Genomic DNA, 66,615 nt, shown 5'->3' on the forward strand with positions numbered 1-66,615 from the left:
ACGGTTGTACCTGCAGAAACCGTCATGGACATGTGTCAAGAGGAGAAAAGAGATGCCCTTTGGATTCCATGGAGGATCTCCACATTCCCAAGCAAGCTTACACTATAAATACCCCTCTCCTCTCTCATTCTCACACACACTTGAAGCATGAGCTGTATTACAAGAGGCTCTATTGTACTTCATTATATACTAGATTAAGGAGAAGGTAGCATAGAAGAAGTCGGAGGAGTTCCGGAGTTGTCAGTAATCCTCTACTTATTTCTTTCTGCTCTGTTAACTACTCTGATCATAATAGAAAATATCTTTTGAGTAGTTTAGTTTTGCTTGGTGAGACTTACCTCTTGGTTAGTTCCTAATCAGCGTGCGGGATCATTGTTCACTATAGTCCATTATAATATAGTAATTACTTTAGTAAGTTATAAACACTAGAGTAGTTATTAATTGCTTAGACGTGGTGTCTAGGTAGTTAATTCACGGTGTTTGCTCCATATCCCACGGTAGGTTTGAGGTGGGTGTAGAGGTGGTGACAACCCTCAAGTACACTAAAGTCCTCCTTGTCCATGTACGCGATAGAGCGATATCTGGGAGGAGCGAGCTGGCCAGTACTCGAAGTATCGCATTAGGATTAAGGTTAAGCTTTCCGTAGACACTGTTTCTCACCGGTGAATCCTCTCTACCCTTTGCCTATCTTTAGCTTCGTGTCCTTGGATGAACCTGACTAGGAGTTGACACAAAAGTTCCCGTGGAAATCGATACCTGAGAATACTCCCGGGTAAAGTGCTACATCGGTATCTTCCGTGCGCTTGCGGATTCTATCTATGAGGTTAAGAAATACAAACACCTTGCACATAAACTTCATTCTTTATCCAAAGTCCTAATACAAGAGCACTCAGTTGCACACTAAGTGACGAACCCGCACCGACGAGAATATATCTCAGTTAAATAAACTAATTAAAGAACATAAAGAAACTCGAATACTTAAATAAAGAATGCATCTGCCAAGGTACAAGCGAGAGAAGAAAGCCGACAATGTCGGCTTTCTCCGGAACTCCGTTGGAAGAATGCTGACACTCCGGCACTGCTCCATAAAATTCTCGAAGGAACTCCGATATTCCGGGGCACTCCTTCTGGAGCTTCCCCTCATTCTTTACTAAGCCAACATAGAAATGAAACCACAAGTGAGTTGTACTCTACTTGAGCTTAAAAGGTTTATAGTTAAGTCGGTAAACACAGGCAACCATCATTGGGGACTAGTAGAGGATCACCACGTGGAATATGGCAATTAGTGGCGCCAGCAGGGGTTCGGCCAGACCACCTCCACCGCCTCTGGCCACCACTTTTCTCCAGTGTATGACTTGTGAGCCCGTAAGACAGTTGAGGATGGTTTGGCCTCACTTTAGGTTAGTTTAGAATGTGATGTGGGCCTTCCAATCCTTGTTCTTGCATATGATTGGTCGGAGGTTCATTTTCGTCACATATCAGGTGTATTTTCTCCTTAATTAGCATGCATACATATATTTATTAAAACTAGTGGAAGTGGTTAGTAGTAAACTCCTAACACTAAGTTTTGATAGTATATTTGATGTCTTTTATGCAGGCGTTGACAGTTAAAGATTGCATTTAACGACCGTCAACAACATCCCCACACATATCCTTTACTCATCCCTAAGCTCATGAATCTACTAGAGTACTGGCTTTTTGCACAATGATATGACATACCAAATATTCCAAGACATACCCCAAGTCTGTGAATCTTCATGTGTCTACAATGCCATCTTGAGCGATTGAAGAACAAAGTGGTCCTCGAGTCAAGTCACCTTTACTCCTTCTGATGAATTACTTTGGAGTTTTCTTTGATGCTAATAAAAACATAACTCCTCAATTGATTCTCTCGAATCACTCAAAGTGTTTAATCCTCACCATGGAATTGATGTTGCCTTTTCTTATCCTACCTTTCTAATAAGGCTTATGTGGAGCTCATGATAGGGAATAAGAAATAACATACTTGCATTAGATATATTTTTTTTTTGACTCAATTGCATTAGATATATTGTATAGTCAAATGGGAGACCCAAGAAGATAAGCAATCATATAACCATGACCAAGCTTGTGCACCTAAGTTTATGAGTGGAAAGGGAATGGTGGAAAAAAAATAAAAGAATGAAATGTTGACTCTCATTTTTTTATGACCCTCCTTCTTGCACTTTTATTTTAGAGAACATGGCTATATTTTTTCTTCATCATGCTCAAGGATATTTTGATCATTCTCTTTTGAGCAGAGTTTTTTGTTTTTAAAAAAACTCATGTCTCATTTGGCATGAATTATTGGAGGAAAGACCATAGATTTTTGGAGACTTTATTTTGTGGATGCATGACTTCCGATGTAGAAGCTTTGGCATAAGGAAATTGATGGATTTTTTTTTGGCTAATCCTCCAGTGTAGATAAAGAGCAATATTTTTGGTGGCTAAATGCATAAGAATTTGGTCATGAGAATATGAAAAGAATCTAACAAGGGTCGAAACCATTTGGAAAACTCAAAATGATATCAAACAACATATGTATAAGGTTTTATCATTAAAATCGACATATGGCTTTGGTAGGAAAGGAAAATCAATGAGAAGTATGTAAAATTATTAATTTTCTTTTTTATAAAATTCCCAAGGATTCATCATCAAGAGTAAGATTTATATTATCGGTCTATCACTCATTAATCAATAACTTAGACAACATGTGGTCCTATGAATATGATTTACAAACAACATGTGTGTGCAAGGAATAAAAAGTATGTAGGTTATTTTAACATGCAAGTCAGAAACTCTAGTTGATTATGTTACTACTCATTTTAATTCTTGAGTTAATTATAGATAGGGAAAAATTAATCCAACTCAAGTAATTAAAATGGCAAGGGAGAAATGTGTGAATCGACACGCATGTGTATTTGTGTGCAATGTGCGAGCGCCACGATAAACATGGATATGGGCGACCTTGTTTGTGAATGCATCGTGTGAGCACAAGATCACCCCTACACTTGTTTTTTTAACTAGGGTACTTCCAAAGACACAAAGACAAAAGAAATTGTGAAAGCAAAGGACTAACCCGGTGAAACCCGGTAAGCACAAATATTTTATTCATTGCTTTACTGATAGGCGCAATTACATGATAAAATAAATAAATAAAAAGAACAAGAGAAAATAAACTTAATCCTACGCGCCTATCAACCCTCTAGGGATACATGGGCAGGTTTAAGAACTAGAGGCGTGGTAAAGATCCTCCTTCCCAACAGCCTTGTACAAGCAGTAAAGCTTGGTACAAGGACTACGACGGAAGGACGCTAGGTTGGTTCTAAGCTCAGCGAGCTCGAACTGGCCCTCCGCCACGGTATTCTTTAGCTTCTTATTCTCAGCTTGAATCTGAGCAATAGTGGCAGCTAGTTGAGCCACCGTTCGCTCACTCGGAGATTTCTCTCCGTCACTCTCATAGTCCCCCGCAAGCCTCCAAATGGAAGGTGGAGAAATCCCTTGTCTGATCGGCAAGGGACTGTGATTTGCTGCTAGGTGGGGTATATTGGCGCCATATCGTCCTGTTTGCTATCACTTAAAAGATTTTTGTGGCCCTCAAGGTCCAAAATGCCCTAAAGATCTATTCTTCATTTCGAACTACAATCGAACGAGCTTTTGGAGCTCCTAAGATCTGATTCAAGATTCTAATGAACAAGCCATTCAAACCCTTGAAAGGCCAGGCAATGGTGGTTATCGCTTGTTGTGCCCTTCATAATTGGATAATAGATTATGGACATGATGAATTTGTCTCTGATGAGTATACGTGGTATGCTCGCTTACCAATGAGTAGCAACTGTATAACTGACAAAGGGGCTGATGTATGTGAGTGGGCAGCCAAGCGTGATGATATTGCCAATCAAATGTGGAATGATAGATACAACACATAAGTTCACCATGTTATGACCAGAGAATGAGTTATCAATATTATGGACTATTGAATACCAATATGTTTTCTAATAGTTGTGAGGACCATATGGCGTGTTAGTACTACTTTATTGGACATTATCGCCTTTTGCACATTTATATTGCTTACAATCTTTGTATTATTTGTATTAACTAACTACCATTGTTGATATGAAGTGTTTTACTTACAGTTTTCCTATGATCTATGCAGTTTGGGAAAGCGTACTGAAGATAATAGCTAGTAAGGTGGCTCTCGTGAAAAGTATATCATTGGAGTGATGTAGTTCATGCTTGAGTGGTATATATCGCTCCACAAGGAAAAACCTTACCACCTTTAAGTGGAGGAAACAACACCATCAGCACTGTGCTACTGCTTTGAATGACAAGCTTGGACTTAGAGCCAACAGAAGCCAAGTCTATCGGCATTTCAGACGACTATGCAAGAAAAAATGGAGTTGGATCTGTGCAGCCTAGCTTACGGAAATGTGGCTATAGTTTTGATGCAACGTCATGCAAATATAACATTGACCCATCAGAGAAGGAAGCAAACAAACTTAGTGTAAGTTATTCTATGATAGCACACTAGTTTGAGTTATAATTCATACAAGCATATGTTAAGTTTGTTTACTTATTTCTAACCATGCTTCTAATGAGACAACTAAATACAACTACTTGACTAAGCCTATCAAATTCTTCCATCTCTTTGAAGAATTGTTTGTGGGCTGTTAAAAAGCTGATGGCTCCCTTGCAATGGACCTGTTTATTGCTAGTACTAGTAGTGATAGTGATGGCAGTGGTAGCATCAAGGAGTTGGTAGAATATGCATTTCAGATGGTGGCAATGATTCTGACAAAATACCTCGCTATATAGTCCAACAACTAATGCTACTTCTTCAGGGCAGAAGTGTATGTCTGTGAAATCACCTACCAAGAAGATTCTGAAGCATAAAACGACCCGCCACAAAGCAGAAGACGATGAGCTGATAGCTAGTATCCTTAGGCTTGCTAACTCTCTTGCATCTGCTACAGTCTGTTGCATTTGTTGAAGTACACTCAGCAGGAGATCTAAATGCAAGTGTTTGGAAGCGCTTAGAAGACCTCACCATCCCCAGCAAGTGACAAAATTGAACTTGCAATCTTTCTCACCAAGCAAGAACGAGAATGCTTTAGTTCTTATCTACGAGTTGCAACTGACGGAAGTTTCCAGGCTTGGGTTATAGATTACTTCGAGCGCCAATGTGCTACCAATGGTGGCTTGTCACTCTATGAATCATTTGCCGAGTGGTGACATTTTGGTTAGGGTGCAAACCAAAATGCTGTAATTAATGTATGATGTGTTATTGTTCCACTACTTATGGAGCATTGAAGTCTAATTTAGGTCATATAGTATTTTTTTGTAAACATGCATGTCCAGCTTAGTTGCTTCTACATTGATACATGTCCAGCTTAAGAGCGAACCAAGGAATGATGCCAAAGAAATCATCACAGCTGATGAAAACATTTAGCTGCCATTTACACATGCATTATTTTCAGGAATTAGCCAGCAGTATCATCAACGGAAGGCAATATATAACTACCATGAACAAGAGCTAGCAGTACTGCACGTATACACCTGGACCACAACATGGCATGCAGCAAGGACTAGTAAACACTTCAGGCTTTCACTCATTAAAATTTAACTATACAAAATAAAGAAACATCAGGATCTGGATCCATCGGTGAGGGGAAGATAATTAATCAGCTTACTTGGGCTTGCTCGGAGTGCCTGTCAGAACAAGGACAAGGTAGCGAGCCGGTGGCCTGAAGGTGGCAGCAAATCGACGACGGATCGACTGCTTCATGATACGGAGGCAACCCGTTGGTCGTCCGGCTAGCTAGTAGTGGCTAACCAGCAGGGGTAATCCCAGCGATCACCCGCCTGCCCCTCCCCTATACCACGTTCCCTCCTTTCCCTCTTGCTCCTCCCCTTCTTCTCTTCCTACTACACCATAAATATTTGAATTCAAATTCAAATTTGAAACGGGATGTAAACTTTTTACTTATAAACTTTGGGTCTATAAACTAATATTTGAATTTAAATTCAAATTTGAAACGGGTATGCAAACTTTTGACTTATAAACTTTGGGTCTATAAACTAATATTTTAATTTAAATTCAAATTTGAAACGGGTTGTAAACTTTTTTATAAACTTTAGGTGTATAAACTTTATATGTATAGAAATACTATATATAACAAATATTTGAATTCAAATTCAAATTTGAATCGGATATATAAACTTTTGACTTATAAATTTTGGGTCTCTAAACTTTAGATGTGTAAACTTGAGGTGTAGAAATTTTAGGTGTATAAATTTACTAAAATAGAAAAGTAATGCCGTGCCAAAAAAGGAAACCAGGTGGAGGGAGAGGGGATCGAAATTGATCGCCAGGGGTGATGGATCGCCCCTTAGAAATCTAGAACCAGCAGCGATCTGATGGTTGCATATCTTTCTGGAGGGTGACAAGCCAACTAAAGGCACAAAACGGAACTTGGTTTAGCAAAAATTTGGCTAGGTACGGTTAATTTTGGCTGCTAACCAAACATAATTTTACCTTTCCAAACAATGGCCATATCAAAATGTGCCTCTGAACAAAATTTGGTAAGGCTCTTTAGGGCTCAAACCAAACCAGCCCTAAAACCGTAAGCCTCTAGTCTCTACTACACCACTACAAACAGTCTGCTATATCGGGTGTTACACGCAAGGGTCTTTTCGTATTTAAATGTTGACCACACTTATTTATGTAGCAAATTACTAAATATTTGTTACTATAACATATCACCAAAATATGTTGCTGCTAACTGTGTATCACTTCATCACAACAAAGGAAATGTAATTGTGTATAACTTCAGAACAACAATGGATGAAAGTTTTGAATGGTTGAAGTTGAACTAACCCCGGTCAATAATGATAAGTAAATGGGAATGGAATGAGTAAACAGTAAAATTCTAGACGTTATATAAATGGATGAGGACTTGGAGCCTATCCGAATCAAGCTGAACCTGGTGGGTAGTTAGGGTTAACCAACCAGCCGTAGCGAGAATCTTCGAAGTTATTGTTGTACTAATAGTATTCTTTGAGTGCCATGCATGCGTACATTTTAATTTTTAGGGTTAATTAGATCCGTGCTATTACAAATTTTCCTATTTTAAGAAAATGCCATTATAATTTATCTATTCGTAGCAGTGCCAATGGAATTTTACAAAATTAGAACCTTATCACTGCGTCATGTTTTCCGTCCATCTCCTTTATTTTCCGTTTCTTCCTTCTTTCCACGCTGGTGTGCAGATGGCGTGGCGAGTGCTGCGGATCTAGGGACTGGGGCTCAGCGGCGGCCACGTGCTTGACTTCGCTACAACAAATATGTCTTGTAAAGATATTTTCCTAATACTACAGAGACATTTTTAAAATGCCTTTAGAGTGTTATAGAGACATTTTGAAGAGTATCTCATAAGTGCCTTTTGGTGAATCGTCTCTACAAACTAAGAGTCATTTTATAAAATGTCTCTATACAAATAGAGGCACTTTGTAGAGGCATTAAATTGTGCCGCAACTATAGCAAATTAATATGAAAAAAAGAAAAATATTATCTCTTACCAATCCTTAAACTCATGACCTCTTGAGCTTATCATTTTTATGTTCCATGTCCTAACTATCTCAACCTCATATAATTACATGTAAAAAAGTGATTCGTGTTACTTATATCTAGTCTAGTTACTTAATATATATTAATATTCGGAAAAATGCCTTTACATCGTTTTAAATACCTTAAGAAAATGCTTTTACATATGAGGCAAATTTTAAAGTACCGAAAAGATGTCTCTACAAAATAAATTTAACAAAGTATACTAAAACTGTCTCTAGAGTAAAAAATATTATAGGCGATTTTGGAAGTGTCTCTAAAAAGTGTCTCTAGACTATATAGCTTCAAATTTAGAAGCAATTTAAAAATTGTCTCTACAAAAGAGCCTCTACATTAGGTTTTTGTTGTAGTGTCGTGGCGCTCCCGGTACTAACTGAGCTCACCATGGTCTCCTTCCCAGGTCTGGTCTTCCCATCTTGCCGAGCGCGCCAATGGAAGCAATCAAGACACTGGTGGAGAAATGTTTTTTACTCCCGGTTTGCAACACCCTTGTAGTCCCGGTTTTCCAACCGGGAATACGAATCCGGGACTCCGGGACTAAAGATTGTTATCTTTAGTTCCGGTTCAAATACCCAGGACTAAAAATTGATCTTTACCAACCGGGACTGAAGATGGAGCCATTTTTAACCCCGGTTGGTGTTACCAACTGGGACTAAAAATGAAACCAGATCCGGTTAGTATTTTCTTTTTTCTTTTATTGTTTTTTACTTTGAATATTGATTTCACCATATCCCCAAATCATCCCCAAAATCACATAACAAAAGATCATCTCCAAAATCCCCAAATCATCCCCAAAATCAATGAACAAAAGATCATCTCCAAATCCCAAATCGATCATCTACAAATCCACCATATCCAAATACATCACAGATAGTCAAAACAAATACATCACAAATTTTAAAAAGAAACATCACAACATATTTACATCGCACAGATCAAATACATCACAAATTCTCAAAAGCAAATTCATCACAACTCCATGGATAAAAAACAAATCCACTGGTCGCTTCACCGCTGTCACCTGGTCGCCGCCCTCCGCCAGGCCGCACGGCCGCCGCCGCAGCCGCTTCTGCCGTACGCGCCGCCGCCCTCCGCCGGGCCGCAGCCCAGCCACCGCCGCGGCTGCATCCGCCGCCCGCCGCCGCCCGCCGCCGGGCCGCCGCCCAGCCGCCGCCGCGGCTGCATCCGCCGCCTGCGCCGCCGCGGCTGCATCCGACGCTCGCCGCGTGCGGCTGCCGCCCGCCGCCGCCCTCCGCCAGGCCACAGCCCAGCCGCCGCCGCGTCGCTTCTGCCACCCGCCGCCGCGTCAATTCTGCCACCAGCCGCCGCCTGCGCCGCTGCAGCTGCATCCGCCGCTCGCCGCGCGCGGCCGCGCCTGCGTCGGGGAGGGATGTGCCACAGCCGCAGGGGAGGGGGAGGAGAGGGAAAGGGGAGGAAGGGGGAAGAAGAGAAGAAGGAGATGAGAAGATGAGAAGGGAGGAGAAGATTGGAGAAGATAAGGGAGAGGAGGAGAGATGACTGTATGAGAGGATAAGGCTGTTGGTCCTCTCGAGGAGGCATGGTGCGATTTTTTTTTCGTTTTTCTTTTGTCTCGGTTGTTACAAGCAACCAGGAATACCAACCGGGACTAAAGATCATAGAGGGGTCTGACACAGCCTATCTTCTTTCGAACCGGGACTAAAGATCAAAAAGTGACGTCAGCTTTTTCAACCGGGACTAAAGATCATTTTTAGTCCTGGTTTGAATGTTTTTATTCAAACCGGGATTACTGTGGATTTTGGGCAAGCGACCAAAGATGGTTTCTCTACCAGTGAGAGCTTGGCTTTGTCGACCACGGCATTGCCAACATGCAGCAGCGCGGCGTGGAACACCTCAAACGCAGGCTTGTCCGTGTCGCTGAGCTCTCGCAGGAGCTGGAAGTAGTCATCGCGAGCAACCAGCTCGCCGCGGAAAGAGGCGAGGGCCGCACTGAGCGCGCAACGGTCGTCGGGCGCCACGTAGAGCAACATCTCCACGTAGCGCCCCACGGTGGCGGAGAAGGACCCGCCGCCCCGGTCCTGCGTCCCCCCCCCCCCTGCGCCGTGGCTGAACTTGTAGATGTTCGTCGTATAGCATGCGCGCCTGAACTCCGTCCCCACGCCGCCACGGACTCCGCCGCCGCTGCCGTCGTCGTTGCAGACGCGCTCGCTGTGGAAGAAAGAAGGAAGAAGACAGGAGAAACAAGGGCTGGGCAATCCTTAAACCATCTCTCTGGTGGCTTGCCGCCGGCGTTCGCAGGGATGCGGGAGAAAGAAGGAAGAAGGCGGAAAAGAAAGAGAATGGATGAAAAACGTGATGGCAGTGGCACGGTTCTAATTTTATAATATTCCAGTGGCACAGTTACAAATAAACAAATTGTAATAGCATTTCTATGAATAGGTAAATTTGCAGTGGCATGGATCCAATTACCCCTAGTATTGTGCAATAAGAAATTATTAATGATTAACTAGGAAGAAAGCCCGCGTAGATGTGCGGGGGTCTTATTTATTGTTTTATGGAAACAATATTAGAAAATTCATATCTCACCTTATAAGAGACTGTAGATTGCATTTGATGAAGGAACTTTTATGAGGTGAAATATACCGTAAACTTTAATATACTAAATGGTAACAATGATCTCGGATTCAAATAAATATCGCTTTATCCTGATTAAACCTAATACATCATTAATACACTAAAATATCCACTATTTACCTATCTATTCATGTCTCACTTATTTCCAAATTCATGTATAAATATTCCAAAAATACTACTACCAGTTAATGGGATAACACTGTTAAATTAGATATAAATGCTTCTCTAACGGGTGAAGTTGACCATAGCCGCCAAAGCTTACTTTTTTCTGCTGCCTTAGAAACATGTGTCCTGCATCAATATAGTTTTGCCCCTCAAGACCAACGTGAAGTATAACTAACACTTAGTTCACTCTTGGCACCCTCACAGAGGATTGCATTGGTAAGCAGTAAGTTGAGTATTATTACCAACAGTTGCATCCATTTGGGCTTGTGGCCTCAACTTGGCCATATATATGCCCTTTCTATACTTACGGTAGGATAGCAAGCTCTTTTATCCAACCCTTCTAGGAATGACAGAGAAGATGGAGATGGTGAAAATACTTTTTTTTTGAAAAAAGTTTTGAGTAGGTTTATGGAATAGTGCACATACAATTTGTATATGGTGATAATTGTTACTACTCGAATTTCTATTGTATGGATATAATATTGTCTTTTTAATTATTTATTGGACAGTACATAAAAATTTTAAAAAATACAATTAAAGAGACACACCACTATAATAATCTCCAAAGCACAATATAATTATTTATATTTTGACTAACATCTATAGTTTAGCGCTTCGTTTGTTTTTTCAACACCCATAGTTCATAATTATGTGAAAAATCTAGTGTGTATTTTCTGTCCCAAACTTGTTTACAATAACTAATTTGTTCAAGTGCACTTATAATCACATTAGTGAGGTACATGACATACATCCACAATTATGCCTAACATCCTCAATCTAAGAAAAGTATATCATGAGTAGTTAATTTGTTGCCAAAACTATATGGCAGAGAAAAAACATACCCATTGACCAATATTCTCGTGATATATTAAGGGGTAATATTATAGCAGGATCATTGGCTGGAAATACCAAATAGTTTTGAAAAAGTAGAGAATTTTAATCCCACACAAATTAAAGTTAAATCAAATTTACTTGAAAAAACACAACTAAATTCTATTGTTGTGATTTTTAGACAAGTAGATTTAAAGTAGTATTGTATATTTGTCAGGTGATATTTGACATCACAAAATATGTTATACAATTATTTGAAAAAAATATCATGTCATGAATTATTATATGTTGGCTACATATGTTGTCATATATTTAGCATTACAATATAACTATTATAAGTCGTTTGTAATGCATTCAATGGAAGGAATGCAACACAATATAAATTAGATGTATAATTAAAAAAAATGGACAAGATCCTATAGTTGAATTGTGCGTTTCTTAGTATATTTATCTCAAAATTATAGAAAATCCTTAAGATCGTCGATTTTTTCATTGTAGTACTTACGTACGTAACTTATTTATCTTTTTATCATCAATATGTTTTTCCTTTTTTTTTTTTGGTGAACAGTAATAAGCTGTATTTTTTCCCAGTAGCTTACTTGTGTAATTTTGGCTTTTTTGATGAAGATGTACATATTTTCCATTGTATACCCGTAGATTGGGAGGAAGAGATTATGGGCTTGTTCAGATTGACGTTATTTCAAACTATAACATTTTTGGTAGAGGTGCCAAATATGTGTGTCCATTTAGTCTTTTGTCAAACTTTAGTAAATACAAAAGAAATCCTGCCAAAATTTTGGCATTACAAATTTTTTTTATAAATTTATTATAGAGTGTCACGTGGTGGCCTGTGAGTATTTATAGCATCACTACATGATGCCTTAGAAGCGTCTGTAGAATGTGTTAGTTTTCAACCCGTGCATTGCGTGTGCTACAATTATTAATATTAAAAATACTAGCTATATGTAAAATACATGTTAGTTAAATTTTGTTGGAAGTAATACATAATTTTTTGAATGTAAATCTAAGGAAGTAATAATAATATTTTACTCGTAACTGAGAAAAAAAAATACATATGTCCTGTCCTAATTGTCTTCGGTTGCTCTAATTGTATTTTATTTATGTCATGAACTGGTATTTTATATTTCATTAATTTAAAAGGTTCAAAAGTAGCAATTAATAAGCATCGTGATCCATACTTTGTCTCAATTTTGTAATTACCTTAATTGATTAAGAAAATTTAAATTAATAAGTACAAACATACCTAAGTACGTTTTGGACTTATAAGCTAAAAAGTCTTATCCTAAATAAACATGTGTCTTTTTCCTTTGCTTTTCTTAATATTCATAAGCCACTCTTACACTGCTAAATCAAAAGCTAGGTTGAAGTTTCTCTCTCTCTTTTTTTAATTATGCAAAGTCCGTCCGATGCCTTGCTACAGAAATTCCTTGGTTTAAACATTTTGAGTTGTGGATGAGACCACATAGATCTTCTTAGTTGCAAGGAAATAACAAATACCTACGGTACTGCAGATGCAACGATCACATATCGATCTTCCTGGGTCTAAGTGAACCTTTAGATTTGTGTATTCTCAACCCATCAAATTAACATGACCCAATGATATCAGATTAGAAAGAACTTAAAAGAATAGAAACTAATGTTGATTATTTTTTCTAACAAAAAACAATGCGACCATGAAGCTTGCTCTATATGTGCAGATATCCTTGTAACACCCCAGGTAACCGCGTAGCTAGAGTGCCACACAAAAAACACACAAAAAAAATCACTAACTCACAAGATTTTTAGAAATTTCGGCAAATCTCCCCTATAATACGGACATCCACGACAGGCAAATAAAAGATAACTCAAAAACGACATAAACCACACCATCCAAAACTATCCTAGCTTCATAAATTCCTTGTGAAAACAAGGACCAGAACTTAAATGACCTTTACAAGTCCTATGCAAAACTTATGCTAAGCAGAATCACAGTCTAAAACTAAATTTAAAGTGTGCAATAATAAGGTAAGACCAAGGGTGCTACTCCCGCCCCATGCCGATCAATGTCATTAGGAGTAAAGATTACTCAGCAAGTACAATATTAAACTAGTAAAACATACACAAGTTTAATTCAACAATAAACCCATATGAAAAGTTGGATTTACTGTATTCTAAAACAAAGAAGTAAAAAGATAGTTCCCTCCCGGGCAGGTATGAATATCCTCTTAGCATTACCGGTAAGCCGAGCAAGCGTGATCAGCGCTTCTCAAGGATCATGAATAAAGATCCAAATTGCAATCCCATGACTACGCATGGTTCTTGAATAATGTAAACAGAACATCCGGAATAATGAAACATGAATAACGTCATGGATTTGAATATGGATTGAAACACGAATAAATAGCATAACATCATAGCCATACGATCAGTAATATCAAGCAATTGAATAATAATTATGCAAGTAAAACCAAACAAAACAACTCAGTGTGTCCATCACATAAGTCCGTCTTGTACTTGTCTTAACTCCTTCGATACTCCGACTCAACTCCTCCAACGTTGGAACCCTTCACACCTGTGGAACAAGACTACGCATAAACCACTATATAGAGCTAACGATAGTTACAAGGGATATTTACAAAAATCGATAACCTAGAACATATAAAATAACCTATAGCAGTTCCCTTACTGTTTTATACATAACTCGCAAACTGTCTAACGGAATATAGCAAATAATATAACTTCGGATATCTAGACAAAATTGTCTACAACTTTCATGTTGAGTGAAAAATCAGATTATGCCTCTGAAAATCCTAGATTATGGAAAACAAATTTATTGTCTTGATTTCTGGACCCGCAGCAGTATTGTTTCTGTTGCTTCTTCTAAACTGTTTATCGGAATCGAGCAAAACCAGCGGCATTAGAAAGATATCGACGATGAGTACAAACTTTATTTAGGACAACTAACCTTAATCTTGAAGGTTTAATGTCAGTTTTGAAAATACGGTTTCCAGCCCATAATCAATAATCTCAGAAATTGCACAAACTGCCAACGAATTAATTCCTATTCAAATCTTCTACATCTAGAGACTAAAAGAAAGTTCCAATTGCAGAGGAGAAACACTACTTTGTAACAAATTTCACTAATTCGTGAAATCGCTGAAATTCCCCAAAGTTGTTCTACCTTTTCCTTCCCTTGTTACTCCTGTTCAACTGCTTTCTCTGCTGTCTGGAGCCTTCTCGTCTCTGATCGATGCAACAGCAACAAGCAGCAAGCCACGCTATAGCAGGAGCAGCAGCAGGAAACGTTAGCATGCACAGGCAGCGGCACCAACAACAGAACAGATCCAATTGGCGGCAGCACTTGGGAAAACAGGAGCAGCAAGGAAGAACAGCAGCAGCTCACCAAGGAGATGAGCAGATGGGATCGCGAAGGATGACGACGGCTGAACCGGCGGCAGCGGCGGCGTCGGCGGAGACACAGGAAGTGCGGCGGCTAGGGCTGCAGGAGCGATGCTCCTGTTTTTTTCTTTTTTTTTTGTTCGTTTTTTTTCTTTTTGGATGGTTATATAAATAAACTAAAAAAAGATCTAACGGTCCACATCTATTCAATCCTCGGGACTTCGTTCGGACTCCGATTAATTTTGTACTACTCTGCGAGCTCTACACATCCATGGCTCCTGATCGCTTATTCGAATAGCGGTTTAAAAAATTAAACTTTTGCGTGTTTGTGCTAATATTCCCTGTGGCATTACAATCCTAATGAGGAAGCATCGCCATACACCTGTGTCAATGGTAAAGCAGATATAGTAATGGGCGTGCAGACACTCTAATGAGTAGCAAGTGCTTGATCGATGATAATCTCTGTCCAAGAGTCCGAAGGCATTCCTGTTTACGCTGGCAGTGATCTCGCCAAAGACAACAATAATAAGGATTGTTTTATTTCCTTGTAAAAGAAGCACATATGGAATCGGTAGCATTATTAGAGCATCACCAACAGTCTACCTATATGATTCCCAAAACTAATTTTGAGGGATTTTAGTCCAAAAATTAGCTCCAACAGATCCCCTACTCTCCTACCTGAGTTTTGGAGTTCCCTTCCCTCGGTTCCTCGCTCCGTTTATATGCAGACGCGAAAGTCGCTCCCAATCACGTAATCCCGCCTCTCTCCTTGGTTCCCGCGCGTGGGAGATAGCGATCTTTCTGCGCGTGAAAGAAAAAAAAACGGAATTTTCTCTTGGTAGTTTAATAGAAGGGTCCACTTTTATGTTTTGAGGATTGAATTTAGGCTATCTGTTAGATGGTTTTGGGGATTGAATTTAGACTATCTGTTAGATGGGGATTGAATTTAGGCTATCTGTTGGAGGGAGGAGTTTTTTCACTTCCTATTTTTAGTTTAGAAAACCCAAAAATAAATTTTTAGGAGAAAATTATAGATAATCTGTTGGTGATGCTCTTACAGTTTACATCCGAATTGGATTCTGTAGCATGAAAATAGGAGATCATGAGCGCATCTAGGATTTCGTTAGTTTGTGGAGGCGGGTATGCGTAAGGGGCAGGAGGTGGGTGGGACCGGTGTTTCTAAATTATTAGAGTGCCACATGGTGATTTAAGAGCGTTTGTAGGATGCCACGTGGCAGTTTAAGAGTGTTTATAGGATGTTTTATGGACTTTTAGTATATATAATTAGTAAGGTAGCCCGCGCATATGCACGGTCATCTTATTTAAATTTGTTAGAAATTTTATTAGGAATGTTTATGTCGACGTTTGATATCACGACTACGGTATTTAGATGGCATGGGGATCATCGGCATCAGGGTATATGCGAGATTGAGGTAAAAGAGATGGAGACATGGTTTTTTATATAGGTTCGAGCCCCTTATCTTACAGGTAATAGCTCTACATCCTGTTGGCCAAAGCCCGTCGTTGCTTCTTATTCACCATAATCATACCAGTACAATATTTTGGGTAGCCTATCTAACTGTTGTCGACATGGCGGCCATGAAACCATCCCGTAGTCGACAACAGGGTAGTCTTCCTCCTCGATTTCGTGCCCGGCGAGATCAGAGACAGCGCTAGATCCCTACAGCCGACCTCCGTAGGTACCGGATAGGGTCGGTCCAGGCATATCTCTCATATCGATATCCAGTGGCTTGTCTTGGCGTATGTTGGCTTGTATGTTGATCTTGTGTCTTGATCTATTGTTCCACATCCCCTCTCCTCCTAGGGGGCCTTGTATTTATACCCATAGGTGTCTTCTTGTCCAAATAGAACTAGGGAAACCAATATGGATACAATCTGAGTAGTCCTTGTCGTTTCATGTAGAACTCTATTTATCCTTCCTTATGAGGAACTCCTCCTATATCTGAAGGTTGTTTCCGTATAAGACATGGTATGTGGTGGGTCCTGCCGAGATTTAGTCAACTACTATTAGGTATGTTGTATCCATAACCCTAACAGTTTATTTTTTTCGGGAATAGAGATGATTAGAAATGTTTATGATTACTCTATTGTAAACATGTTTAATTTTTCAATAATTTGTGTGGTGTTCCTTTGAATGCTAGCAACCATAAACTAAAATTACTTAAAACCATGCAGTTTTGGTTTTATAAGAAAAAAATCTATATGGAACTAAACATCATTTGTACATAATGCGTTTCTTTTTTTTAATATTTAGCATATATTTTTTTTTATTTTCTAACTCTGAGTAACAATTTTTCTACTATACATGTTTTTATGGATTTTAGGATATATTAATTCGAAGATATTTTTTATTAAAAATATGGCTAATACAACTATATCATCTGATTGAATGAGGTGACTATGTTGAATTATTGATTTAGTTGTAAGTATGTAGTATTGCAATATGAAACTACAGTTTAGCGTTAAATGCTTTTCTCAATCAGAAAATATATTAGAAAATGAGACTTTTATCAATCCCAAGTTGTAGTTTACGGTTGTATACTTCGAACTGAAATTATGTTAGATTTTTTTCCAACATAATACCGAAAAGTCAAATTATCTACTATATTATTTAAAATTTTAGTTATTTTCATTATATAAGTACACTCCTAAAATATTTGAACATTGCTGTTTAGAATGGGTTTCAAATTTAAAAAAAATATATTAGAAAAAGATTCGGTCTTCAAACTTTTAGTGTATATAATAAGTTCATTAAATTTGCTATAAATGCTCTTAAGCATATCTCTAAACACGGCACTCGTCTAAACGCTCTTAGGTCTCATATCTCTAAACTAAAAGAAACATTAAAAATTATGAGAAAAAAATCTAATCATAGATTTTCACTTAAATCGATAACATGTGTTTTTATATCGATTAACACTTCCTCCTAAACTCCCGTACGTGTACGTACGATATGCGTAGTAGTACTGTTTGTGTTTGCCAAGAAAGGGAGAAAAACAAATAATACGTAGTAACGTATTTACGCCACCGGAAAAAAGAATAGAACGTAAATACCCTGCCTGATTTTTTTTAGTTGGAGCAAACACGGCAAATTTTTTTTAAATGGGGACACCAGATTTATTTTTTAAGATGGAGATCTAATGGTTAAAATTAACGGGTTCACCGATTTAAAAGAAAATTGATAGTGAGATTATAGAATGTCACGTGTCAACCTAACAGCGTTTGTAGGAAGCTACATGACGGTTTGAGGGCGTTTATAGGAAGCTTAATGGACTTTTAGTATATAATAGATAATAGATAGAAGATAGATGTTTTAAAAGAATCGACTAAATCTTGTGCTAACCAATCCTTAATTTGGTGATATCGGCTAATTAGAACCGGTGGCGTCCCGGTGTTGGTAAGTTGGTTTCTCTTTGTCTTATTTCTTGTTTGCTGTGCCTCAATTAACTTGGATGGATATTTTGTTTGACTATTGAGCATAGAAATTAGCCTTGTGCTCCATGTTGGCATTATATATAGGGATGCAAGCAAGCAATCTCACTATCCTTCTAAATTTATACCTTGTTTAGATAGGACTAAAGTTAACTTTTAAATCCCTATCACATCGGATGTTTGGATACTAATTATAAATATTAAATGTAGATTATTAATAAAACCCATCTATAATTTTGGACTAATTTACGAGACGAATCTATTGAGCCTAATTAATCCATGATTAGCCTATGTGATGCTACAATAAACATTCTTTAATTATGAATTAATTAGGCTTAAAAAAATTGTCTCGTAAATTAGTTTTTATTTATGTAATTAGTTTTGTAAGTAGTCTATATTTAAAGTTAAGTCTCTATCCAAACACCGCCTTAGTATTTGCAGGTTTTGTGTTCCTTGTTGTCGATTATAAAAATGATTGCCGCAGTTTAGTTTTAGTAATGTGACCTGTTTGACACACCAACGCTGGGGCTTCGATGCTGGTTTTTGCACGAATCTAGGCGTACTGTCCCAGAATTTGTTAGTAGAAGTTTGGATATTCTACAATGGTGCAGTTCAATAATTAGCCAGTCAACTAAGAAATCTGTACAAGTTAAAAAGAACACTATGGGTGCAGAGCTCCAGATCCAGCTCTAGCTTTACCTCTTCTAGCTGAAGTCCCGCCAAACAGTCTCAGCTACATCTAAAATAGGAGCAGAGCTAGGTGAAGCGTTCTCACAAAATAAACTAAACATATGGAGTTTAGGTTTATGTTGCTCCATAACTACACTTCGTATTCAATTCCTGAAGCTAAATTTAGAATTCAGAGCTCTACCAAATAGGCCCTATTTTCCAGATCCTACAACCAGTGAGTTTTACCATGTACAAGTAAATAAAAAGTTTGGAATGGCCACTATATTTTCAGATCCTACACCCCAAGAATCTAAAATATACTTCCTCCGTCTCACAATATAGCAATCTAGTACCGGATGGACACTTCAAAGTACAACGAATCTACTATAAGAGCATCACCAACAGTCTACCTATCTAATTACCAAAACTAATTTTGAGCGATTTTAGTAAAAAAAAACAGCTCCAAGATATCCCCTACTGTCCTATGCAAGTTTTGGTGTTCCATTCTCCCGATTCCTCGCTCCGTTTATATGTGGGCGTGAAACTCGCTCCCAATCTCGCACTCCCACCTCTCTCCTCCCGTTCCCGCGCGTGGGAGATAGCGATCTTTCCGCACGTGAAAGAGAAAAAAGGAATTTCTATTGGTAGTTTAAAAGAAGGACCCACTTTTAATTTTTGGACATTGAATTTAGGCTATCTGTTGGAGGGAGGAGTTTTTTCACTTCCTATTTTCAATTTAGGAAACCCAAAAATAATTTTTTGGGGAAAGATTATAGATAATCTGTTAGTGATGCTCTAAAGTGTCTAATCCAGTCCTAGGTTGCTATATTATGAGACGGGGGAGCAGTTGTAACCACTAGAAGCTCCTAACACATTACCATTGTTTAATTTACTTCATCCGTCCTAAAATTAGTGCAGTTCTACATGGTTCATGTCAAATGTTTGACTGTTTATTTTATTTGAAATACTTTATGTGTGACTATTTTTAAAATTTTTTATAATTTTTTAAATAAGACAGATGGTCAAACGTAGTATACGAATACTCACAACTACACTTATTTTATGATAGAGGTGGTACTGATTAAGACAGCTCTCGCCTGTCAACTCCCTACCTACTACTCCAAAATGGCGATGGGTGCTTCAATTGTTTTTCTACCTGCTGCTTTTAGTCTTATCAGTTACATCCAAGATTTTAAAAAAAAACAATTTTAATCTAACAGTTGATTTTGATTATTTATCGTAGCTCATTTTCTAGATTGTTTTTTTTTTCAAAAATTTACATTGGCTTTTAAACCACTTACTAATACACTGGATATAAAAGTTTTATGTGTAAATTATTCTTATTAATTAGTCAATGTTTCTGCCAGTTACTAGCCATAGTTAAAAACAATCTCATTGCCACCATTTGCCTTAACATAGCGCCTGCTATGCCCTGTCATAGCTCCTACGGCAGAGGGGCACATTAACGGGTAGTAGCTCAAGATATCCATCATTCATTTCTAAATCAATGATTTAATGGACTTATAACGTTTCGTTTCAGTGTTTTTTTGATACAGTAATTAAAAACAATCCACAGCGAAACGAGGCACTGTTGCTTGCATTGAACACATTGTAGCAGATTGCTGTAGCTATCAGAAATGTGCGCGGTCCCATGCGTCTTAGCTTTGTGGTAGCTGCCAGAAGTGTAATGATAGCTTACTTAATCCGCAATCTTTGTCTAAAAAAAATCTGCACACTAGTATAGATCTTTCTATCTGTGACGGGCTCTAATATGGCTAGAAATAGCGGGCCGTCACAAAAAGGTCATCTCAATCGGTCCAAAAAGTGCCCGATTAAGATATGGTTACACAGACATATTAGATGTGCATAAAACTTAAGCCCGTCACGGATGACATCTATCAGTGACGGGCCATAGTTTAGGCCCAATTGAGATAACATTCCATATCTCAAACGGGCCTAAAGTTGTGGCCCGTCACAGATGACCATCATCTGTGGTCATCTGTGACGGGCGCCAACTTTAGGCCCGATTGAGATAACACATCATATCTTAAACGGGCCTCAAGTTGTGGCCCATCACAGATGACCATCATCCGTGACGTGCACAAAACTTAGTCCCGTTTGAGATAGCAACTAGGCCCATCACAGATGACTCATAAGTGACGGGCTATATACTTAATCTTTGTCAGGCATTAATTAAAGCCCGTCACCCATGACTATTTTTTCAGTTTTCATATGAAATGTTTATATTTGTAAGTTGAACTATACCAAAATAATTGCAGTATAATAATTCATTTTATGAGTCAAAATAATTTTATGGGTAGTAAATGATTTCAAATGGAAAAAATGTCAACAATAAAGTTGTATAACTTATCAAGATTTACAACTTTTAGTTTGGTCATTTTTCTATATAACATTTTTTTTTGAACAGTTTGAATTTGAATTTAAAAATATAACAAATTCAAACAACATTTTCAAATACTAAATGATTTCAATTGAAAAAGTCATCAACAACAAAGTTGAATAACTCATCAAGATCTAAAACTTTTATTTTTGTTATTTCTTCATCCGACGAAATGTTGGTAATATTATTCACAAATTTAACATATATGTGTTATAGTTTATAAAACCAGATAAGAGATATGTCAATTTTGTGAACAATGTTACTATCACTTTGTTGTATGAAGAAATGACCAAAATAAAAGTTTTAGATCTTGATGAGTTTTTCAACTTTGTTGTTGATGACTTTTTCAGTTGATATCATTTAGTATTTGAAAATGTTGTTTGAAGTTGTCATATTTTCAAATTCAAATTCAAACGGTTCAAAAAATGTTATATAGAAAAATGACCAAAATAAAAGTTATAGATCTTGATGATTTATACAACTTTGTTGTTGATGACTTTTTCAGTTGAAGTCGTTCACTGATCTAAAATTCTATTTGAACTTTTCAAACTTTGAATTTCAAATTTCAAATTGTTTAAATAGAGCCATATGGAGAAATGACCAAAATAAAAATTTTGCACCTCGATGAGTTCTACAACTTTGGTTTTGGTTACTTTTCCATTTGAAATCATTTAATAACCTCAATTTGAAATCCTGGCCTAGGGCTTAATAAGATTAATAGAATACTCATACCAATAAGTTACAACTACTTTTCCGGAAGCCAATATCCAAAGAACTTTGATGTTAAGCGTGCATTTTCGGGATGGGTGACCAACCGGAAAGTTTGAACTTCAAGTGAGGACAAAAAAAAGACTGGCCTAGGCCTGAGACTAGCCAAAAAATAAAATTTATTTTTTTATTATACTTATCTGTGACGGGCATTAACTTAGGCCCGATTGAGATGAGGGTCATATGTGACGGGCCATAGTTAATGCCCGTCACAGATAAGGGTCATCTGTGATGGGCGCTAGTTGTGGCCCGATTGAGATAGGTCATCCGTGATGAGCTATAGTTTGACTGGTCGTCTAGGTCAAAGCAATCAGTGACGGGCTTTAATTAGGGCCCGATTGAGATAGATTCATCCGTGACGGCCGTTTGCCCGATTGAGATAACTCTTCACATCTGTGACTTCTAGCCTGTGACGGACGCCGTGCCCGATTGAGATGGGGTTTACCGCCCGATTGAGATGATGGTATCCCTTCTAGTGGCAATCTATTCTCCTTTTATTATCTTCTTTGTTGACTACATATTTGTGGTTATTGATGGCTTAATTCTATTTCTTGGTCACACCTCTGCTCATTGTTTGCTTTGATCTCTTGTTCTGTTCATAGTTGAATACTCCATCCATTCCCCAATACTTAATTATCACCCAACAGCATTCATCTGCAGCTTCGTTCATTCTTATATTAGCAGAAAATTTGTAAATATTCAAAATATAATACATTATTGAAGAATTAAAAAATATAATAATCCGACCTTGAATGAAGCAAAAGGAAACTAATTAATTAGAGCGGCAACATGAAAACTCTCATCTTTTAAACGGCGATCCGTGGGTGAGAAGGTGAGGAGACAAGAAAGAATGGCGTAGCCATCTCAAGGCACACAACCAAATTAGGTTTAGCCAAAATTTGGCTACTAACCAAACACAATTTAACATTTCCAAACTATGGCCATACCAAAATTTGTGTCTATGGCCAAAATTTGGTGAGACTCTTTTAGGCCTCTAACCAAACCAGTCTAATGTCCTGTACGGTGTATTCTCTCATATAAAAAAACAAATTGAACCAACATACAGCAAGTTAAATTGGTAATGTATATGGCAAAATTAAACCATATTTTCGAGCAAAATCATCTTAATAGAGAATTATTTTATTGTTGGCTGATATATTAGACTCCGCTCCATCTGAATAGGAAAAAAAAAGAAGCTTTTACTTCTTTTTTTTCTTGTGACTGGGTCCCATGATCGACTTATACACTGCAGCAGCACTCAACGAATTAAACCATGGGAAAAATATACAGTCACAACAATATACATATTGGAAACCTGAAAACTACTGTTGGCTTAAAAAAATATCTGAGATTTGTCCACATCATCAAAAGTAAAAATGAGTAATTTTTTTACTTATGATTAAATCTGCGAGTAAAAATTTTACTCTTAATGACGTGGAAAAATCCGATGTATCTACTACCTCGTCTCGTGGGTTTCTATGTCCAATATTTGACCGTTCGTCTTGGTTGATAATAAATTATGGTTAGTACTTTTGTTGTTATTAAATGATAAAACATAAATAGTACTTTATGTGTGACTAATTTTTTAAACTTTTTTCATAATTTTTTTAAATAAGACAGACGGTCAAACGTTGGATAAGAAAACCCAGAGCTGCATTTAAATTGGTAGTATCTTTTATCCAACGGTACTTTTTCAAGTTTTCATTACATATATGGTTTGCACTATATATTTCCCACAGCCTCTCTACATTGAGAAAATCACTTATGTACCCAAGAAAACTCACCTAATCCCTTTTATACCCTCGAATTTTACACGATCCCCTCTATACCTCTGAAATTTCGCTTTGATCCCTTCCATACCCCTCCCAATAGGTTTCCTTCGTTTTCACGTTATGTGTGGTTCCAAATGTCTAAAATACCCTTGTAGATGGAGGAGTGGCAGCTAAATTGAAAAAATTGAAAAAATGTTGACTGAACAATGTGTATATTATGAGACTAAATAATGAGTGCATAACAAATTTATTGTGGCACTGAAAAAATGCAATATATTAAACTTGTTGTTTGTGAAAAATAATAGGATCAGGAAAAGCTGACTGTCTGTACAGTCATCAGTTTCCTCTATAGAAAAAATTGGTTTCTCTATACAAGAAATTGATTATGGTACAATAAGAGCATCAATAGCATCATACATAACAATAGAGATATCTATACAGAAAACTCCATACATAACAGTTCATATCATGCGCACACACAATTCCATTTCCATACCCAATAGTGCAAGAACCAAACCAACATTCCATTTCATACAAAATAGTGCAATCAACAAACCAAATTAGCTAGGCAGTATATCATGAGCATAATGGCATAAGGTCCATAACAGTACATCATTACATCATGAGGAAGCAATCCTTACAATAGCAAAATATGGCCACTATGACTACCACTTTGGAGGGCATCACAACAACAAAATCCATCATCCTCCACAAGAGAAATGGTACCAAAATAAAACTTAATCAGCAAGCCATATGATTTAGTCCATAAGTTTTCTTTTGCTCCTAGTGTCCATTGCAGGACTCTTATTTGTGCTCCTTGTGCGCATAGTTTGGCTACCAGGAGTATTAGAACATGATGGTTTTCCCTTTGTCTTGCTCTTGGTCATTTTTGGTGCAACCATAGGTGTTTCCTCCCCCAGACATGGCAAGGCTACAATCATGTTAGATGGCTCAGGTTGGTTGGTATATCATGGAAGTACACCTGCAAAATGACAACAAAAAGCAACCTTAACTAAATTTTCCATGATATACATACACAATCCAGTTGCTTTTTGACTAGCAAAAATTAAATATTATCTACTGAATTTTCCCCTAATTGCCCTAAATACTAACATCAGAGAACAAACTAAATTGTTGCTTTGCAGTAATAGAATTTGAATTACCTCATCTTTTAATAGTTCCTCCTAAACACAATCACTAAGAAACTCGAAGAGACAAGCTTTTCATTCTCAATTTAATATAACATAAAGAGGACCAAGAACTGTAATAGCTATATCTAGCTAGATGCACCCAACAAAATTTGCCACACAAACAAATCTGAAAACTACAATCATCATTAGTCACTGGATGGTGAAGATGTCCTTTGCTTTTTCTTTACGCATTTACAGAGCTTGGATGAATCATGTTCTGTAAAAGATGTTGATCAAAGGCCTTTGGTCGCCCATATCAATGGGATCACACGCATTGCTAAAACTATCTTCAACACAAACAGCTTCTATCGAATAAGTGTTGTAACTACAAAAGTAAAGGCAAAATTTGCTACAGGACACTCAAAGATTGTGGCATTTGTTGTGAGAAACCCAAAAATCGTATATTTGCTTGTGGACACTGTAAAAATATGGTAATTAGCTGCTGGACACTCGAGGCATTATTTTAATATTTTCGGTGAAAACAGAGAGAGAAAGAGTGTTGAAAGTACCAAAATGCCCCTGACACTGTTCTTCTTTCTTCTCTCTTTTCTTCTCTCTTTCCTGCCCCTGACACGGGTCGCGTTCTTCGCTGTAGGTGGCGGCGCCATGCGGGAGGTGCTGCTCACGCGGTGGGAGGGGCGGGACGACCAGGTGCTGCTGTACGGTCTCCTCCCGGCAGGGGTGGACCACGGCGAGCTCATGGGCAGAGTGCGGTTCTGCCTGTGCCTGACCGGCGACGACGAGGGCGCGGCCGCGGCGAGCCGCCGCGTCGTGGAGGCCATCACGGCGGGTTACTGCGCTGTGGACAGCGCCGTCTCCTTCCTGCGCCGCCATCGCCGGTGAGCTCCAAGGCCAAAGCCTTCTTCCCCTCGCGCCACTGCCTCTCTCTCTCTTCCCCAATTCCGGCCAACGCCGTCCGTTGCCGCAGCGCCACCTCCACGCCATCACAGAGCCCCGTGCCGTGCCACCGGGTTCGCCTCCATCTCCTCTTGCCGACGCCGACGCTCGTCGCGGCAGCCATGCGCCGTCACCGACGAACGCCGCCGCGCCGCCGCCATGGCAGAGCACGGCCAGGGAGCCATGGCTGCTCTGCCACCTCCTCCTTCTCTCACATCTGGTTGCAGCCGGACCTGGTCGGCTTATACAAATGGCCCACGGGCAAAATTGTCTTTTATGAAAGTTTCTCTCACCGTTTCAGTCGGAAATAATAAAATAATGGGAGGTGTGTCCACCAGCAAATTACCACATTTTTTCGGTGTCCAAGAGCAAATACACGATCTTCAGGTGTCTCACAACAAAGACCACAATCTTTAAGTGTCCTGTAGCAAATTTTGCCAAAAGTAAATTACCTCAGCTTTATCTAAGCTTCCAAGCCTCTTCCCTGTTGTTAGATTAGTTATGACTACAGACGCCCGCGCGGCGGGAGGGGCGGTGGCTGACGGCCCATGCGGTGGGAGGGCAGTGGCTGGTGACACCCACGCGGCGGGGCGACGCCCACACAGCGGGAGGGCGGTGGCCGGTGCCCCTGCACGGCGTGACGGAGGCTGGACGACGGCGCGTGGCCGGTGGGCGGCAGGATGGCACGTTCGGTCGGAGGACGGCGGGACGATGGCTCGCGCGGCAGGAGGGCGGCGGGATGCCGGCGCGGGACTGTAGGTCGGCAGCGCGCAGAGGCCGCTCGCGTGGAGAGGATGTGGGAGAAGGAAAGAGGATTGAAACTTTAGTTAGGATTGGCATGGGCATTTTGGTATTTTCTAAAAATACTAACAATACAACACACGGTTTGAGTAACATATCTAACGGAAACCTATCGGGAGGGGCATGGAAGGGATCAAAGCGAAATTTCAGGGGTACACAGGGGATTGGGTAAAATTCGAGGGTATAGAAGGCATTAGGTGAGTTTTCATGTGTATACAAGGGATTTTCTCTACATTATTTGTCTGACATTGTACTTAAATAGTTTGATTATACATTAGAAATGGACAACGGCTAAGGGTAACCATACTTCAGGCCCCGTTCACAACACACGAAAAAAAACATTTCAACATTACACAAACTGTACAGATATACTCGAGTGAATATTTCATGCCATTTTCACGGTCTGCACGATTCACATATAGTATCTTTGTACCCCCTATAGCAATGTAGAAGTTGCGTATCACAGAAATATGAGAAAATTCAATAATGTTCGCAAAAAAGTCTGAACATGAACATGATAATTAACTCATTTGAACTTTCCACGTACCTGATCAACTTGATAGTAATTAGTAAAACAAAGTATATTCGAGCTGGGTTGTGAACAGTACTAATACATATATTCAAACAAGCATGGTGGTATTGAATTCTCATATCTAGAGAGAATTTGACTTAGTGAAGCAAACTGCCAAACCGTAAACCAACATAAATATTTATAAAATTTTCATATACTCCGTTACAGATAGCGTTTTAGAACTTCATTAATGCGGGTGTACTGAACATCTGGGTAGAGCAGAGTTGCTTCGGCTCCATTGTCACCAATGTCGAAGTTTGTTAAGCAACCTTCGTAGAAAATGTGGTAGAAATGTGTTACTCCCACTTGATGAGCAAAATCTGTATCTGCTTGCATAAAAAATTGCATATCAATGATAAGTTAGGTTAATCATTGTTTGAAATTTAACCCCTTGAGTAATGATATTAAAAAAGGAACATAGCCAAAAGTGTACATTATCAATTTGGTAATCAACCGAAAACAATATGATTGGTGTGGTGCTGAAGTTGCAGGTGTTCTACTCCTGCCATCAAGAGTACTTAAATTAAGTCTTGGTGTTCATGATTAAATAAATATATATATCGATAAGCAGTTTATTTTTACCTTTCATTGAAGCCAAAAATTCATCACCGTGTATGTGGAATTTGGTAAGACTTTTTCCAGAGAGTTTTTCCCACATCGCGATCAGCTCGTTCTGAGTGAGGCAATTATCCTGTGGTCTTATGTATATTGTCTTGTTCAAGGTGCGAGGATCATCGATTGATTTGATTGTATATGTTCCCACATCATCTTCATCCACAAAAAACACTGGATATAACATTGCAGCTTAATTGGTTAGTATAGTTGAAATTCTAAACTGAGTGTAATATTACTAAAGAATGGTTTTCAATAGCCCTAACTTAGTTCTTATGGTTTCATCAAATAATGAGTAGTGAAAAGGATGGTGAGTAATGCATTATTATTTTTCACAGAAAATCATGCCAAAAAAATCTTAAAAGGACATGATATTTTCACTAGCTAGCTACAGATGAAAAACATAATTATTTACAATAGAGTACATTGCGCTCGTGATAAACGAACTTGGCATGTGAATGCAATTTATCACGGGAACTTAAAAAATGATCATGTTAGTGCAACAACTTATCTACTTTGTACGTTTTGTAAAAAAAAATGCTACCATTGATTTTGTTTGTTGATATGCACACATGATTAATCTAAGCAAGGGATAGGGTGTTTTGTTAAAACATATTAGTTTTATTGTATCCACATGCCACTACCCAAGTTGCTATACTACCAGCACGTGGTTTTTGAATGACTTTTTTTAAGGTGTTTGTTTTTGGGATAGGTGAAATTGGATTAAGAAAGAAAATGTTCCCCTAAAATTTGAATTGGCTTGGTCTCTCAAAAACTGGTGGAACAATGGGACCTATTTTTCTCTTTGTCGACATATATACCATCACTTAAAAAAATAGAACCATCTCATTTATCTTGCTGAACAGATGGTTGCGACCATCTCATCCCAAATTTGGATAAGTCCAACCCATCTTAAAACCAAACAAGTGTTAACTACTCCATACGTTTTCATATTGTAAGTCGTTTCGAATTTTTTTAATGCTAAACTTCTTGAAATTGGTTTCATTGAATATAAATTAAATATATTTTTATAATTTCCTTTTTTAAATTGAAAATATTGCCATAGTATTTTTATAAATCTGGTCAGAGCTTAAAAAAAGGTTCACTTAGAAAAAAGTTAAACTGACTTATAATATAAAATAGAGGTAGTATATCACACCCGTACAGCAAGAAAAGTTAATAAGGTAAAAAATGATAAATGGATTAAATGATGGAGAAACAAAAGACGTTCATTAGGAATCTTGTCCTGCTCTAATAAATTTGTACATTAAAATATCAATAAATTAATATTTTTAAATGAAAAGTCGGTAGATGAAATGAACTTTACGAAGTGGCAACAAAACGTGCAAATAAAAATGGCTGAAAAAGAAAAGGAAATACCAATAATGAAGAATTGAAAACAGGTTATTTGCAGCACAGAATCTGGATCGAATGGGACCACTGACAATGAGAAAAAAAAAGATGGACGTACGCTTCGATCCAAAGATAAATCTCAACTTTCTAAAAAGAGAAGAAAAAGCACAAATCTAACTTTCCATGAGAAAAAGACAAACCATCTCCTGAAAATTAAAGCAATGAAGCAACGGTTTATAGCTAAGTAATTAACTTTTTTACCTTTCACGTTACCATCCCCATACACACCAACTCTCTCTTTGGGAGGGAGGAGAGTTTTCATCTGACAGAGGTTAGGACTGAAGTAAGCTGCAAAGCAATTTGCAGAAACATATGTGTGAGGGATGTTTGCATTCTCAATTGCTCTCCTTATCTCCATCTTCTCATCAAATGTAACCCTCCCAGGTTCAAGAGCATTCCCCATCCTCGATGGATCCCTGCCGAATTCTGACGGCAGGAAACGCTGCTCGCAGATAAGTATTCATAGTAAATATATGGCAATCTGATATTATCCTCATCCTTTAATGTGTGACATTTTTTAGTTTAAGCATTAAGAAAAATCAAACCGACTAGTTATTTAGGTAAAAAAACAAATCTTATTGTACCGCTCATTGAAAATGTAATTGAGCCCACACTATGGTGTTCTATACTATAAAAGTAGAAATCAATATGAGGGTTCAAATAAATCTATTTGTACTATCACCCTAATTAACGGTAATAGAAACATGAAGGGACATTATTATATAAAAATCGTAATTTAGTAGTGACTAAATTTTTTCTCTCCTTTTTCTGATTTTTCCATAGAATATAAGCAATGCCAACGCAATGGATGAGCACAGATCGATCTAGAGGGGAATAAAACATAAATGACAAATTAACCCCTAATCATTTCTGCTGTTAGTATAATAATATAAGTAAAAAACACTAAAACATCTCTGAATTAAATAACTTATTTTTGTGTCCATGAGCTATACTCTATAGAAGATAAAACCATTTACTCGCATCATTCACATTTATCGATATATCATATCAGTAAAAATTGCCATAATTTTACTGAAGTTATGATATATATATATATATATATATATGCAGGCAACATATCCTATACACACAGGCCCTCACGTGTACACAGGTGCACACCAACTAAAAAATGTCACCAAAAAATCTAGAAAAAATCATACACATACTTTCAATTGTATTACACCTAGGGTTAAAATCTTAACGTCAAATTCATTATATTTTAGCCGTAACAAAAAAACAAAAAATCTGACAGTTTTAAGGTTGTAATTTTGTCAGAATTTTATCTTTTTTGTTATTCTCTATGTAGAATGAATTTGAAAATGTGACTTTGCACATAAATGTAATACTATTAAAAGTACATGTATGAATTTTCCTAGAATTTTTTGTGATAATTTTTAGTTGGTGTACACGGTGTGTACACGCGAGGGCATGTGTGTATAGGATACGCTCCCATATATATATATATATATATATATATACATATACATATAGGCAAAATATCCTATACATACAGGCCCTCACATGTACACACGTGCACACCAACTAATAATTGTCACCAAAAAAATCTAGAAAAAATCATACACATACTTTCAATTGTATTACACCTAGGTTAAAATCTTTAACGTCAAATTCATTATATTTTAGCCATAACAAAAAAAACAAAAAATCTAACAGTTTTAAGGTTGTAATTTTGTCAGAATTTTATCTTTTTTGTTATTCTCTATGTAGAATGAATTTGAAGATGCGACTTTGCACGTAGATGTAATATTATTGAAAGTACATGTATGAATTTTCCTAGAATTTTTTGTGATAATTTTTAGTTGGTGTACACGGTGTGTACACGCGAGGGCCTGTGTGCATAGGATACGCTCCCATATATATACATATACATACATACATACATATATATATATATATATATATATATATATATATATATATATATATATATATATATATATATAACCTCTTTACTTTTTAAGATAGTGGATAGAAATCATATATCTATATTCCGAAATGACTACAAATCGAACGTCTGTTTTTTTTTCCAAAAATTGGACGCTATTTAACTCTTATACAAAAATGCTTCAATAGTTAATGAAAATATGTTTCAAGTCTTGAAAAAATAGTGAAACAAATAAGTAGATGAAACAAATGATTTTAAGCTATATCTGTAGATCTGAGTAAAATCGAAGAAAGAAAACATGAAACACCATCCAATACCCACAGCAACAATTTTCTCGAACGAATGAAACATACAGATGCATGGACTGAAACACTAAAAATTCACAACACGCTCATCCACTTTTGTGATGCTCCTCCATTGTGCGCTACTGACAGTGAAGCGACGACGCCGTCCTTGAGCACACCAGTCTTCTGGAATGTGAGAAGAGAAGGACGGTCGTTGCCTAGTTCTGAAGCTCAACACAAAAATCATCACATAGCTCCGGATCAAATCATGTTCTCCAACACCGGTGACCATGCCGTCGTCGCATGTCACCTTCAGCGCCAGACCTCCCCCTCCTACAACTACCTCCTTCACTCGTGTGCCACAGAGATAAATCTAGCCATCCCCAGATCACAAGCTCCACTATGACCTTGAACTCATCCCACCGTAGCGACGTCACCTCAGACGCTTGCCTGCGTCCATCGTCTAGTCATGGAAGAGGGGAAGAGGAGGAAGTGAGTGGGAGAAGAGAGGGAGTCGGAGAGGCTTGCCTCCCAAGCTGTCATCACTCACCATTCACGGCTATGGAAATTGAGATAAAAAATGAGTGGCTGAGAACTGAGGAGCTCATGATATTTCTGTTTTTGTTGGGTGCTCGAGTAGAAGCGTTTTCATCTATATTCATACAGCCAAATCAAGTTATTTTAATTAATTATGTGCTAATTTGTTGAGCTGATAGAAAATAAATTACCTTGATGTTCCCACCTTGTTTGATGGCCTCGACGAGCTTGATCTGGAGCATGAGGTTATGACTGCGGATGTGGGCGCCGGACATGGCGGAGACGACGACGTCCACCTGCCGGATCGCGGCGACGAGGCCATCGTGGTCGTCAAGCGACGCCTCGAGGAGGCGCGCGCCCTGCGCCTTGAAGGCCAGCAGGATCTGGAGCTTGTCGATGTCGAGGCCGATCTCCGGCCGGAGCAGGACGAAGGTGGGGTGGCCCGCCGCCAGGCTCGCCGCCACGATCCGCCGGCTGATGTAGCCGGTGCCATGGCCATGGCTCTTAGCTCTGATGAGTGCCACAAACTAACCACGCTATCGTGCACTTGACTCGACAAAAGCTTTACTGCCGATTGTGGCCTATATATACTACGCGTGGTCCAGGGTCGGCGATTATAATTAATCACTCTGACTGTGGTAGAGTGGTTAGGGGGAAGGTAAAGAACAAAGCTTGAATCTTTTGGCTTGGATCGGCTTGTTTCAGCTCCGCGTTCATATAAAAGTACTGCCCCCTAATACACGATTATAGTATTCCAACTATACACGATCAGCAATCACCCTATTGATCTAGTGTCAAGTTACAATCACACAAGTAGGAGTGAAAAGGGGATACATATTTTCCACCCACACGCTCGACCATATTAATTCGGGACAAAAAAAATTCAGATACCTAGGGGTGTGTGTGTATAGGTAAATTAACTGGTGCTAGATGGAGTATGGGCTCCAAGATTCAAATTGAGTATATAACTACGCCAGATCCTCACACCTCTGACGGGATACCTGTGACGGGCAAACGATTTGGTCACTAGTGACCATTACCTTTGACAGGTTATACGGGATGCCGTCACCGGTGAGGCATCCGGCCGCGGCCCATCACAGGTATCCCCTCACCTGTGACGGGCCGAAAGGAAAACCCGTCACAGGTATACCAGTGACGAGTTTTGCTTCCAACCCGTCACTGGTATCCCCTCACCTGTGACGGGCCGAGACATTACAAGCCGTCACAGGTGATGGGCCGCCACCTGTGACAGCTTTCATTTCTGGCCCGTCACAGGTGAGGGGATACCAGTGACGGGCCACTGAATTGAAGCCCGTCAAAGGTATTGGTCATACCTTTGACGGGCTTTTTTTATCTAACCCGTTTGAGGTGTTTTGGGTCTATAAATACCCCCCAAACCGCCAACTGCTTTCCATCCCGACCATTTTACTGTTCAGAAATCGGTTGGGAGGGCAAGGGGGGCGATTTTTTGCTAAAATTCAAGGTAAAAAACACATTATTCTCCATTCATTCTCAATATATCGATTATCATATATTTTTCTTCGTATGTTGTTGATTTCAGATGGATCGTAGATGGATGTACTATGCGCATCGTTCGTCTACCGAGTATAGAGAGGGGGTCACTGAATTTGTCACATTTGCGGATAATGACAGAAAAAGTAGGATGAGCATGCACATGTTGTGCCCATGTAGGGACTGTAAGAATGAACAGATGATCGAAGACAAGGATGAAGTGCATGCTCATTTGATAATGAATGGATTCATGAAGAAATATACCTGCTGGACCAAGCATGGAGAGCAAGAGGCGCCTGATGTCGCAGCTGAAGAAGTATTGGATCAGGATGTAGAGAACACCGCCGTAGCTCGAGAAGGCATGTTCATGCCTTCTCCTTTAGGTGGAGAGACCATAGATTTGGACACTCAATGTCTATCTACAATGTTGCATGACATTGAAAACGCAGAGGACAACGACAGAGATTTTGAGAAGTTTAGTAGGTTGGTGGAAGATTGTCAGATGCCGTTGTATGATGGATGCAAGTCGAAGCACAGCAAGTTGTCATGCGTGTTGGAACTCATGAAGCTTAAGGCTAGTAATGGCTGGTCGGACAAGAGTTTTACAGAACTTCTTGAGCTGTTAAAGGATTTGTTGCTAGAGGGGAACAATTTACCGCAGACGACATATGAAGCGAAGCAAGTATTATGTCCGTTGGGCCTGGAGGTCAGAAGAATTCATGCATGTCCGAACGACTGCATTTTGTATTACAAGGAATACGCTGACTTGGATGTCTGCCCTATCCGTGGGGCATCAAGATACAAACGAGCAAAGAGTGAAGGTGAAGGAAGTAAGTCAAAGAGGGGAGGCCCAGCAAAGGTGGTGTGGTATCTCCCAATTGCGGAGCGCATGAAGAGAATGTTTGCGAATAAGGAACAAGCTAAGCTTGTGCACTGGCATGCTGAAGAATGGAAAGTCGATAGTATGCTGAGGCACCCAGCAGATTCAATACAGTGGAGGACAATCGATAGGATTTACCAGGAATTCTCAAATGACCCAAGAAACATGTGTTTCGCAATGTGTACGGACGGCATTAATCCTTTTGGTGATTTGAGCAGTCGTCACAGTACATGGCCAGTTCTGCTTGTTAACTATAACCTTCCTCCCTGGTTGTGTTTCAGAAGAAAGTATATTATGCTTGCCATGCTCATTCAAGGACCGAGACAACCTGGCAACGATATCGATGTGTTCCTTTAACCGATAATCGATGACTTCGAAAGGTTATGGAATGAGGGCACATGAACATGGGACGCATATGCACAAGAGTATTTCAACCTCCATGCGATGTTGTTTTGTACCATCAACGATTATCCGGCCCTTGACAACCTTTCTGGCCAAACTGTGAAAGGGAAATGGGCGTGTTCGAAGTGTATGGAGGAAACAAGAAGCAAATGGTTGAAGCATTCACACAAGACGGTCTACATGGGTCACAGGAGATTTCTCCCAAGGTATCACCCGTATAGGAATATGAGAAAGAATTTCAATGGACACAGAGATACAGACGGACCGCCGGCAGAGCTAACAGGGACAGAGGTGCACAACTTAGTAATGGGAATAACCAACGAGTTTGGAAAAAAGAGGAAAGTTGGAAAGCGAAAAGAGAAGAGCACATCGAAGGAAAAAACAGAGGAGCATGTGGAAAAACAAAAGACAAAAGAGAGGAGCATGTGGAAAAAGAAGTCAATATTTTGGAGACTACCATACTGGAAGGATCTTGAAGTTCGCCACTGCATAGATTTGATGCATGTCGAGAAGAATGTATGCGAGAGTTTAATGGGATTACCGCTTAACCCAGGTACTACAAAGGATGGTCTCAACGCCCGACGAGATCTGGAAGATATGGGTGTTCGCTCGGAGCTACATCCCATAACCACGGAATCCGGTAGGGTTTACCTTTCTCTAGCCTTCTACACTCTCTCGAAAGAAGAGAAGATTGATTTGCTAACATGTTTGAGTGGTATAAAGGTTCCATCGGGTTACTCATCAAGAATCAGTAGGCTCGTTTCACTGCAAGATCTTAAGTTGGTAGGAATGAAGTCGCATGATTGCCACGTTCGTATCACACAGCTGTTGCCCATTGCAATAAGGAATATTTTGCCTCCTAAGGTGCGACACACGATCCAGCGGTTGTGTTCCTTCTTCCATGCAATCGGCCAGAAGATCATTGATCCCGAGGGACTAGATGAACTACAGGCAGAACTTGTGAGAACCCTATGTCATCTTGAGATGTACTTTCCTCCAACTTTCTTTGACATAATGGAACATCTTCCAGTGCACCTTGTGAGGCTGCGAAAGGCACCTAGGGATCCTTAAGGGTAATGTACGGAACTGTTCACACCCCGAGGGGAGTATCATCGAGAGTTACACCACCGAAGAGGTCATCGATTTTTGTGTGGACTACATGTCAGAAACATCTTCAATTGGATTACCACGATCTCATCACGAAGGGAGGCTTGATGGTGTTGGTACTGTTGGAAGAAAGACTATTAGGTTGGATCGGAAGGTGTATGATAAAGCTCATTTCACGGTACTACAGCATATGACTGAGGTGGTGCCGTATGTTGACGAACACCTTGCAGTTATCCGACAAGAGAACCCAGGCCGATCAGAGAGTTGGGTCAGGAATAAGCACATGTCTTCTTTCAACGAGTGGCTGAAGAACCGAATTGCCAGGTTGCAGAACTTGTCTAGTGAAACACTTCAGTGGTTGTCATAGGGTCCTGAATGGAGTGCCACCACCTGGCAAGGATATGACATAAATGGATACACCTTTCACACAGTAAAGCAAGACAGCAAATGCACAGTGCAGAATAGTGGGTTACGCATCGAGGCTGCTAGTAACGGTGGTCGTCGTGATCAATACTACGGTAGAGTTGAGCAAATATTGGAGCTAGATTACTTGAAGTTCAAAGTCCCGTTGTTTCGTTGTCGATGGGTCGATCTTCGCAATGTAAAAGTTGACAATGAAGGTTTCACCACTGTCAACTTGGCTAACAACGCGTACAAGGATGAACCGTTCGTTCTCGCCAAACAAGTTGTTCAAGTGTTCTACATAGCTGACCCGTGTAACAAGAAACTACATGTTGTTCGTGAAGGGAAAAGGAGAATTGTTGGATTGCAAAATATTGCAGACGAGGATGATTACAATCAGCACGTCCACGGCATAGGTCAAGAAATACCTCTAGAAGAGGAGGAAGAAGAAGATGAAGTTCAATATGCATGTGTCGATCTTGAGGAAGGATTATTTTTGTAATTTATGTACGTAGTTTATGTGTACATGTCTGTTATCTGTATGACTCTAATATGTTCGCAATGATCAATAGTATATTGCTTATGAAATAGTCAAATAAAATAATTAAGTGAAGCACCCACTAGAAGTGAAATAAAATAATTAAGCACGTATAACCATTGGAAATAAAATAATAAAATTAGTATAATAATGAAGTGCAATTACTACTGTTAGTGAAATAAAATAATTAAGTATAACAAAAATATATAGTGTATGTGGAAATATGTTAAGGAAAACAAAAGAACTAAGTGAAATAAAATAAAATAAAATTGCTGTAGGCAAACTTACCTGTAACGGGCTCTATCTGTGGGGCCGTCACAGGTGAGTTTGACTAGGGTTGACCTAGGGCTGGATATCTTCTAGATCGATCCAGATCCGGCACCCACTCTCACTCACTCACTCGACCGCCGCCTCGCCTCACTCTCTCGATCCAGATCCGCCACCCTCCTCTCCACCGCTGCCTCGACCTCTCCACCGTCCTCCTCGCCGCCTCAACCTCTCCGCCACCCTCTCATCTGCCATCTCCGCCGCCCTCTCTGCCGCCATCTCCGCCCTCTCCGCCGCCCTCGCCGTCTCCCTCTCCACTGCCGCCTCCTCACTCACTCTCTCGACCATCTCCGCCCTCTCCGCCGCCCTCTCCACTGTCGCCCTCGCCGCCGGTCGTCCTCTCCGCTGTCCGTCCATCGACTTCCCCGACCTCCCCAACGCCGGGATCCACGACGCCGGGATCCCCGACCACCGCCGACCGCCTCGACCTCTTCGCCGCTGCCTCTCCGCCGCCGCCTTGGACGACTACGGCCTGCGCCGCCGTCTCCAAGTACGCCGCCACCCTCCCCCATTCCTCCTTTTTTCGATGGATAAATTGCATTGTTTAGATGAATGAAATGTGATTTGTTGTTTCGATTGTTGGTGCTGCTATATAGATGAATTAAATGTGATTTGTTGTCTGTGGATGTTTTGGATGAATGTAGGGGCTAGATTTTATATACATGATTTTGGTGCAGTGAATCTTAGCATCAATAGAGGATCTTAGCATGAATTTTGCTGCAGTGGATGTTCTTTTCTTTATGGATAAGAACAGATTATCTACACTTGTTGATTTATATACCCTTGTTGTCTATGAATAGTTGAATTGCATGAATTGTTGTTTATATACATGATTTATATACCCCTGCTGCTGCTGCCACATAATATTGTGGGCTGTTTTATTATCTACACTTGCCCCTTGCTATCCATGTTTGCCCATGCTGCTGCCTATGGTTGCAACCGTTAGTTCAAACTTGAATGTGTAGCTAGTTTGCAACTTGAATGTGGATTTAAGTGCCATTTGGATATATAACCATTCATGGACTGTGTACTGCTATATATGTTGTTTTGTTCCCTTTTGCTAGACCTATTGAATTTTGTGGATCATGTTTACATTTAGCTGAAAAAGAATGGATTGATAGATTGGCAACAGTGTTTCTAGCTAGGTAGGGTAGCTAGCTAGAAATAGTTTATTAAGCTAGCTAGTTTGGGGTTATCAAACCATTACAAAATACAAAATGCATGGGGAATTTTGGTGGTTTGGTCAGTGTAGTCCACGGACGGAACTAACCTACACACCAAAATTTTCAATGCATTTTGTTTTCTATAATTCTTTGATAATTAAGGACCTTTATTCGGTGTAGGGCTTGAAATCTAGTTACAAGGGAAGAAATGATAGATTGGCCGCAGATTTAATGTAGTTCCGAGGTTATCAAACCATCACAGAATACAAAATGCATAGGGAATTTTTGGTGGATAGGCCAGTGTAGTCCATGGACGGAACCGACCTAGACACCAAAATTCTCCATGCATTTTGTTTTCTGTCATTATTTGATGATTAAGGAACTTTGCAGATTATCTAAACTTGTTGATTTATATACATTTGCTTGAATTGAATGGATGAATTGTTGTTTACATGAAGTTAGTAGTACTGTCTCCTTTTTTATCTACACCCCTGCTACTGCTGTTATTGTGGACTACTTGTTAATACACCTGTTCCTTGTTTTATGTTGTTGTTGCCCCTATGGATTATCTTTGCCCCTGCTTCTGCTGCCCAATGTGTTCCTTGTTAAATGGCCAGTGATGAATTGCTCAATAAGAACAGATTATCTACACCTGTTCATTTTTTTATCTATTCTTCTTTTTGCCCCTACTATGGCTCAATAAGTGATGAATTGCTCAATAAGAACAGTTTATCTGTACTCTTATTGTGGGCTGTTTTTTAAATTTGCATGGTTATATAGCTCTACACTTGTTCTTTTTTTATGCATAAGAACAGATTTTCTGCACTTGCTCTTTTCTTCTGGATTGATAAGAGGAGACTATCTAGACATGTTGTTTTAGTTAATTTGCCCCTGTTGTTGCTGCCCCTGTGGACTATCTTTGCCTTGCTGTTGGTCTTACTGTGGTTACTTGTTCACCCTATTGTTTATGTGAATTTCCCCCTGCTGTTGCTACCCCTGTGGCATATATACTCCTGCTGCTGCTATTTTATGTCAATAACATTCTATCTGTACCCTTGCTGCTGTTGTTTTTTAAATTTGCATGATTGATTCAGTGGTTATATACCTCTACACTTGTTCTTTATGGATAAGAACAGAGTATCTACACTTGTTCTTTTTTATGCATAAGAACAGATTTTCTGCACTTGCTCTTTTCTTCTGGATTGATAAGAGGAGACTATCTAGACATGTTGTTTTAGTTAATTTGCCCCTGTTGTTGCTGCCCCTGTGGACTATCTTTGCCCTGCTATTGGTCTTACTGTGGTTACTTCTTCACCCTGTTGTTTATGTGAATTTCCCCCTACTGTTGCTACCCCTGTGGCATATATACTCCTGCTGCTGCTATTTTATGTCAATAACATTCTATCTGTACCCTTGCTGCTGTTGTTTTTTAAATTTGCATGATTGATTCAGTGGTTATATACCTCTACACTTGTTTTTTATGGATAAGAACAGAGTATCTACACTTGTTCTTTTTTATACATAAGAACAGATTTTCTGCACTTGCTCTTTTGATGTTATGATTTCCTCTTTTTATCCCTTCATGCAAATGATTGTAATTGATGCATATTTCTGAGCAAAACTGAGGCCATATCTTTCATAGTATACCCCGTATTACATTGGATCTAATGCTATTTAGTATAATGGTAGGAAATTTATAAGCTAGCACCATTGCAACGCCCGGCGCAAACCCGCCCTCCCCAACACCTGCGAGGATCCAGGAAGAAGCAAACCCAGCCACGGAGACAATTGCCGAAGGTCATCCTTCGACAACGGCGGTCGAACAACCCGAAATTCATGGTAATTTATCGGATAAATTTTCACCACATGACCACATAAATTTTAGCTAGCACCCCTTAGCAAATATTGCCTTCTGTTTGTGCTGCAGAATTGCCGCAGGAACAACATACGTCGATGTCGGGCGGGACAAGTGCAAGTAGGTCTAGTAGAAATCCCCGGTCACAAAATATATGGCCGACCACAGTGCAAGTTATAAGAGAGGTTGACGCTAGTGGTAGGCCCACGGCGCCTAGGACTGTCATTGGAAGATGGTCTAACTGCTGCGGGCTAGCGGCACGTGAGAACTTCGGGATCCTCCATAAAGATATCGGGAAGGTCACAGAAGCCGAGAAAGAGCGAGCTTGGACGGCAATGGAGAAATGGTTCACATTTCCGGCTGAAGCAAAGGATAGGCTCAAGCGGAAGGCATTCCAAAAGATGGGCAAAGCTTGGAAGAATTGGAAGTCTTAGCTCTTCACCGAGTTTGTCAACCCGCCCGGCAATCATACGCCGTTCAATGAATACCCTCAAATAACCGAAGCGGTGTGGGAGGAATTCTGCTCTCTCAAGAACACCCAAGAGTTTAGGTAATCAAGTGAGGCACATCGCCTACTGCAACAGCGGAATGAGCACCCGCATCGGCTGGGCACCACAGGGTACATCGGCAAGGAGGCAATAAGGGCCCATGAAGATGCAGCCGCTGCAGCAGCGAATGTCCCTGCCCCGTTTTCAGACATCCCTAAACAAAGAGCTCGCAACTGGGCACGGGCAAGGGGTAAGGTCAACCCGGATGGCTCTGTCACATTTGAGAACAAAAGTGATGCCGTCGTCTATCAGGAACTGGTGAGTTCACTACTTAACCTAACTAATTTTCGTTCGTATAAAGTACAAGTTCATATAAACGACTATTTTCTTTTCTAGTTGGACTTGGTTGCTGAACAAGCTTCACAAAGCGAGGTTGAGTCCGCGCCGAAGAGGCGCGAAGATGACATCCTCACAAAGGCGCTCGGAACCAAAGAACATCCTAGCCGGACTCGGGGAATTGGTAGCGATGTGCCCTGGAAGCATGGACTCCCTCAGTACAGCTCCCAATACAAGAAACGGAAAGTCTCCAAGGAAGAGAGGGACGCTCGTTTGAAGGCCGAACTTAAGGTTGAGGTCATTCAAGAACTAGAAGCTAGCATGAATGCAAGAGTGGAAGAAAGGGTTAATAAGGTCCTCGCCGACATGAATATACCCCGAGTCACAACACCTGCTGTGCATCCAACTCCTCGTGCACAACATGACGCGAGTCCGTCACAGCATAGGAGTAGTTGTGCATCCACAGAGGTGTCGGCCCCTGGTCTCCCGATCGCACCACTAGCTGCAGTGGACCACATCGAGGTAATTGTTGTTATCCGATCCATATCTAATAAAAAACCTTTACATGTTTCAATATTAAATTCAAACTTCCACCTTATGCAGGGCGCAGCACAGTGTGTCCTACTAGTGAGAGTCCACCCAACTTTCTCTCCTGAAGTCGCTGAGGGCATGGCTTTCAAGCCCTCGGTTACAGACAAGGTCCACGGCACAGACCTACTAGCTGGGTATGCCAAGGTGTCCATTGATACAGTAAAGGACACCTGGTCAGGCTATCCGCTGCCCGTGCCCCCCAATGATGAAATCATGACTTTGGGCGATGCCGCAAGACGTTCATACAATGGCCCAAAGAAGACATAGTTGTGAAGATGACTCCTCGTCCAAGTCGACCGACGGAGCTTACACCTCCCAAGTCTAAGCTATCAATTGAGGCTCCCCGTGAACCGGCATTGTCAGTACCTCATTCTCCTGGTGGAGCTGATATCGACTTGGCAGATATAGCTCAAAGCTTGGCTCCAATAAATACCACAAGAAAGGCCGATAGCTCCCCACCACTTGTCAAAGGCAAGAAGCATGAACGCGGCAAGGGGAAGGTCGGGGAGTTGGCCCCGGAGCCAAAAAGGGGCAAGGCTGCGACGTCGATGCCGTTGAGCAAAGCAGGGAAGGTCATGAGGGCGCCAGCCCAATTTGAGCTAGGCATGCCATTGGTGGAGGACAATGTGTTAGCCGTGATGGGTATTGCTTGCCGAGAGCTACATAACCAATACATGGAGCTAAGCAATGCCAAGCGGAAAATGAAGGAGTCATCCATAGTTGGACATCACAACCACAAGTCGTTCCTATCGTCGCCTGCCTATATAACTATAGGCTTTGATGACCTCTTTGACCTTTTCAGGATCCGGAAATTGGACACTGGTCTTCTAAAATGCTACACCTTGTAAGTGCATACCTTCTATACTTGTGATATGATTGGACTATATCTCCTAATTAAATTAGTTCTAATACGTAAATGTTTTAAGGTTGTGTTCGATCGAGAGTCGTCGCCTTGGTAATTAGGTTGGTTTCCTTGATCCATCCATGGTGAACGAGGTTAATTTACAACAGAGCTTCACTGAGGTGGTTGACTATGTCAACCGGTGTTTATGGGCCCATCAAGACAAGGAGTACATCATGTGCGCACACAACCAAGAGTAAGAGGCCAATACCCTTCATGTATACTATTTTTGAAGTTAAGGTTCTTAGTACGAACGCTACATAACCACTGCGCAGGCGACATTGGATTCTCCTAGTCATCGTACCTAAGTGGAGTAGGGTTACCTACCTTAACTCCAATAAGTCCAAAGATTATGATTTCAGTGAAATCACCAAGGCCTTAAATATGGCTTGGGGCCCATATGTGGAAAAGGGTGGTAGGCACAAGGAGGGCAAGGACGAACTTTATCATGACACCAAGTTTGCATGCGCACAACAGATCGGAGACCAATGTGGTTTCCATGTGTGCCACAACATGTCAACACTTCTAAGAGAGGTGAAAGATTTCGACCCTGAGGTTGTTGCTAATGGCGAAAAAGCTCATTTCAATACCTACATTGCTATTCAAAACGTGCTAATTAACCTCTTATTTATTAAACAGAAAGGTAGAGCTGGCTTCAAGATCTCACCCATCAACCCCCCCGCTATCAGAGGCGAAGTGTGCGCCTTCATTCTTGCAGAAATAATGAACAAGAAAGGACGTTTTCATGTCAAATAGACTCATGAACTTGGCTAGATAATTTATTGTGATGTAAAAAAAGATGTTTTTATAATTTCTTGCGATGTAAAAAATTATGTTTTTATGGAGTGCAATGTAATTTACTTTCATATGTGCAATATTTATGGTAGTTTACTAAATTGTCATCACATTTGATCAACTACAATTTACGTTGTACTATTCATCTGTTTTCTCATTTTTTTTCCTTCTTGACAGGTTGTGGAGGTCGATGACATTATGGCTTTAATCCATTTGGTAAGTATATATGCGGTTCTATGAGCAACGATCGAAATTGTGGCTTTCAAGGGGTGTAAATTTGCTGTGCAAAATTGTGGCATTTGAACTGCATATATGTGTTGTTGGGGATCTGTGATGTTTGAGATGGATCTGTGATGTTATATTGGGGGGGTGATGTATCTGTGATGGATCTGTGACTGGAATATATCTGTGATGTATCTGTGTTTCAGAGGGCATGGCTAGCAAATCCTGAGGCTAGCCAATATTTAGCATTTATTTTTTTCTGGAATTAACTCATCAGTGACGAGTCGGAACAAAAATCCGTCAAAGGTAACCTAACCTGTGACGGACTAGCAAGTAAGGCCCGTCAGAGGTGACCTACCCGTGATGGGCCTTTACTTTTGGGGCCGTCACAGGTAGATCACCTGTGACAGCTTCTAACTACGGAGACCACAACCTCTGATGGCCTTTATTTAAAGGGCCGTCAGAGATGAGTCACCTGTGACGGGTCCTAACTCGCCCTAGGCTAGCGGAGACCAACACCTCTGACGGCCTTCTAGTAACTTGCCCGTCAGAGGTGGGTGTCACCTGTGACGACCGGCCACCCGTCAAAGGTGACTGGACTCACCAGTGACCACTGATCACTGACCATGCGCGAAGCCGTCAAAGATGAGGGTTTGGGCCCGTCACAGGTGACCTTGGCCAGTGTAGTCCAATTTTAATGTTTATATATATATATATGTATGTATATATATATATATATATGTATATATATAGGGATGCAAGTAGGTAATCTCACTATCCTACCAAAAATTTATTTGCAAGTTTTGTGCTCCTTGTTGTTGGTCATAATAATGTTTGCTGCTGTTTAGTTTTAGTAATGTGACCAGTTTAATGCACCAAAGCTGGTGCTTCGATGTAGGCGTACTGTCCCATAATTTGTTCGTAGAAGTTGGAGATCCTACAATGGTGCAGTTCAATAATTAGCCAGTCATCTCATAAATCTGTACAAGTTAAAAAGTCCACTATGGCTGTGTTTAAATGTAGGGGTGAAAAATTTTAACGTGTCACATTGCATGTACGGACACACATTTAATGTATTAAATGTAGACTAATAACAAAATAAAAAACAAATTACAGATTCCACCAATAAACTGCGAGATGAATTTATTAAGCCTAATTAATCCATCATTAGCAAATCTTTACTGTAGCACCACATTATCAAATTATGGAGCAATTAGGCTTAAAAGATTTATCTCGCAATTTACACGCAATCTGTGTAATTAGTTTTTTATTTTTATCTATATTTAATACTCGATGCATGTGTCCAAATATTCGATGTGACATGATGAAAAGTTTTTGCGTGGGAACTAAACAGGGCCTACATTTTCAGATCCTACATCCAATGAGTTTTGCCACATACAAGTACTTAGGCCTGGTGTAGTTCCCACACAAAAATTTTACACCCCATCACATCGAACATTTAAATGCCTGCATGAAGTATTAAATATGGAAAAAAAAACTAATTGCACAGATTGCGACTAATTTGCGAGACGAATCTTTTAATCCTAATTGCTCCATGATTTAACAATGTGGTGCTACAGTAAATATTTGCTAAATATGGATTAATTAGGCTTAATAAATTCGTCTCGTTGTTTACTAACATATACTGTAATTAGTTTATTAATTAATGCCCAAACACCCCATGTGACAGCCTATATAATACCCGATATAACATGCCAAAACTTTACACCCCTAAATATAAACACTCCCTTAAAAAGTTTGGACTGGCCGCTATATTTTCAGATCCTACACCGTACCCCAAGAATCTACTCATTCTGTCCCGAAATACAAGATATTTTAGATAGATGGAACATTTCCTACAGTAATATGAATCACCATAGGGAGCTTGTCCAGATACATATTATTAGAAAATATCCCACTCATCTAAAATCTCTTAATTTTTTAGAATGGAGGTAGTAAAATATAGTTGTAACCACTAGAAGCTTCTAACACAATACCATTGTTTAATTTTGGAGTACTCCCTCTTTTCAAAAATCTCAGATCTATTTCATTATTTGATTTCTCCAAAATTCTGAGTCTTATTTGTAGTTACTATATGCTAAATTAAATTGTTGGTCAGAAACAAAAAGCTATTTTAGTATTTATTGGTTGCATGTTTATTGATTTTGTCAACATGGTGAGTGATTTAATTGCTTCTTGGTTTTAATAAAAAAGAAATAGGTTTTAAATTTTTGCATGGAGGGAGTACTGACTAGGAGACAGCGATATCCTGTCAACTCCCTACCTACTACACCTACTCCAAAATGGCGACGGGTCCTTGAATTGTTTTTCTGCCTGCTGCTTAGTAATAGCAGTTACTCGCTCCATCCTATTTTAAATACAACCATAAATTTCTATATCTAACATCATCTATCTTACTTAAATTTTCTATGATTAATATTTTTATTGTTATTAGATGATAAAATATAAATAATCCTTATGCGTGACTTATTTTTAATTTTAAATAAAACAGATGGTCAAATATTTAATACGGAAACTCATAGCTATACTTAAAATGTGATGGGGAAGTACATCCAAGATTTTAAAAACTTAGATTAGATATAGGGGTGAAAAGTTTTGTTGTGTCACATCGGATATACGGATATACATTTGAAGTATAAAACGTAGTCTAATAACAAAACAAATTATAAATTCCGCCTGTAAACTATGAGATGAATTTATTAAGCCTAATTAATCCATCATTAGCAAATATTTCTATAGCATCCCCATTATCAAATCATGGAGCAATTAGGCTTAAAAGATTCATCTCGCAATTTACACGCAATCTGTGTAATTAATTTTTTTTCTATATTTAATACTTCATGTATGTGTCCAAATATTCGATGTGATAGGGTGAAAAGTTTTGCCAGGGGATCTAAACATGCCCTTAGTTTTAATTTAACTGTTGATTTTGATTATTTATCGTAGTTCAATTTCTAGATTGGCTTATGTTTTTTCAAACAATTACATTGCCTTTTAAATCACTTATGAATACAATAGATATAAACGTTTTATGCATAAATTATTCTTATTAATTAATTCACTTTTCTACCGGTTACTAGCCATAGATAAAAACTACTCCACCTCATTACCAGAATCCCCATTTGCCTCAACGACGGCCCCTGGTGATTAGAGACACTGTCATAGCTCCTACGGCAGAGGGGCACATCAACGGGTAGTAGCTCAAGATATCCACCATTTATTTTGTAAATCAATGATTTAGGTCTGGTTTAGTTTCCAAAATTTTTTTTACCAAAAACATCGCATCGAATCTTTAGACACATGCATGGAGCATTAAATATAGATTAAAACAAAAACTAACTGCACAGTTTGCATGGAAATCACGAGACGATTCTTTCGAGCATAATTAGTACATGATTAGCTACAGTAACCCACATGTGCTAATGACGGCTTAATTAGGCTCTAAATATTCGTCTCGCAGTTTCCAAGCGAGTTATGAAATTAGTTTTTTCATTCGTGCCTGAAAACTCTTTTCGACATCCAGTCAAACATCTGATGAGAACCAAAAATTTTTTTCACGAACTAAACACATCCTTAATGAACTTATAAAGTCTCGTTTGGGGGCCCCTTTGAATCGCAGGAATGGAAAAACGCAATATTCTAACAGGAATGTAAGTGTAAAACAGAGGATTGGAAAATACAGAAAAAAACACAGGAATGACCGTTTGATTGGACCACAAGAAAAACGCAGGAATCGGAAGAGAGAGATAGACTCAAAGGTATTTTTCCAAGAGGATGGACCTCTTGCTAATTTTCCTCCAAATCTCTATAGGATTACCCATTCCATAGGAATTTAAAAGGATAGTATAGGATTCATCCTTTGTTTCAAAGGGTTTCATAGGAAATTTTTCCATAGGATTAAAATCCTTTAAATTTTCTACATTTTTCCTATAAATCAAAGGGCCCTGAGGAAAGGAGAACACTCCACAGCGAAAGGAGGCACAAGTTGCTTACGTTGAACACATTGTAGCAGATTGCTGTAGCTATCAGAAATGTGCGCGGCCCCATGCGTCTTAGCTTTGTGGTAGCTGCCAGAAGTGTAATGCCAGCTTAATTAATCTGCAATCTTTGTCTAAAAAAAAATCTGCAATCTATTCTCCTTTTATTATCTTCTTTGTTGACTACATATTTGTGGTTATTGATGGCTTAATTCTATTTTCTGCTCACACTTCTGCTCATTGTTTGCTTTGATCTCTTGTTCCGTTCATAGTAGAATACTCCATCGATCCATTCCCCAATACTTAATTATCATCCGACAACATTCATCTGCAGCTTCGTTCATTCTTACATTAGCAGAAAATTTGTAAATATTCAAAATATAATACATTATTGAAGAATTAAAAAATATAATAATCTGACCTTAAATGAAGCAAAAGGAAACTAATTACTTAGAGCGGCAACATGAGCGGAAGCGTAAATAATTAATTCATTACATGGGCGGCGAAGGCCCAGCACACATGAAGACAAACGAAAAACAGCGGAAGACTAGGGCGACGACCACAGGCGCTTGACGGCAGGCACGAGCTAGACACCAAAGCCTTCATCTTCCAGGAACTCCTCTTCTGGGTTTGGGAAAATTTGAGCAAGACTGAGTACAACCACCGTACTCAACAAGACACACCCATAAGTGCAGAGTAAATGCAAGGGAGTACAAGGGAGCCAAAATATAGGGGGTTAGGGTTTGCAGTAAATAGCATTAAAAGTCACATAGTTGCTCAAAGCTACTTTGTAAACACGGTCCTAGAGCTATGCAATATTATTAATCAAGGCCGTGAACCCACACGAACCTGCCTTAACCTAAGGCCTACGATGATTCAGACCGGACTGGCAACCCGACCCTGGATCCCAGCTCGTCCCAAGCCAACCATTCCACATTTTAGTTGTTAAGCAGGTTTTAAGAATTAAAACACTAACTTGGGTACATTGCTAGGCTTGCCCATAACCGAGGGCGCGGCTATTCGAATAGGTTATATTCTGATCAGAGGTGTACATCTTTACCCACAAGACACATCTTCCTCACGTGTAACCACGTGCCACATACCACCACGGTATACGGACGGAAGACGTGGCATAGTTTCCAACCCATCCTAGCCATAGACAAGAGTACCGACCCAACCCCACCTACGGCCGGAACCTCTGGGACAGGTAGGCAGGACTGAGCCCCTAGCAGCAGGACACCAGCCCTGTGCCATGACATCTCGACTACCGAACCGCAGCTCGTGTAGTCTTCATTTGCCCTAGAGATGTCCATCGACCCCCGACTTCGTCCATCTCCATCCGTGTACTTTTGTTTATAACCAAACTGAGCCACAAACTAAGCCTTACCCACTAGACATGTGGAAGTACGGTAGTGCTTTGCAATAGAGGCCCGAAGACCGGTCCTTATATTTCCGAGGTGCTACTATCAAAACCATGCACCCCGAGCCCAGCCTAAAACCATTTTGAGGATTTTGAATAGAGGGGAAGGTGTGAATCCAATTCCACAATAATCCAACCATTCCATAGTGTCCAAGTGATGAGAATATTCCCAAAGTCTAGAGTTGTAAAACCACCTAATGTTGCCTAATTAACCAGCGAAGCATCTACCTAAATTCATACTAGTGGTACCACGAGTAGAGTGTCCACTAGTTGGGGTTTTATTTATTCTAGGGTGAACAAGGTAATAATAACAATAGCAATAATAATAAGGTCATAACAAAGGTAAATAGGCATGGCTAAATAAAACAGTGATAACGCGGGAATTTAAATAAAGCGATAATGCATTAATTTAAATCAAAATAATTTTATAAACTGGGATTCAATATGTTCAAGGATGATATGACTTGCCTTGCTCGCTTTCCCAAACGTCGGCTTCAACCTCCGCGTAGAGCGGATCTTCCGAAGCTGCAGCGTCTACACGACCAACGGAAAGGAAAAAGGCTTTTACTCTAATAAACTCTATATAACAAGCAGGAACAAAGCACAAAAATGGGTTCTTGACTTCTTAAGGAAAAATTAGTGACTTGAACGGTCCAATTCCGAGTTCAAATAGCCAAGTTATGGCCATTTGAAGTTTATATGCTCTTTAAATGAATATTTGCGAATTTCTTCACTTAAATTTTAATTTAAAAAGGGTTTATTGCGTCAGCCGAGGGGGAGGGGCGCGCGGACCGGGTCCACGGGAGTGGGGCCCACGCGGCAGCATCACGGTCCACGGTGGATCGGGCGCACCCGGGCTCGCATCGGCCGGCGCCGTGGGCCCCACGCGTCAGCCGCTTGGCGCGCCCGAAGGCGGCCATGCCGGCGCGGTCGGCAGGAGGCGGCGCGCCCGCGCCCCTATGGTCGCTGGCAGCGGCCATAGGCGCGGCGGAGCGGCGCCGAGAGAGGGGAGGGAAAGGGGGAAACAAGGCGGCGGTCCACGACTCACCCTAGGTCGACGGCGACGACGAAAAAGGCAACCAGAGCGGAGGAAGGCGGCGGCGCGGCTCGGGCGGACGGGGACGGCGGCGCTCCGGTGGTCGGCGAGCTCGACGAGGGGGTGTACGGGGACGGCGGCGGTGCGGCGAAGCCGGAGAAGGCGACGCCGGGGCGGGAAACGGTCCCGGCGAGCGGAGAAGGCCGGCCGGAGGTCGTCGGCGACGGAGGAGAGACAGGGCGACGGCGCGAGCTCGATTCCGGCGAGGAGACGGTGCGGCAAGGGGTGGAAACAGGCGAAGGAGGCAGGGTTTAAATAGGGTTGAAGGGGGAGAGGGTGGGCGAGGAAGGAAGGAAACCGGCCGGGAGGTCCGGCCGCCATCAATAGCGCCGACGAGATTTGCGGGAGCAAATCCGCCCGTTTGAATGCGAGAGAGAGAGGGAAAAATGGGGGAAAGGGAGAGGGGATCACGGGGAATGATTCCCCCGTATTGATTTCACGCGGGGACGACGGGAGGCGGCGGGATTCGCGGCGGCGGCGGCGCTAGGCGCGGGCGAGGCGGCGGGAGCGGCGGGAGGAGGGGATGACGGGTGGGCCCCACCCGTCAGCGAGGGTGGCGGGCGGGCCCGCTTGTCAGCGGCGCGCGCGAGGAGGGGCCGAGTGGGCCGCGGGGGAAGAGGAGAGAGGGGGAGGGAAGTGGGCCAAGCCGGCCCAAGAGAGGGAGGGGACTTTTTTAGGGTTTTTCTTTTTATAAAACCTTTTTAACTTTGTTTATTTCTTAATAATTATTATTTGTGCTCTGAAAATTCCACTTAAATTTATTTACACATTTTAGGCTTTTAGGAAATATACAAAAATCCTCCAAGCCTTAATTGACTTTTAGCTTTACACATTTTAATTTTTGAAGGCTTTCACAAGGATTTTAATTATTCTAGGCGTAATTTAAAGGATATATTTTAGGGTCATTTTGGGACGTGACAGACGGCAGGTGGCGACAGCCCTGAATCCCGTCCTAGTAATCCTCCCCGTTCGGGTACATCATAGAGCTATAGCCGGAACCACGCTGGCAGACCTGTAGGGGTCGGTGCCCGAAGCAACAGATAGGAAATTACCTTTGCTTAGCATAGATAATTAAAGCACATGGAAAGTCCTCTCTAGCCTAGCGTACCTATCATCAGTTTGTTGTCCTTGGATAGTCTTAGCCTTAGGTAGATTACACATGTTCCCTGAGTTTGATATCCTTTTGGGGTCACCCGAAGGTGAAGTGCTACAGCGGTATTCCGTGCACTTGCGGATTTATCTGTGATCGTAAGAAATACCAACAAGCATTTCTGGCGCCGTTGCCGGGGAACGGTTGCTAATTTATCCGAGTCTAGGTCATCCTCGTATCTTTATTTTTATTTCTTCTTCTTTTATTTCTTTCCTTGATGGAGCAACCCACAATTCAAAACCTTTCTGCTCCTCGGGCTGATCTTTGTGAGCCATCCTGTTCTTCAAACCCAATCCTTTCCGATGGCTACGAAATCAGTCCTGGCTTTATAGCCATGGTTCGAGAGAAAACCTTCTCTGGTAGTATCGGTGAAAACCCATACCTCCATCTTCGGGACTTTGAGCTAGTGTGTTTGTGCCTATACGTTGTTGGCATGACGCATGAAACTCTAAAGTGGAAGTTGCTTCCTTTTTCTCTTCGGGATGAAGCGAAGCAATGGTACACTTTGTCTGTCAAGAAATTCCATGGTGAATGGGAGGAGCTTAAGTACAATTTCTGCCTTACTTTCTTTCCATTAACTCATGTAATCAATCTTCGATTAGACATTCTTTCTTTCCGACAGAACAAGAAGGAATCTCTCGGTGCAGCCTGGGCCAAGTTCTCACTGTTAACTCAGTCTGGCCCAGACTTGTCTTTACCCAACCATGTGTTGTTACAACATTTTCGATATGGGCTAGACAAGGAGTCTACCGAAAATCTCAATATTTCCGCTGTAGGATCGTTCGCGCACAAGACAACTGCCGAAGGAAAAGAACTCTTAGATCTGATCTTAGAGAACGATTCTATTGGCCGAAGCGAAGCCATCCCGGAGGTCCAAATTACTCATGAGGAACCTCTGCATGTGGAGTTGGAACCCGACTCAACTGCCAAATCCTCATCCCCGTCGCAGGAGCCGGAGGAAGAAGAAATTCATCCTTCAGAAATTCCATTCCAATTCGGAGGAGGATCTTTTCGAAGATTATGGAAACACCTCAAATTATTCCTACGAGAAGAACCTCTCGATAAAGCTATGCTTAAAGATACAGTGAAGAAGTTGAGCACCACCATGAGTAACGAATGGTTGAGAGAAGGAGAGCTCTCATTGGAGGAAATTTGGTCTGTGCTTTGTATAATCCCTCTGTTGGTGCCAATATTATGTCCGCAACCTTTGCATTCGATTGCTTAGGGGACAGACTGTTGGAACCAACCGTCAAAACCTTCCGAATTTCCACAAACTTTACTACCGAAGGTTTAGGGATTATCTCTGGAGTGCCCACACGGCACAACAATGTTGAGGTCATCTTAGATTTCCATGTGTTCGACATCTCTGATTTCAACATATTCATAGGCCATCCCATAGAGAAACTCTTAGATGTGCCCGAAACCGGTGTCCTCAACCTGAAAATAGGAAGAATCGCCACCTCCGTCCCTATGTTGCAATCAACCAATTCTTTGACGGAGCCTCTTCCTGTTCCTGAGCCAATTGAGGAAGTGCTGGCCATTTCTCCATTCGAGGCCCCAGAGTCTAATCTCGATGAATCCATCGAAGAATTCAATGAAGAGGATGATGAATCTAGAGAAATGATCGATCTGCTAAAAACGGATCAGCCGTCACGAGCCCCAATTAAGCTAAAGCCCTTACCTTCAGGCCCACGTTATGCCTTTCTGAATGGCGATGCAGAGTCTCTAGTCATTATAAGTGACAAACTCTGTAAGAGGGAGACAACCCGACTTATCACCGTTTTAGAAAAGCATCGTGCTATTTTTGGCTATTCCCTCCAAGACTTAAAAGGCATCAGTCCAACCCTTTGCACTTATCGCATTCCCTTAGAACCATCTTGCACTCCATCTAGGGAACCTCAAAGGAGATTGAATAATGCGATGAGAGAGGTCATCAAAAAGGATGTCTTGAAACTCCTACATGCCGGGATTATCTATCCCGTGCCTAAGAAGGGAGGCATGACGTTCGTTGAAAACTCGAACAACGAGTTGATCCCACAACGAACTGTCATGGGATGGAGAATGTGTATTGACTATAAGAAACTCAACAAGGCTACGAAGAAGGATCACTTTCCGCTGCCTTTCATTGATGAAATGCTTGGGTGGCTAGCGAACCATTCCTTATTTTGTTTGCTTGATGGGTATTCTGGTTATCACCAAATCCCCATCCATCCCGATGATCAAAGTAAGACCACGTTCACGTGCCCATATGGAACGTATGCATATCGAAGAATGTCGTTCGGGTTGTGCAATACACCCGCGTCATTTCAAAGATGCATGATGTCTATTTTCTCTGACATGATCGAGGATATCATGGAAGTCTTCACGTATGATTTTTCAGTCTATGGTAAAACTTTCGATCAGTGTCTGGAGAACTTAGACAGGGTCTTACAAAGATGTCAAGAAAAGGACTTGGTACTTAATTGGGAAAAGTGCCACTTCATGGTTCGTGAAGGAATAGTCCTAGGACATCAAATCTCCAAAAGGGGAGTTGAGGTGGACAGAGCAAAAATCGAAGTAATTTGACAGCTTCCACCTCCTGTCAATGTAAAGGGAATCCGTAGCTTCTTGGGTCATGCGGGGTTCTACAGGCGCTTCATAAAGGATTTCTCTAAAATCGCTAGACCTCTAATTGCCTTGCTCATAGTTATTAGGACCGGACCGGACATCAAACCGGTCGAAGCCTCGGTTCATGGTTTGATTGGTTCAACCGGTTGAACCGCCAGCCCAAGACGGTTTAAATAAACTGAGATACTGTCGGGTCCCAGAACTAATGACTTGGATCCGACTGAGATTAATGTATCAATCCTTGGATTAGTAAATATTGATACATACAATATAGCTGGTTCTTCATTGCATACATTAAAGTTTACAATACTAAGGGGTTTTACAATAGTAGGTACTCACCTAATTAAACATAAGTGGAACTATTACACAGCGGAAGTTTCTATACATTCTGACTAGGGAGGTATAACCTGTAGGGATTTTTTAAATTATCGGGGTCATCGTAGTAATAATCATAAGGGTCCTCCACTTGACCCAAATCTGAAAAAAAAAGGGTTATAAGATGTCACACCCTAAAAATCGCTAAATTATAAATCGTTGTGAATAAGGAATTTTTAGAAATTACTTACTGATTAAAGTAAGTGTGTGAATAAAATCTATGAAAATTTTGAACATTAAATTGAGATAGATAAAATTGCATTAAATATTTTTAATGTCCAAGTATTTTCTGGATTTTTCCTAGAATTATTTGAGCATTGGAAGTATTTCTAATAAATGAAAGATCATTTCAGTGATTATTTAAAATAAAAAGTTAATTAAAATTCCTTTTCTTTGTCTGGGCCGAATTCAGGCCACTCCACTGCTCTCTCTCTTCCTTAGCCCGCAGCAGCCCACTCTTCCTCTTTCTCTTACTTAGCTGAAGTCCAGTTTTGGTCCCTCTTCCAATCAGGCCGAGGAAAAAAGCCCGGCAAGAAGTCTGTTTTGCCTCCCTCTGCTACACTGTCGCCCCTAACCTCCAGACTCCCTGCCGAGCCGTGTGTGCAGCCGCTACCACCGCCAAATCCGTCACATCCCGTGCCCCGTTTCTGAAATTCTTTGAGGGGATTTATTGTCCTTATCCTCCTCTTTTTTTCCCCTCAAGAATCGGAGCAAATTCCGTGGTATATCGCGTGGATTCGAAGTGGAGTTTATCTTCTATTTTGCCGGTGAACCCTAGCTCTTCCGCAGCCGATTCCCCTCGTATCCCAGCCGATCTCCTCTTCCTTTGGCTATAAATAGTATGCCTCGGGTCTCCTCTTCTGTTTCCTCCTTTTTCCCGAATTTTTGCCCTAGCCCTAGAGCTGCCGCCACGCTCGGCTTCTCTCTCCTTTGCCGGCCGCCGCTCCAGCCACGTCGCGCCGCCTCCTCGGTCGTCCTTGACCTGTGCCGTCGCCTCCCTTGGCTTCGCAGTGAAGAGATCTACCCCGTCTACCGGTTCCTTTTCACCAAATTCCGCCGGTAGCCGCTTGCTGACGCGAACCAGAGGGTTTTGGCCTTTGCCGCGTCTCCAGCCGCACATCGTCGTCGACTCCGTGATAGCCGAACCCCGCTGTCTCCTCCGTTGGTATCATAGCGCCAAGCCGAAGCCTGTTCACCCCTTCGCCGCCGCTGAAAACCACCGGAGCTTTGTCGTTGCTGTCGATCAGTACACCGTCGTCGCCGTGAAGCCGATCTATTCTATCCTCAGCCGAGCTGCGTCGTTGTTGCCGTCTTCGCTGGTCATCGCAGAAGCCTGCGTCGGCATCGCAAGGTCCTCAGGAAGCCCGTCCACCCATCCATTTTCCCCGGAGTTCGCCGGAGCGCCGTTGCCGCCATCGTCCCGATCTCGCCGCCCTTTGGAGCTCGTCGCTATTCGCCGTTCTTCGTCGTCCGTCGTCACGTAAGTGTGGGTAAGGACCGTCTTGTTCTCCTCTTCGCGTTAGTGCTCTCGCTTTCCACCGCCGTGCCATCATTTGCCATCGCCGTCGCTCTCCCATTCTCGCCGGCGTCGATCCTATGTGGCATGTTATGTCATTACCCTATCAGCCGCCATCTTATTGCCATGTCACTCCTCTGTTCTGCGTGGCAGCTACCTTCATATCTTTATCTTTATCTCTACTATTATAAAAGTTTAAAATGTTTTTGTCAAAATCTTTCGTACGTCGTCGCTTATTTCCGATCCGAAGTCCGTTTCCCGATCGCTTTGCCTATCGCCTGTACCATCAGGGAAAGCAAACCCAGTCCAACCCCACACGTACAAGCCACACCTAACGTGATTTGATTATGTTTCCATGTCTGAATGCGTTTTTATTTCCATACATAATTCTGTTAATATGCGGATCGTAGAGAGCTGATGCCTGGTGAGGTCTCGCGGTGGCAGGCTGGAACGTCAGCTCAAGGAGGAGAGAGATGAGATTTCTATGAAACAATCTGCATACATACTGCTGCAATAAAGATGTAGTGAGGAGTGGAGGAATGGAACATCAAAACACATTTATCAAACTATTTTCTTCATGTTTCAAATTACTTGTGATTCTATGTTTTTCATAAATCAAACATTTATATTTTTAACCATCATTTAAAAAAAAGCCATATACTTTAGCATCTTAATATTTAATATTTATGTTATTAGATTCAACATAAGAAATATTTTCATCATATACCACATGCTATGTGAAAAAATGCACAACAAAAAAAATACAGTATAGACAACGTTGCAATATTTCTAAAAGAAATCGAACCACTTCCCTATTAGTTTCTCTCAATTGTATATATATAGAATAAACAAATAAAATCTCGTTACAACGACAGCAACAGACGTTGAAGAAAATACAGGAGATGTTCGATATCAAATCAATGGTGAGATTCAATCGACTATCTCCTTCGATTGTCTGACAAATAGGAAAGCCATACTAATGTTTATCTCTACTATTATAAAAATTAAAGATGTTTTTGCCAGTTTTTTTTACATCATTTGTGTTTGAGTTTGTTTTTAAAGTTCATTCGCTTTTGGAAATTCATATCCGTGTTTGAGTTGGATTTTAAGTTCGTTTGCTTCTAGAAATTAAAAGGAGTCGTATAAGAAATCTCTTTAAAAAAAAACTCGCATGCAGACTCCTAATTGCAGCTTATGATTTTCTAAAAAAAAATTATCCAAGCAAACTCCCACAATTAATTTCACCTTAGCTAAACCGTATAACAATAATAAGATTAAAATAGCCTTTACCCGTTGTAACGTACGGGCATTTTTTCTAGTCTTATATAAAAATTTAAGATGTTTTTACCAAATTATTTCGTACGTCGTATTATCCGATTCCGCTTCAGGGTGGCGCCCCTCTTTGCGTTCGCTTGCAAGCGCCAATTTTTAGTCCGATTCGACTGTTTCGCGCGGTTTGGCTCCAAAACGTGTGCGTCCACACGGGAGGAAGAGAGAAATCGGAAAGGAAGGCAAGACAGGTTTTCTGACGCGCGCCCTTCTGCACGGTCGGCCTGCCTCCTAACTCCTCCTGACCTCCTCCTAATTAACCTCCTGATCAGTTTTAATCGATGAATTTTATCGTGCTGTCACATCACAAGTTCAGTTCGATCAAGCATGTCTATGTCCATGTAAATACAGGACTCTAACATGTGAACCATCCCTTTTTTTATAGGGCTGTTCACTTTGTACCAAACTTTTTCTGAAAATATAATACAAATATAGACACTCATAATACATACACTATTACCCCAATAAACGCACGTATACATAATATACCCTACGCCTATGAGCACCCCCGAAAAACTGGACTGTAATTTATTTAGATTGATGAGGTCACCAAGTGACTCGTTATGGACAGGTACGTCGTATACCACTGAAAAATAAATAGTTGTAAATAAAAGCACCCGTATCAAGTGTATGTACCCCTATAAACGACCGTATACATAATACACCCTACGCCTATGAGCACCCCCGAAAAACTGGACTGTAATTTATTTAGATTGATGAGGTTACCAAGTGACTCGTTATGGACAGGTACGTCGTATACCACTGAAAAATAAATAGTTGTAAATAAAAGTACCCGTATCAAGTCTAGAGCTTGAACCCAGATGGGCTCGATCCACCACAAGGTACATTAGCCACACTCACTTCGCATTTTGTTGCCAAACTTAACCCTACTAAATTTTACTTTAACAAAATCTGGTGAGGCAACAATCTAAATATCCATACACGAACGATTTTTTCTTTCCGCGCATGCGGTAAGTCCAGTTTTTAAAGTTTTTTTTCCTCTCTCTGGTCCAATCTGGACGCGTGTTACACGCCCCGCCTCAGCCGCCAAGCTTCCGGTTTTCTTGGTCCATGTTATTTTTTTTTGCCATTTTCTTTGCACACGAAATGGTTTATTTTCCGCACACGCGGTAAGTCCGGTTTTTTTTTTGTCCTTTTTTCAATCTCATTTGATCTGTCCGCACACACACAGCGTGCCCCACGTCAGCCACCACTGGGCCAAACCCTAGCGCCACTGCCACGTCGATCTACCTCCCCGTATGTTTCCTCCTTTAATTGATTGCAAAAATCGACTCCTCATTCCTCCATCATCATTTTCCCCATGATTTTCTCTGTCAATTTGACTTTGATTCGCTAAATTTAATCTTATTTAAAAGTTTCTGATGATGGCCGATCAGCGAGCTTGATTCGCTTCGATTTTGGAAAAAAAAAAGGGAAAGTGGAGATTAAGTGGATAAAAACCATCAACTAATTTTGATAGATCGAGAAATATTCGGCCGAGTTTGATGGGAGGATCGGCTCCGGCATTGTACGAGCATGGGACTACCTTTCGGAGGTTCAAGACGGCATATGCGAACTGGGTCTGCAGCTCCACTTGTGGGCTGGGCTGAAGAGAGGCATGCCGAGCGGAGAGAGGTAGCGGATTGGGCTTGACTAAAAGAAAAAAGAAATGGACTTTCGGCCAAAACCAATAAAAAATTTTCATATACTTTTTTAATTATAATATGTAGCGATTTCAAATGTTTTAATTTATTGCTTACCTCTCGATGGTTGTTGTATCACTGAAAAAACGTATTTACCCGTTGCAACGCACGGGTATTTTTTCTAGTCTTATAAATAATTAAATATGTTGTCATAAATTGTTTAGGAGGTTTCTTTTATAGGTTTTAATTGATTAAAACTTCATTAATTCATAACTAGTTCATACGAACTCGGAATAAGGTCGTTCAAGTCCCATAATTCATCTAAATTCAAGTTCTACCCATTTATGAACTTTAATTGTGATGTTCATTTGGTTTTTATTAGTGTTTTTCCTCGTTTTGCGTTCTAGGTTTAGTTTTTGTTGTTTCGGAGGAGCGTTTGTTCATTGGAGGAGCTCTTGCAGACGAATTGAAGACGCTTGTTTGCAAGGCAAGTCACACAGATCCCAAATAACCCTTTGAGCATGTTGAACCCGTTTAAAGCTATTGATTTATTTCAACTTATGAATTGTTTTCAAATGTCATTGGGTGGTGAGCCTTTCCCATTTAATTATGGCCAAAGATGACTTTATTTTCCTATTGGGTTATAATTTGACTAGCATGGACCTTGTATATTGGATTGGTTCAGCTAGATGTTATTTATAGTTACTTAGCCGTGCTTAGAAACATTAGCTCATTAATGGGATAAATTATGCTTCACTATTACTTATGGTTATATTTAATGGTAGCTCACGATGGTCAATCGTGTTATGATAATTAATTGATAATTAAAATCTTATTAATGGTGGATTGTGAGTACATGGTTTTGAAGGTCGTGCTCATGACAATTAAGGACCGGTTTGCGAGCTACTGTTGTGAAACATTAACCATGCCAACCACAAGCCAGCGTGGGCAACGGCTTTATCTTCTATATAGCATGATTCATTGCGGGGTGCCAGACTGAGAAGCGGCGAGAAGTCCGTGGGGGTCGCTGGGGAGTCCATGCCTCTGGTTGTAGAGGGGGTGATTATGATCCAGGAACGGTGCACTGTGGTGAGTTGTGTTGTGCATAGGGTATTGTCACAGCCTCAATTCGGGTACTTTCCAGTATCGCGACACATGGTAGACATGATGTTGAGACTGTGTCTTGTGGGTACAGTGGTACATCTCTGGCCAGAGTAAAACTTTTCGAATAGCCGTGCCCGCGGTTATGGGAGGGTCTAACAATGTTTTTCGTGATTAGTCCTACACTACTCATTAATGATAACAATGTGATAATTAATTTGACTCCTGGTTTGGAATGGATAATTCCTGGTTTGAAGGTTTGATCTGTATGACTGGGGTTGGTTGTTCAGGTTTGGTTGGGCGTGTGTAGTATTGGGATGCTGTTCAGTGTTGATTAATATGGATGATTAATTACTCTACTGTTTTACAAATTCACAACTCTTTGCTAAATGCTGCTTTCGCAAATGAACCCTATATTATGCCATCCTTTGGTATCCATGTGTACTTGCATAGTTGCTGTGTGGCTTGCGGAGTATTCCATGTACTCACCTTGCAATAATCATTAAACCTCAGTTGAAGAAAAAGGATCCGGAAGGAGAAGACCTTTGGCTTAGATCCCAATTGAGCTGCCTGTGGGAGTGGAGCTAAAGCTTCACTAGATTTTATTTTCCGCTGCAATTTTCTTTATGGTGAGGACTAAGTGCCTCTTATGTAGGTATTTATCATTCTAGTTATTTTGATGAATCTGTATATTAAATTATCAGTTTGTGTACCTCGGCTGATCCATGGACGAGGGCTTTAATGCACAAATTAGTTCGGAAATTACTTGTGAATTTCTGGGCGTGACAAGTTGGTATTAGAGCCAGGTTGACTGTAGGTCAAGCCAAACGGTTAAACCCATAAGGACATGTCTTTGCTAAAACAAAAATCTATTTGCAAAAGTCTATTTTCCTCCTTATCCCATTGCTCCTGGCAAAAGCTTTTCTCATCCTCCCTTCCTCGTCTTTCAACTTGCTTTAGAGGAATTCCTACAAGGAGAGGTTGGAAAGATGATGGCACGCTTTAATGAAATTTGGGGGATGTGCCCAAGAAGATTGATCAGACTAATGAGAGAAGAGCAACACAACTAAGCAAGGCATTTTCTTTAAAGGAAGCTGGGCATTTTTTTTAAAGGAAGCTGAGCAATATGGAAACTATGGTTTACAAGTGAGCTTGGTCGTATGACATATGATCTTGGATATGAGGTTCCACCAAAGTACACTAAAGTATCTACTTATGTTGGAGACCAATTGCATTGCAAGACAATTGTTACTATCTTCTCTAACAAGGAAGATATTCTATTCAAGACGCTGGTCTGGAAAGATGGATATAAACCAGCAAATATTCAAGATAGTAGTACTGAAGAAACTATTATACTCATTCATCCTAAATGCATATAAATGGGTATATCAAGCAGGGAGAAAGTACTCGAAGAAATTAGAGAATACATACATGATGGTTGGAATCATACAAGAGCTCCTTTTAGGCATGATAGACCATGTCGTTTCGTGAAGACGTATGACTAGAAGAAGAAACTGTAATTTTGACCTCCTGCTCGAGGACTTAAAAATAAGAACCACGCTATACAGAGGTACCACATTGCTAAATAACATAATAACAAGGTCTGTCCCCATTCTAGAAACTACGGGTAGTACCTGGTAATAACTATATCGATCGAGACAGTACTAGGCACCCGGGAATCATCCAATTCTAACGTACTGTCCCAATCTAAGTATAAGATAATTTTACCGGATTGTAAGCAAAATAAGCAATACTAAATTATCTGGGTTTCTATGTTTGAGTTATGCATAATAAAATAGAATATTGAATGGAAAGGCTATAAATAAATAGTTTGTAAAATATAGGTTTAAATGATCAAAAGGTAGATAGTAACTTGCCTTGCTCGTTGTCCTGAGATTGATTGATATTATCTAGTGTGTCAGAAGAATCCTCAAGACCTAGGGTTAGACATATAAAATTCAAATTCAAAAGGGATTCAAATAAAATCCAAAAATAGGAAAAAATAGGGAAAAATAAAATAAAATAAAATAGAAAAACAGCAAAAGTAAGTTCAAAAGATAGAGAATGATTTTAGAAGAATATTGGTTCAAATTTCACTGGAATTGGATCTATATTTTAAAAGATATGGGCTTCTAAAGTTTGAAAATCAACTAAATGTGAAATGGCACTGTGCACGGGTCCCACCGGTCAGTCTCTCTCTCTCTCTCTTCTCTTCTCTTCTTTTCTTCAACCTCCAGTCGTTCCCCATTTGCGGCTAGCGGCGCTAGGGTTAGCGATTGCGGCGGCGTTGGAAGGGGAAAGGGGTTGCGGCCAAGGATAGGATGGTAGCTAGGGTTCTCCGGCGACGGCAAGCGGCGGTGGAGGGGCTAATCTGGTGTGTGGGTGGTTTAGCGGCTAGGGTGGCGGTGACATGGCTAGGTCGTGAAGGTGATCGGGGTGATAAGAGTTAGACATGGCTCGGGAAGGGGTCCTAGAGCATCTACGGGGTACCTAGAAGGGTTTAGGTAGCTTGCCGACCTTCGGCAAGGTGTGGAGGGTACTTGCCGACGAGTGCCTCCATTGGTGGCGGTCGTGCTCACATCGGCAGCCCATAGGGTGGCATGGCAGTGCAAACCAATTGCAAAAACGGACTCTAGGGAGTATGTAGATGGTTAAAACGGAACAACTCACCGAGATTGGTTGAAACGACGAATTGTGGTCGGAAAAACTTCTTGGCGGCGAAGAACAGAGCAGAGCAGAGGTGGCGGTGCTCGGCTCGGCGCGGCGAGGTGAAACTCGGCGCAAAGCTTCGATTAGGCTTAGATAAGCTAGAACATGGTTGAATATAGGTGTTCTAAGGGTTGGTTAAGGTGGAAGATGGATGGAGGGGTGTGGAGTCGATCGCGCACAAGGTGTTCGACCGACGGGCGATAGTGGTTAATGAAATGGGTTGGAGAAGCAGAGCTTCGAGGTTATGGGGCTATGGTTGATGATGATCGATGATGGACAAGGAAGGGATTAGGGTCCTATTTATATGGCCAGGAGAAACGGATGAGCTCGGACGCCATCATTGCCATGGATGAGCTCGAATATTGGATATGGTAGGGGTAGCAGAGGGCTGTGAGAGGGCGGGCAAGATCAATTTGAGTGGCGGGAGCCACGTTTGTAAACTTACAGACGAAGGATTGGCTTGACCGCGGGTGGAATCGGCTGGCAACGTGTTGGCGCCAATCCGAGCGCGACGCGCGGCGGTGGTGAGGGTTAAAATGGTCGGCACAGCGGTGATTGGTTTGAATTATGAGAGGGGAAGTCATCACTTATCTCCAATTTAACCTTGCGGCAAGTCCTGGCGCGATTCACCTCGGGTAGAAGCAAAATCGGATTCGGCGGCAGCTTTCGATGGGCGTGCACGGCGTCGAGCGGCGATTTCTTGCGGCGGAGGTCGTCCCGGCTTCGTCTTCATCGCGATTGGTGCAACGGCGGTGGTCTGAGGGTGTCGAACGGCTAGCGGCGCGCCAAGGCAGTCGGGCACGCGCGAACAAGCCCGAAGCCGACACGCAACGGCTTGGTGCGCGGCTAAGTCGGATGCCCGAGCGGCGCGCGCAAAGAGGAGGAGAAGGCAAATTGAAACACGGGTTTTGAGTGGGTTGTGGTCCCCAAGGACCCAACCTAGACTTTGCAAAGGATTGCATGGGTGATGGGCTGCTCTAGTTGGGCTGGGCATTTCATCGAACACCTTGAGTGCGATGAACAGTGTTTTTCAGAAATTTTGAATATTTTCTTAGAAAAAAATGAATTTAATCTCTAAATTTGGAAGGGTTTCACTAGGGTTTAGAGTATAGCAAATCCTGACTATTAAGAGCGTAAATTAAGGGGATAATCTAAAATTTGAAATTTGAAAGAATTTGCTCAAATTCACTAAGGTTTAAAAATAAAAGGGGAATAATTAGGGTAAGTTAATAGGGTTCTAAAGAGGTAATACTTGAACCAAATGAGAACCAAATAGATTATACTAATCTAGTCAAAAGCCAGCATGATGCAGTCAAATTTTAGTTTAAAATTTGAGGATGTTACAGATACATAGTCCAATCATACAAGCATGCATAGCTCAGTGGTGGGGTTTCTTGAGTCTAAAGGGGAGGTTGGGGGTTCGAACCCCTCTTCCCACATTTTTCTCCTATTTTCTTCCCTCCCCCCATGCTCCCCCATGGTTTCAGCCTGCGCTGGCACTTTCTCACCCACGTGCGGCCGATCTTTAGCGGTTTATTTGCCCGGTTTTTCACCGGTTCTTGCTAAAATCCGGCGGTACAATCGGTTTTTCCTGGGTTGATTGCATGGCCGATCTTTAAACTGGCTGGTGTTTTTCACCGGTTCTTGCTAAAAACCGGCGGTACAATCGGTTTTTCCTAGGTTGATTACATGGCCGATCTTTAAACTGGACCGGACCGGCTGAGCCCTTGGTTCCAGTTTTTTCGGTTGGATCGCCTGTCCGGTCCGGTCCGGTCCTAATATCTATGGCCTTGCTAGCTAAGGATGTTCCATTTGACTTTGATGATGAGTGTTTGAAGTCCTTTAAAATTCTTAAGGAATCATCTCAGAACCAATCATCCAACCCCCTGATTGGTCGCTGCTGTTTGAAATGATGTGCGATGCTAGTGATTTTGCTGTGGGAGCTGTTCTGCTGTTCTTGGGCAAACTAAGGATAGAAAACACCATGTTATCGCATATGCTAGTAAAACGTTGACTGGAGCTCAGCTTAATTATGCCACAACTAAAAAAGAGCTCCTACCCATAGTGTTTGTCATTGATAAGTTCAGGTCTTATTTAGTGGGAGCTAAAGTAATTGTTTACACTGACCATGCACTAAAATACCTGCTCACTAAAAAAGATGCAAAACCTCGGCTAATTAGGTGGATTCTTCTACTCCAAGAATTTGACATAGAAATTAAAGATAAAAAGGGAGTAGAGAATTATGTTGCAAATCATTTGTCGCGTATGCAAATCACTCCATGAGATTATCTTCCGTTGACTATGTGTCGAAGTGGGTAGAGGCAATGCCATGCAGGGTCGCAGACGCCAAGCACGCCCGCCAGATGTTCCATGAGATTATCTTCCCTTGTTTTGGAACTCCGCGGATGGTGATAAGTCCGTTGACTTTGGGCATATAGGACTGCTTATAAGACGCCCATCGGCATGTCACCATACCAACTTGTCTACGGGAAGACTTGCCACCTTCTGGTAGAGTTGGCACACAGGGCGCACTGGGCTATCCGGACTTGGAACATGGACTTAAAAGGAGCTGGACAGCACAGGAAGATGCAGCTCTCTGAGCTGGAGGAGTGGAGGGACAAGGCCTACCACAATGCCAAGATATATAAGGACAGAATCAAAAGATGGCATGTTAAACGAATCAACCACAAGGAATTCAAAGCAGGGGACAAGATGCTGCTGTTCAACTCACGGGTGAAACTTTCCGGACATGGAAAACTTCGAAGCAAATGGATGGGTCCATACACCGTTGTTGACGCTTCATCACATGGAGCCGTCACGCTGCGCGACAATGAAGGTAACATTTTCAAGGTAAATGGCCATCGTTTAAAAGTTTTCCTTGATCCGATAGAAGTTGATCGTGACTTAGATGTTGTGAATCTAGTCTCTTTTAGCTTCTACCTGGAATATTTAAGTCTCCCTTGATCCGTTAGTTTTCAATGTCACGAGTCCTTAGGCCTCCCTCTAGTTATCTTAGGTCTAGCTTTCATAAAGACAAGTGTAGGGGTGATCTTGCACATCAACGCCATAACCAAATCAAGATCACCCCAGAAGTGATGCGCGATGATGAGCCATACAAGGAAAATTGATGCAGTCAGAACCAATGAGGGGTCAGCCAAACCTTCAGTTCTGCTGAATCACCTCTACCATGAATCATCTTCTGTTTTAAACAAAGCGCAGGTTTGCACAATTTTTCCTTTGGACATCTATTCTATCTTGAGTTTAATTTGATTATCAATTCTAAAATATCGAAGATAATTAAACCCAAGCTAGGGATGGTACAATTAGAGTTCATGGTCTCGCTGAAAATAACATGCATGATTATTATTCTTTGCTCATTACTTGTTGCTGGTGGTGACATATACAATAGGAACCCCATGCTATCTAAGTAATTGACGAATGAGATATAGTCTGATGATAGAAATCCTGCTCTTCATGTTGTACACTTGGGAATTTTATAAAAAGAAAAAAAATATAACGATGCTAAACTCCTCATTGATATTTTCATTCTCACTAGAGCCATAGGTTGATCATTTTTTATTAGCTTGCTACATGCGTTGCTTGTCATTACATTGAGCGTTGTCAAGTTTTGTGACCCTAGTGAAATGCTTTTCATACCTTCATGGTCAAGATCACGCACACTCCACAAGTCCACATACACGCACATATGCTTGACTTCTACATTGGAAGTTAGCATTTCTCATTTACCATTCATTTCATCCATAGTCCACAAAATAAATACTCCAGGTCATTTATGCCTCTTCCTACAAAGTTCTTAAAAAAAGAAAGAGAAAGGCATGGCTATGCAAAAAGAAAGGAAAAAAGTGCTCATAAAAGTATGGAGCATGATGATGAAAAAAAAAGAAAAAGAGGAAAAAAAGAGATAGCCATGGACTCTCCCAAATTTCAAAAGAGAAAATAAATGGAGGAGGAGGTATACAAAAGGAGTTATTTTTATTTTCTGTTTTCTACCCACAAATTCACCATACATATACACATGCACATTCTTTACCAGAAAGTATGTCTTGTATTTCCGTAGATCCATTATTTGACTTTGCAATATATGTGATGCAAGTAATGCTCTACTCTTTTCCATACCCTAAGCTCCACATAAGCCTTATTAGATGGTAGAAAAAGAAAAGGGACAATCATATGCCTTTGTGAGGAATCATACACTTTGAGTGATCGA

General features: G+C 40.8%; 1 protein-coding gene, 1 long non-coding RNA gene and 1 pseudogene across 2 annotated transcripts; 1 reads left to right on the forward strand and 2 right to left on the reverse strand.

The window, feature by feature from the left end:
* The first annotated feature begins 3,743 nt into the window (after positions 1 to 3,743).
* LOC127756248 (uncharacterized) lies at positions 3,744 to 5,537 on the forward strand (annotated as a pseudogene).
* Positions 5,538 to 13,457: 7,920 nt separating this feature from the next.
* Positions 13,458 to 14,779, reverse strand: LOC127758066 (uncharacterized). Its single transcript, XR_008013579.1, has 3 exons — positions 14,655 to 14,779; positions 14,433 to 14,529; positions 13,458 to 13,823 (listed from the first exon to the last, which is right to left on the reverse strand). It is a non-coding gene; the product is annotated as an uncharacterized LOC127758066 (long non-coding RNA).
* A 12,358-nt stretch (positions 14,780 to 27,137) lies between these two features.
* LOC127756250 (isoflavone reductase homolog) lies at positions 27,138 to 32,961 on the reverse strand. Its single transcript, XM_052281640.1, has 5 exons — positions 32,926 to 32,961; positions 32,116 to 32,451; positions 29,399 to 29,639; positions 27,755 to 27,958; positions 27,138 to 27,498 (listed from the first exon to the last, which is right to left on the reverse strand). The coding sequence occupies exons 1-5, from the start codon at positions 32,959 to 32,961 to the stop codon at positions 27,335 to 27,337; spliced, it is 981 nt and encodes a 326-aa protein (XP_052137600.1). The 3' UTR covers positions 27,138 to 27,334.
* Between the last annotated feature and the right edge of the window lie 33,654 nt (positions 32,962 to 66,615).

The sequence above is a fragment of the Oryza glaberrima genome, chromosome 12 (genome assembly GCF_000147395.1).
Source record: "Oryza glaberrima chromosome 12, OglaRS2, whole genome shotgun sequence".
Lineage (NCBI taxonomy): Eukaryota > Viridiplantae > Streptophyta > Magnoliopsida > Poales > Poaceae > Oryza > Oryza glaberrima.

What these genes read in the sequence shown, in the direction of transcription:
- LOC127756250 (XM_052281640.1), bottom strand. Translation starts at nt 32,961, where the DNA reads ATGGTCACTAGTGACCAAATCGTTTGCCCGTCACAG. An exon ending in AACAAGGTGGGAACATCAAG is followed by an intron (nt 29,640 to 32,115) that starts GTAATTTATTTT and finishes ATCTGCGAGCAG; the next exon opens with CGTTTCCTGCCGTCAGAATT. An exon ending in TGGGGATGGTAACGTGAAAG is followed by an intron (nt 27,959 to 29,398) that starts GTAAAAAAGTTA and finishes TGTTATATCCAG; the next exon opens with TGTTTTTTGTGGATGAAGAT.